At 34.0% G+C, this 72,089-nt stretch overlaps 8 protein-coding genes across 8 annotated transcripts in view; 3 read left to right on the top strand and 5 right to left on the bottom strand.

Annotated features, from left to right (window-relative positions):
- LOC133306611 (uncharacterized) overlaps nucleotides 1-428 on the bottom strand; it is a 1,101-nt gene extending 673 nt beyond the window's left edge. Inside the window, exon 1 of the mRNA XM_061506933.1 lies at nucleotides 1-428. This exon is cut by the window's left edge and continues 673 nt beyond it. Coding sequence (XP_061362917.1) covers nucleotides 1-428 — 428 coding nt within the window.
- A 3,701-nt stretch (nucleotides 429-4,129) lies between these two features.
- Nucleotides 4,130-9,350, top strand: LOC133306600 (serine/threonine-protein kinase D6PK-like). Its single transcript, XM_061506916.1, has 3 exons — nucleotides 4,130-4,240; nucleotides 5,354-6,813; nucleotides 8,218-9,350. Exons 2-3 carry the CDS (start codon nucleotides 5,402-5,404, stop codon nucleotides 9,092-9,094), a joined length of 2,289 nt encoding a protein of 762 aa, XP_061362900.1. The 5' UTR covers nucleotides 4,130-4,240; nucleotides 5,354-5,401; the 3' UTR covers nucleotides 9,095-9,350.
- Nucleotides 9,351-38,330: 28,980 nt separating this feature from the next.
- On the bottom strand, nucleotides 38,331-39,020 carry LOC133306610 (ethylene-responsive transcription factor 13-like). Its single transcript, XM_061506932.1, has one exon. The coding sequence runs from the start codon at nucleotides 39,018-39,020 to the stop codon at nucleotides 38,331-38,333; it is 690 nt and encodes a 229-aa protein (XP_061362916.1).
- Nucleotides 39,021-41,146: 2,126 nt separating this feature from the next.
- Nucleotides 41,147-41,497, bottom strand: LOC133306609 (ethylene-responsive transcription factor 13-like). Its single transcript, XM_061506931.1, has one exon. The coding sequence runs from the start codon at nucleotides 41,495-41,497 to the stop codon at nucleotides 41,147-41,149; it is 351 nt and encodes a 116-aa protein (XP_061362915.1).
- Nucleotides 41,498-44,117: 2,620 nt separating this feature from the next.
- LOC133306608 (probable LRR receptor-like serine/threonine-protein kinase At1g14390) lies at nucleotides 44,118-47,657 on the bottom strand. The gene is made up of 5 exons (XM_061506930.1): nucleotides 47,502-47,657; nucleotides 47,232-47,393; nucleotides 46,627-46,716; nucleotides 45,547-45,674; nucleotides 44,118-44,172 (listed from the first exon to the last, which is right to left on the bottom strand). Exons 1-5 carry the CDS (start codon nucleotides 47,655-47,657, stop codon nucleotides 44,118-44,120), a joined length of 591 nt encoding a protein of 196 aa, XP_061362914.1.
- A 5,293-nt stretch (nucleotides 47,658-52,950) lies between these two features.
- On the top strand, nucleotides 52,951-54,261 carry LOC133306607 (uncharacterized). Its single transcript, XM_061506929.1, has one exon. It carries the CDS (start codon nucleotides 52,951-52,953, stop codon nucleotides 54,259-54,261), a length of 1,311 nt encoding a protein of 436 aa, XP_061362913.1.
- Nucleotides 54,262-66,865: 12,604 nt separating this feature from the next.
- Nucleotides 66,866-67,504, bottom strand: LOC133306606 (ethylene-responsive transcription factor 1-like). Its single transcript, XM_061506928.1, has one exon. The coding sequence runs from the start codon at nucleotides 67,502-67,504 to the stop codon at nucleotides 66,866-66,868; it is 639 nt and encodes a 212-aa protein (XP_061362912.1).
- A 2,616-nt stretch (nucleotides 67,505-70,120) lies between these two features.
- LOC133306605 (ethylene-responsive transcription factor 13-like) lies at nucleotides 70,121-70,729 on the top strand. Its single transcript, XM_061506927.1, has one exon. The coding sequence runs from the start codon at nucleotides 70,121-70,123 to the stop codon at nucleotides 70,727-70,729; it is 609 nt and encodes a 202-aa protein (XP_061362911.1).
- The last annotated feature ends 1,360 nt before the right edge of the window (nucleotides 70,730-72,089 follow it).

Here is a 72,089-nt window from a genome sequence, read left to right as displayed (position 1 = left end):
TGAAATATACGCGGTCCATTGGCTTGATGGAAGCGAACACAGAGATCATCCCAGAGATCATAAGCTGTTGAAAAATATATAAGGCTATCAGCAATCTCTTTGGAGACAAAGTTGAGAAGCCATGAAATTACCATAGAGTTGCATCGGGTCCAAGCAGCAAAGAGAAGATCAGAGTGATCAGAACGAAGGAGACTGCCATCAACAAAACACACTTTGTTTTTTGCAGTAAGAGCAATGAGCATTGCTCGATTCCAGGAATTGAAGTTGGGTCCAGTGAGGGAATGAGTGACCAGAATGAGACCAGGATGATCACCATTCTGAAGATAGTAAGGGCTTGCAGAGTCCTCCATGGAAGTAGAGGAGGAAGCAACGTTGGATGTAGAAGAAGAGGATGGAATGGGGTTGGTGTTTTTGCCACCACGAGCCATGGAAAAAGGCTCGGAGGTAAAAAAAAGTCATCTGATACCATATTAGAAGAAGAAATTGGAAAGAACTGTAACAAATTTCATTCTGTAAAACTGAGAGTCATGTGTACAGAGAGCATTGCTCTTATATCAGCAAAACGTGTACTAACAGAAAAGAGAGAGAAAATAACAAACTGAGGCATATGTGGCACATGAGCCAATAACCAATATCCTATACATCAGTAACTAACTAAAAGAAAAAGAATAAAAGTGTATATTCTAATAAAACCATCACAGTGGTACGCAGCAGGTAAATGGTTCAACCAATTTGCAAAGGTGTGTCTATACCGTGGTGGCAGACGGAGGTCGCGAAGCAAGGAAAATCAATGTTGTTTGAACCTTGATATTAATTATAAGAAATAAATATAAATTAATATATATATATATATATATATATATATATATATATATATATATATATATATGGGACATGATCTTCTTACACCGGAGTAAGAGTAATAACTCTTACACTCAATCTTAACCGTTGATTTTCGCATATCCAACAGTTATAATTAATAATTAATTAATGAGAATAATGTAATTAATTACATTCGTTTGATAGACGGAAATCAACAGTTAAGATTGAGTGTAAGAGTTATTACTCTTACACTGGTGTAAGTTGATCATATATATATATATATACATACATATAAATATATATATATATATATATATATATATATATATATATATATATACATATACATATATATGGGAAAGGCTCTTTTGACTCTAGAGTAAGACTTTTAAGTCTTACTTTTAATCTCAGCCGTTGATGGACGGAAATCAACGGTTGTCATTAATAATGTAATTAATAATTGATTAATTAATATAACTTCCTAAATTATAACCGTTGGATGGGCGGAAATTAACAGTTAGGATGGGGAGTAAGACTTATAAGTCTTACTCTGAAGTCAAATGATCTCTCTCCTCTCTCTCTATATATATATATATATATATATATATATATATATATATATATATATATATATATATATAGGGTTTTTTTGATTCCAGAGTAAGACTTTCTATCTCAGCCGTTGATGAACAAAAATCAACGGCTGTCATTTATAGTATAATTAATAATTAATTAATTAATATAACTTCTTAACTATAACCGTTGGATGGATGGAAATCAACGGCTATGATGAGGAGTAAGACTTATAAGTGTTACTCTGGAGTCAAATGATCTTTCTCATATATATATATATATATATATATATATATATATATATATATATATATGGGTCAGGATCATTTTACACTAGTGTAAGTTACACGCTTAATCTTGTTCGTTGATCCCATTTATATTTAATGACTATAATTTTTTAGTAATGTGAGCTATTGGATACAAGTGGATCAATGATCAAGATTGAGGGTAAGACTTCTAACTCTTACACCGGTGTAAGAATATCCCGTCTATATATATATATATATATATATATATATATATATATATATATATATAGACACACACACACACACACACACAAGATTAGTGTTTTTCATGATATAAGAGATAATTTTATCTCGTACACACAGATAAAAATATGTGATATCTATGTTTTATTTTTCCTATCTTCTTTTCACATGCCCCACATAGAGTCCATATACTTTTATGTGTGTAGGATATAAAATTATTTCCTACAACATTAGAAACATTGATCCCTATATATATATTATCTCTTACACACAAATAAAAGTGTGTGGATCCCATGTAGGACTATGTGAAGATTAAAGAGAAAAAAAATAAAATGAGTTCTCCATATTTTTATATGTTTGTCAAATATAAAATTATCTCCTACAACATGAAAAACTCTAATCTCGTGTGTGTTTGTGTGTGTCTATATATATATATATATATATATATATATATATATATATATATAGGAGAGTTATATTTACAAACTCTTACAAACTGCATTATGTATTTTCGAAAATATACTAGGTACTTTCAGAAGTACATAATGTAATTTGCAAAAATTTATAAACAGATCACTCACACACACACACACACACACATATATATATGGGAAAATATTTTCTCATGTCGTAAGAGAGTTATTTTCTCCTACCAGTGACCCTTCGAGTGCAATATTTTCTTTTGCTTTTTTATTTTTTTAATAGATGTGGACCCCACATAAGATGTGTTTATAACATGAGAAAATCAAAACTATATATATATATATATATATATAACCATACGTTCTACGTTGGTTTTAAAAATTTACTTTTTGACATGAATCCATATAAATGAAAAATATAAAGATTAAAATTTCGGAGCGTGTATATTAAAATTTTATTTGATTTGATCATAATTTCGTTCATATTAAATATGTGAGGTTTAGTTAAAAATTATGAAGAGAAAGATAAATACATGTAAAAAAATAATACAAATTTTTAATAGGAGATAATCAATTCCCAATGTTTCAATAATAGCAACCAAAATCTAAATAAATAACAAGTATACATTGATATCTAAAACAAGAGTGTCAAATTTCAAATTTGACACCTCATCTGAGAGCCGTTAGATCAGAAAAGATCAACGATTCTGATTTACAAGCATGTGACACCATTGATCTTTTTTAATCTAACGGCTATCAAATTAGGTGTCAAATTTGAAATTTGACACTAGTGTCAAAAGATCCTACCTCCTAAAACAAATCGTAGAAATTAAAATCTTGAATAGTTAACAATTATACAAAAGGAAATTATACTCTTATGTTACATAAGACTCCTCTCTCATTTTACACTTATATAAAAAGACGTGTCTATCTTTTCTTTTTCATTTTTTTTTTAAATTGATGGGCCATACTTAATTTATCTCACAACATGAAATAACTTCTCTCATACAACATGAGAGAAATAAAACCCTTATACAAACTAAAATCTTAATTAATCACAAGAGACCCGGGGCTAATTAATGAACTCAACCTATTTGATATGCAAGGGAAACATGAATTGTAATTTCTTTAATTAATTTCTCAAAATATTTTTGTCAAATAAATAAGAGATCGATCTCCTAATTCGGGGACAATAACCATATTGCCACTTTTTAGGCAAAATTTTACCTGATTGTCACTTCTGAAAAAAAATTTGCCAAAATGCCACGCCTGAATCCCGCTGGTCTGACAAGCGGAAATGCCTGTGCTTTTGCCACGTGTCAGCATTCTGTCATTCTAGCTGGGCAGCCCAGCGAGAATGGTTGACCATTCAGATGCTGACACGTGTCCAGTCCATTCCCGCTTGTCAGACTAGCGGGATTCAGGCGTGACATTTTGACAAATTTTTTTTTCAGAAGTGACAATTAGATAAATTTTTATTAAAGGAGTGACAATATGGTCAATGTCCCCTTAATTTGAGAGCGAAGAACCAGACGCATAATCCAAAAGTGGGATCAAGGAAAACGGCTTGACGTGATAAGACAGAGATACAGTATGTCACTCTTCTCTCTCTTCGCTTTCTCGCTCTACTTTGAAAAGAAGTGTAGGTTAAAGAACCAACAGCGTGGGTCCCGCTCTATAATGCTGGGTCCCACTTTCTCTCTCATCCCTTCAAACAAACATTACAAAATTAATTAAAAAAAAACAGGAAAAGCAAAAGCTGCAACCATAACTATCACCAACACATCAACGACACTTTAGTTGCAGGCCAGAGAGGAGAGAGAAACTCACTTCTAGTGAGAGAAAATCCTTCAATACCCATCTTTCATTCTCACTCACCATTCCAGTTTTAGAGTGAGAGAGAGAGAGAGTTTTTATGTTATGTGGTGGAAGGTAAAGTGTGGAGGGTGTTGTTGTTGTTGCATTTGAACAAATAGAAAACATATTATTAGCATGGTTTTCTTCTCCATTTCAATGCTGGGTCTGTATTCCTTTTCTCTCTTATTACTGCTACCTTCGTTTCTTTCTACATCTTTTTTTGTTTTTTTGGGTTTTCTATTTTTATTTTTTGTTTTTGTTTTTGGGAGTCTAGATCTCTCTGTGTATTGTTTTAGGACTCATGGGTTTATGTGGGTAATTGTCATGCAATTTGAAATAGAATGGAATATTGGGTGTTCTGCATTTTGGCATTTCAACATTTTGTGTGTGCGCGCGTGTGTTTTTTCTTTTCTTAAAAGACTGGGTTTTCTGGATTAATCTTTCTATTAGTGATTACCATTTTTATAAAATTGATTTTGATTGTAAATGAAGTTAGATATTCGGTGATTCAAGTAACTTCGTAGTTTCCTGATCTGGTGGGCTTTCATTGATACCTTCCTTGTTGGGGTTTTCTGGGTTAAGGGTTTGGTATATAGAGTCCTTATTCTATCTAGGGGAGTGTAAATAGGTCAGACGGCGTTACAGTGGTCTCAACTTATATCAGGTTAGACTCAAATATGTTTAGACTTTAAAAAAGCCTATTTAAAAAACAGGCTTGAAGATTAATATTCCCAGTTTCATTTTTTTTTTTTTTTTTTTTCATCTTGAATTTTTATATTTCTAATCAATTAGCAAATGTGTATACTTTAAGTTTTTATGTATTCAGAGCTGCCTCAGTAATGGGAAATGAGATTTTTACATGGGACTCTGTTGTTGATGATGATGGCTGTGGTCATTGATGACTGAGGCTTCAAAGCAATTACTATTATTGGTTTTCTACGTGTTCAATTTCTATGTCGATTTAATTTGTGACGATGGTTGTGTTTTTAGCACCTCGCATTAAATAAAGCAAAGTTGGATTACTTGATTCTTTCATAGTTTGATTCCATTTTCTTCTTCTGTTAGCTAGTTTAGGACTTGTATCTCAGTCATGTTCATCCTCTTGTTTGTTGGTAAATGGTTGTTTATTAAAATCCTAGTTGAAATAAATGAAGCTCTTATTGAATGAACTCTTCGTTTTAATTGCAGGGTCTTCTTAACTAGGAGTCTTTATGTTATGATATGTGATATTGGGACATGGAGAGGGTTGCAGAGCCGAAGGCACTTCCTCGGTCATTTCCTATCCTTGTTGAGGTATCGAATGCGCACACGGCTGCAGCAAGAGAGGCAGGTCAGAGAATCGTTGGGCAGGAGGTTTCAAGTGCTGGGGGGATTTCAGCAAGAGAAGTGAATCAATTGTCAAAGGCAAGGGATGTGCCTATCTCGCGTTTGGCCTCCATCAGAGAAGTGGCTCAGTTATCAAATGCGCGGATAATTTTGGTAAGGGATGATATGGGATTCGATACTCGAGCCTCTCAAGAATCTCTCACCTTTGCGCCTGATAGAACATGGAAAGGAAAGGCCTCTATACCCGAACTAGAAGAACTGATGCCTGATGTTGAGATTGAGACTTTGAAGGATAGTAGTGATTCAATTGAGGATAGTGGTCCAAGTTTATTTGCTGGTGCTAGTCATCCCCCTGAACCTGTTGATACAGATCTTATGAGAACGGTTTATGTACCAATAGGTCAAAACAAATCTGAGGCTGGATGCTTAATGAAGAGCTTACCCTTGAAGGGCCCTTTCCTTGAAGATCTCTCAATTCGTGTTCCCACCAACAAACCAAGTCCAGCTTTTCTTTCCCCTGAAGAAAGTCTGGTTGAAGAATTAAATGACATAGTAAACTTATCCTCACCATTTTTGGGTGCACGAGCATCACAGAATACCGAGAACTCTCTCCTCCCTCCAGATTCTGAGGAAAAAGAATGTGTTTGGGATGCTTCTCTGCCTCCTAGTGGCAATGTCAGTCCACTTAGTAGTATTGATAGTACTGGTGTTGTCACAGCAATGAGCATTGTTAATAGTTGCGCTAGTACATATCGGAGTGATGCAATCACTAGTGATGGCATGCTTAGTTTAGACAGGAACTGTGATAGTACTAAAGGGAGTGTAAGGGGTGATTCACTAGAGAGTGCAAAAACTAGTGCTAGTCGGGCAAGTGATAGCAGTGGCCTCAGTGATGACAGCAACTGGAGCAACATTACTGGTAGTGCCAATAAGCCTCACAAAGGAAATGATCCTAGGTGGAAGGCTATCCTTGCCATCCGATTACGGGATGGAATTTTGGGCATGAGTCATTTTAGGTTACTCAAACGACTTGGATGTGGTGATATTGGAAGTGTATATCTCTCAGAGTTGAGTGGAACTCGGTGTTATTTTGCAATGAAGGTTATGGATAAGGCTTCCCTAGCAAGCAGAAAGAAGCTGACTAGAGCACAGACAGAGAGGGAGATATTGCAGTTGCTGGATCATCCATTTCTACCAACTTTGTATACACATTTTGAGACTGACAGATTCTCCTGTTTGGTAATGGAATATTGTCCTGGAGGTGATCTACACACTTTAAGGCAGCGGCAACCTGGAAAACATTTCTCGGAATATGCTGCACGGTATGTATGTGTTATAGTTACATAGTTATATTCCTTTACCTAACCTCTTTATTAATTACTTTCCATCATGAATATCTGCTTTGTATTATATAGTGAGTGATTTTTGAGAGAAATAATTTCTTACTTCAAAAGAACGATGAAAGAAAGAGGTAATTAAGGATTTGTAATTAATTTGCTTTTGAACTTCCTTCTTATTTATTTTTCTTAACAGTTACGAACTATGTTTAGTCCTATATATGGTTGTTTTATCTTCAATTTTGTGAAGTTGTAAATCCTGGGCCTAGCGCCCTCGTGGTACCATATGTGTCTATCTAATTTGATAAATAAATGTCGTTACAATCATGTACCTTTCCAAGTTACTTGTCAAACATTTTTTTTTGTTACTTGTCAAAGTTTTGCTTATATACATCGGAGGCATAAACTTATTTAGACTCTTCAATGCTCATCGTGTATTTCTCTAATATGAAGCTCTATCCCTGAAGTTTACTCCTCCTTCTGTCATTCCAAATCTCTTAATATTTCTTTTGAAAGCTGTCCAAGTTTGAACTTTTTGTAGGCTTGAGTTATGCTATAGCTAGTACATCCTATACCTTCAAAACGCAAAGACTATCTTATTCTTCCCAACATTTGAAAATGAATATTTCAAAAATCGAATTTGTTGAGTACTAGGTTTTTGCTTCATTTTATTCAGCCATTTAAAGTGATTCATGCATCATATTCTTAATCAATGATGCAATAAAGATGTGAATATCTAGGACGCGAAGTGGAATATCTGCCATGTATTTGTGGAATATGTTAATTTCCTGTTCAGGCTTTAGTGGGAAGTAATGAAAATTCTAATATAGGCGGTTGTATACATCTCTTTGAAATCTTAAATGTAGGTAGATGTCAAAACATTCCTTCTACCATTTGAATTTTTTATACACTTACGTGCAACATTTGTTTTTAATGTAATGTAACTTTAAGGGGCAAACCTTGGAGCATTAGTAAGGTTGCTCCTTTTTGATTGGAAGGTCACAGGTTCAAGTCTAAGAAACAACTTCTTTGAAAAAATGCAAGGTTAAGACTTCATACATTCAACCCTCACCCATACCTTCGCAAAGTCGGAGAGCCTTTTGCACTAGGGTTTCTCCTTTTGTCCTTTTTAATGTAATTTTTGACAATATCATACTTCTATTTCCAGTATAGACAAAGATATTGTATTTACTTCTTTTCTTGATATGTTAAGCTATGCTCTAGTATGTGGTTGAAGATCGATATGTTTTATAAAGGCTCTTTTGAGCTGTTTTGGCTTCTATAAATATGAGATACAAAACTGGTGCATAATCATCTTGCTCTCTATAGCAGGCCTTTACACTTGAATATATTATCACAATTATATACATTGTCATTTTCTCTGTGTAGCTTTTATGCTGCGGAGGTCCTGCTGGCTCTTGAATATCTTCACATGCTTGGAGTTGTGTATAGAGACCTTAAACCTGAAAATGTGTTGGTCCGAGATGATGGTCACATAATGCTCTCAGATTTTGATCTTTCCCTCAGATGTGCTGTTTCACCGACTCTTATTAGAACTTCCTACAATGGCGACCCTTCAAAACGGGCTGGTGGTGGTGCATTCTGTGTTCAACCTGCTTGTATTGAGCCATCATCAGTATGCATCCAACCTGCATGTTTTATTCCTCGGCTTTTTCCTCAGAAAAACAAAAAGTCGCGGAAGCCAAGAGCTGAGCCTGGGATGCCTTCTAGCACACTTCCAGAGCTTGTTGCTGAGCCTACTTCAGCACGATCTATGTCCTTCGTTGGCACCCATGAATACCTCGCCCCTGAAATTATCAAAGGAGAAGGTCATGGCAGTGCAGTTGATTGGTGGACATTTGGAATTTTCTTGCATGAGCTATTATATGGTAAAACCCCTTTCAAAGGGTCAGGAAACCGTGCTACACTTTTCAATGTAGTAGGCCAGCAACTCAGGTTTCCCGAATCACCCGCAACCAGTTATGCCAGCCGGGATCTTATCCGTGGCTTGCTGGTGAAGGAGCCACAGCATCGTCTTGGGGTTAAGAGGGGTGCAACTGAGCTCAAGCAACACCCTTTCTTTGAAGGTGTGAACTGGGCATTGATTAGGTGCAGCACACCACCAGAAGTGCCAAGACCAATGGAAAATGAGCTACCAGGGAAGGTTGGAGCAGTTGATAATGTTAGTGTTGGCAGCACTAGTAAGAGGATAGTAGGTACTGACATGAAGTCTGGTGGTAAATATCTGGACTTTGAGTTCTTTTAGTTTGGATTCCTCAAACTTCTTTTTATTGTATTGCCATTATTCAGTTATTTTCACAGAGGGCTGCTCAGCATTACCATGTAATTTCAGCTTACCTGCCTTTTGGAAAAATTCCGTTTCAGTTGGAAATATTAAGATACCCCAAGTTTAGATTAGGTTGGATCTCCTTGTCTGATCCCAGAATACATATGGATAATCCATAATGTAGTGTTTCTATACAGAATTTAAAACTTCTCATGAAAATTATTAATCTCTATATACCTTTCTGGGCAATTTTTCTGATGCTATCAAGTGCAGCCGATGGCATTTGGTATATGCTATTCCTTCACGTCTATGATTATCATGGCAGTTAACATAGAATGCTCTTGTGATAAGGAACAATCACAATCTGTTCTCCGGTTAAAAGGGCAAATCCTATTGCAAAAAAAGTTTCTGACTTGCGAGAGTAGGGATGACAGTTGATTACCTTCGAGTCACAAGTAGATGTGGTAAAGTGGACAGCTCGTCCTGTTGTCAACATGCCTACAAATGAGCTAGTCGTCCCCCGTCCTGTCTCGCTTTTGAAAGTGAGCTGAGAAATCCTTTTTTTTTATTAAGATATCTTACACTTTTTTTTTATTAAGATATCTTAAACATTAAGATATCGTAAACTAGAAGATTTCCACAATTGCCAATTCAAAATGCATTCTCCACTTAAATTCATAACGGATTATATTTAAAAATTAGATAAATAAAAAAGGTTGGTGGGTAATCAAACTTATCCCGCTCTACCTCATTTGATAGGCGAGGTGGGCTGAGCCCGTTTTATTATCTCTAATCACAAGGAATAACCTTAGCGTAGTTTTAAGGGGACATTTGATAGAGGAGATGTTTCTTTTATCAGGAAAATTTTTTTGTTGGGAACATGGTGGAAAAAACTTATTGCTAGATAAGATAAGAAAAGCTGTTTGAAATGCCAAAATTTATTGTCGGGTAAGATAAGAAAATGTGTTGGCGGTGGTCAAATTTTTTTACCACACCTTGGATCAGTGGCGGACCCAAGAAAATTTCTCTATGTCCGCCGCACATTTAGTGGCGGGAGTTCAGGAGCAGCGCCCCCGAATTTTTTTATTTTGTAAAAAAAAATTAAATTAACGCTTGAACCCGCTCATAATCTAGTTCCTTCCATAACAAAGGATAAAGAAATCATGGGAATGGGTATGTGACAGAGGAAGAAGAATAAGTTTTCTCTCTAATCAATTTGCGTTGCTACGTTGTTTTAATCATCTCTGTGCGTTGCTACGTTGCTAACTAATATAAGAATAAATATCATTTTTGGTCTCTAACAAAAAATTCGGTCTCCACTTTAGTCCATTATAAAAAAAAAGTCACCTGGTCCCTATAAAATTTAAAGTGGACCTATTTTAGTCTTTTTGAGACTAATGTAGGTCTTTTTTGAATTTGTGAGGGAGCACGATTTTAATTAAATTGATCCACTTTGAATTTTTTAGGGACCTCCTCGAGACTAATTTTTGGTAAAGGACTAAAATGGGAACCATATTTTTTGTTAGGGACTTAAAATGATATTTACTCCTACTATAAATATTGAACCAAGAGACAAATAATAACCTACATGACTACAAAAAAAAAAAAAAAATTAAAATCCAAAATCTCATGTCCACACTTGCGGACATGTGACCCAACCTGGGTCTGCCAGTGCCTTGGATGGTAATATTTTATAATGAGATAATGTGTAAAACATGTTTCCCATCAAAAAAAATTTGCTACCCATTTTTTTATTTTACTCCTATCAAACATAGCTAAACTATTTTCTTCATCCCACTCTCCCCCGGGGAATTTTTTTTCCCCTCCTACCAAACACCCCTAAGATTCCATCTCCGCTAAATTATATAAATTTAACGATTTTAGAATTAGTGTTATTGCTAGATATAATAACTTTTTAAAGGATCATGAATAAAACAAAAATAAAAAAGCGCACTCAATGGAGGGGAACAGTGACCAAAATGCCACTGTTCACCAAGTTTTTTACCTAAATGCCACACGAACAGTGTTATTTTCTAATCTGCCACAGGGGTAAGTTCGCTACCCGGTGTAGCGAACTCGGTTTGCTGATGTGTCGCGTTTCTAGTGGACACCAAATTCGCTACATGGGGTAGCGAACTTCATGTTTTTTTTTTTTTTTTTAACTTTGTACTTGTTATCCACTAGAAATGTGACACGTCAGCAAACCGAGTTCGCTACACCGGATAGCGAACTTGCCCGTGTGACACATTAGGAAATAACACTGTTCGCGTGGCATTTAGGTAAAAAACTTTGTGAACAGTAACATTTTAGTCCGTAAAAGTCTTCCTGCTTGCTATGCTGATTTCCAGAACTCTTCTATGAGAAGTCTGAAACCTATTATGAGTCAATTGGAGTCAAGAGACTACCTAGATTTTTCAGTTGGGAAAATCTAGGTAGTCAAATGGAGTCAAGAACTCTTCTACTTCAAGAGACTCGTTAATCTTGTTTAGTTGGGAAAGCCTAGCTTATTATGCTTTGTAAGAGTAGATTTTTCAGTTGAATCTTGGGTTTGATAGAAATCCACACTTGAATAACAGTTTCTATAATCATCCTAATATAAGATATTTTGTAAATTTTGTCAAAATAATGTATCAACTATCAAGCCATCCATTATGAAGGGGAAAATATCTCTGATTTTAATCACACTAACAAATTATATGGCAACATATTTTGTTAAGAATATCTTTTCCAAAAAAGTATTATTTTAAACTGCAAAAGTCTCGCAATTTTTTTCTCCCTACAATTATGTTATATTTTGTGGAACACACAGCGTTGAGTCAAATGGTTTTCTAGTCTTCTAATTTTCCCATTTATAAAACACAACAAATACATGATAAAAGCATCAAATCATTGAATGGACGTTCAAATGAAAGAGGAAATGAGGACCATAACCCACAGAGCAGACTTTCCATTTTAATGATATAATCACTACTTTTAATGGTTTTTATTTGGTCCCCACTACATCATTTTGCTCTCATGTATAATAGCTTTTTTTTGCATGGGGAAGAACGAAGACTTATCAATATAATGCAATCTTTATAACCTTATCAAGAAGAGATTTGTATTTGTTATTTAACATGACACAACAAACTTTTTTACACACACAGTATTTTGTGGGGTTTATATTTTTTGAAGAAAAAAGAAAAAGAAAAAATCACGGCACGCAAAACGAATCTCTATAATATTACACAATCACTTTTACTACAACATAACTCTTATAAAAGCCTATCAAAATTTACTCATCTATCACTATTTCTCTCTACAGCCCTTTCTTGAAAACATAAAAGGTTTCTGAAAGCTGCAACACTTCTAGCAGTGGCATCAGCTAGTTAGGCATCAGTTAATTTTTAAAAATGATATATATTTTTTAAAAATTATAGTAAAGTTTTAATATTAGTTGAGTTTTTAAAAATAATGTAATCTTGACCCTGACTTAATTTTATTTAGTTGAGTCTTTTGGTACTGGTTGAATTTTTCTTCTAGATTCTAGTTTATGATAACACGGAGAGACCATAGCAAGCCTGAACTAAGGCTATCTTTAGATGGAGGAGTTTAGAATAGAAAACAAAAGAGAAAAATTTTATTTCTAATTTGAGAAAATTATAAATTTTTATTAAAATTAAAAAAGAAATAAATGAAAAGTTACATGGTAATATTTCATTTAATTTCTCTCATTATAAAATATTTTCAAATAAGGGGAATATTTAATTATCCACCCAGTCGTTTCTCCTTCAAATTCCATCCAAACATTCCATCCACACACAAAATTAAAATTAAAAATAAAAATAAGAGTTTTAACTAATTGAGTTAACCTGCATTTAGTGCATGATGATATATAATTATCAATAACTAAATAAATATATAACTCTTAATAGCTTGCTTAACAGATTATGTTGTTGGCCCTATTTTGTCATATAATTGCGACAGGACTGGATCCTGAAACATAATTTGGATCCTGAAACCCGTAACTTTAATGCGGTATCCACTTCAAAGATAAAAAGCATCTTATGTTTTTAAGAGATCACACTAACCAAATTTTAGGGATAAGATTAAAAAAGGAGGAGATAATTGTAATACCCTCAAAAGATAATAATGAATAAAACAAAAATTCCAGCTTTACAATGAAATTTCAACAAGCCTTTATATTGGTGGGTCAAAATACATGTACAAGATATTATACAAATAATAATCCTTAGGAAAAGCTAAAAGAAAAAAAAAAGATAGCTACATCTTTGGGGTATAGTGTTTGATCCTCTCCAGTACCGTCTTTGCAAAGGATTTAAAGTCTTAATATCGAATCCGTCCCAAATCAGATTAGTCGCGAAGCGATAAATCAAATGGAATATTTAAAAGTGAGAGAGAGAAAAAAAAATAAAAGAAAAATAAAAAGAAAGAAACAGAAAACGGAACAAGATAAGAAGCGAAAAGCTTCTGGACAACAGCATGTAGTCAATTAGAGATAGCCAAAAGATTCTAGACAACAGCATAAGGATGGAAATAATCTTCAATCAAACACTTTGAATGATGATTCACACATTATAGCTGTCAAGTGTCAATGGGGTATGGTGTACTGGAAATGAATTTGCTGAACTTAGATTCCAAGCAGAACTAACAATTATTGGTGTTGGGAGAGCCACTCCTTATCAGGCACAGAATCAGGAAGGGTCATACCAACCATATAATATGAGTTGTAAAACTTCCTTCTTAGATTTCTCAAAGGTGAAGATTTTTTCTCAAGTTCCTTGAAATCTTGAGCTCTTCAGATTGCTTAACAGATATAGCATGGATAACATTGATGAAGCTTTTGATGGCTATAGATGCAACTGTGTCTGGGACACGGTCAAGAGCAAGTTTCCATTCATCACAAAAGGAAAAGATATCAGATGATTCCATGTTACTGTTGTTGATGTTGTCATTATTGATTGGAATAAGGTTCAGCTCAAACCAACCATGTAGAGACAGGGTGAAGTCCCTTTGAAATTTTATAAGGAGGCAAAAACTGGAATGCCAAGTTGAAACAGCTGATTCAAGATCCCTAGTTGCTTGCTTGTGCAATTCAGATGTTTATTGACCTTTTGATGAAAGGTTCACAAGGCCAGGGACTTGCTGCAAAATGTTGCTTTGAATTTCATGGTACTGGTGCATTGATCTCCACATGTACATGATTCTACATTTAGTATATCACAAAAATATAAGAATAAACTGTTAGCAGGCAACCCCATCTTCAATTCAGAACAAAATTATTAGGTGAATAATAGTTTTTATTTAGGAGAATGCATTTGTCATGTTACATGACAAATGAATAGTTATTATGTTAAGAAAATGAGATGACATATTATTCAATAAATTTATCTTGTTTTTTTCTTAAGATAACAACTATTCATTTGTCATGTAATATGACAAATGCATTTCTCTTTTATTTATATGAAGTGTAGATCTTCTTCGTTTATATGTCTCACAACACTTCAACTGAGTTCTCAGTAGTCACTTACTCATTTTTTTTTTTTTTTTTTTTTTTTACATTTCTCTATCGGTTCATCAATTAATTGATTGATCCTGTCGAGCTAAGCAGGACAACAAGAGCGGCAAAGTTCTTCTTATCAAGTTTTTAACACAACTGTGTACTCAAAACTTGAACTCGAGACCAATAATTTTAGCACAAACCTAAGTTTTTTAACAAGCAGTCACTGGTTTTTTGTAAAAGAAGAAAACATATGCAAATAAATATATTCAGATGTTTTTTTTGCGTTAAAACATGAGTAGTGCTGAGCAGGATATAAAATCAGAGTAACATCAGCCTATAAGAAGACCTAAGACTTAAACAACTAGTTTATCTAGTTTTTATAGCAATTTGAATTGTAACTACATGATCAATTGCAGCCAAGATGCTTTGCCAAAAATCGTGCTCCCATGTTTACTTACAATCCTCCAATTTCATATATTATTGCCAAATTGACCCTAACTAATGATTTGGAAACAATGTGAAATGAATGAATAAAAACAATATAGGGTAAAGGGCAAATCTCAGTGCACAAGATTCCTCAACTTGTAAGGGCAAAGATAAGCATGCAGTCTTACCTTTATATTTTTGCAAAGAGATTAATTCTAGACTTGAACCCACGATCTTACGATCAAAAAAACAACTTTACGGTTGATTCAGAGTTCATCCTTGGATTGAATGAATAAAAACAATAACAGCAAACAAAAAACTATAAGGGTTATAACATAATTACTTTTTTTATTTATTAGAAGAATAATACCATAGTCACTTTAACGTACCCAACTTCATCAGTAAGTTATACTTGCTCAAATGGTACACAAAATTTAAAAAAGACACATGATTTTGACAGCTGCAATAGCAGGCCAAGGCAGTAGATAGAGAATCAGGTACTAAGAGGTACATGCATTTACACACAGTTGATGAAGCAAGTGGTGTAACAGAGCACTAAGCCATAATGCTTTCAACTACCACACCCCAGATTACCTGTGATCCAAACGAGCACGTTAATAACCCTTGACAAGTTGATAACCCAAACATCAGGGATAATTCTGATTCTCACCAGTCTTTGGCTATGCACATTAATAACCCTTAACATATCACACACAAAAATGGAATTTGGGGACAATAAATAGGCAGAAATTTCAATGATGACTCAGGTTCCTAGTAGCTATGTAAATGGGCTGAGCGGCTTGTCAGGGGTTCAAGACTTGGCTTACTTTAAGTTTGACTTGCCTTGACTTGTTTAATAAATAGAACAGGCTCAAGCTTTAAAAAAAAACTTGTTTAGCAAATAAACTCAAGCCTAATTTAATGAGACTTTGCTTGAAAGTGAGTGAGTTAACCCGATATATTATTATAATGAATAATATATTTTGTTCCGTCTAGATAGCATGAAAAATGTAATTATATGTTGACCAAGTGGGTTCTATTAGGGGTGCTAAAAGAGATAGGGGTCTTTAAGGAGCCTTTGACATAACTTGTGTAGGCCTAGGCTGACCCGTCTATTTTGGTTGTTAGATACTGACTTTGACTTGTGTAAAAACTCATTTCATAAAAAGGCTGCAGACTCAAATTTCAAAAGTCAGCCTTAAAGCTTATCAGACTGGCCTAATATACAAACTATTACTTTTATTTTACATTTTTTATACTACTCATTTATTAAACCCAACCTAATTTTCACTTCCTCTTCGTGGTCCATCGTCATTTTTGTTGTCTTATTTTTTAACAGGCTAATTCAGACTTTTATTTTTTGTAAATAAGGCAAGCCATAGGCTAATAATTATATTTATAACAGGTTACAGGCTAGGCCAATTTGACACATTTAAACACAGTCTTAGCTTTTCAAGATCAACGCCAAATTTGATGCGAGTCGTCGAACTCACGTAAATTAATCAGGATATAAAATTGTAATATAATGGTCAACCTGAATCGTCTCTCAAGGAATTTTCAAAAGAGATCAATTGCTTTAATTTAAAAACAAAAAATTAAAGAGGGGGGGGGGGGGGGGGGTTGTTTGATTTCGATTAAAAATAAACCGTATGTAAAAAGTGAGATTATCAAATTAAAAACAACAAACCCAGAATTGGGATTCCATGGATATCCGTCATTGGATGAATAATTACCAATTTTGTGGTTGACCCTAAACAGATCGGAATCCCTGCATTCACTTAGGAACCCCTCTTTAGACGATCGCCTAGTGTTTGGTTGAATACGACGCTTCTACTCGTGTGATCGCAAAGTATCAATCGATCGACTTGAGGTTATTGGGTTAATCAACCTAATCATTAGATCTAACGGTTAATCTCTTCCCAAGAACGCAATCATGTATCTCAAATTCAACACCTACAATCGCACGATGTTCAATCTGAGTTGGGAAAGGAAACAAAAATCAGTCAAAAGGGAGGTGCAGATCCTCCGGATTCAACCATGGAATCCTTAATCCTTTGTTGAATAAAAAACACTTAGCCTAGCATGTCTATGAATAAAACAAAACTTGAAAAGAAAAAGATGAAGAAAGAATATAAAACGTAAAAAAAATTGATATCTCCATTCAAGAGCTATCAATCATAAAAACTCCCAAAACGAATACTCTGAATAGTTTCCTAAACATGTCCTTTAATCCACATCCAAATCAGGTTAGGGCTCAACTAAATTCGGCTCATAATTAAAAATAAAACATAAATAAAATAAAATATAAGCAATGGTCTTGGGCCTCGTGTGCATTGGGTTCTTAATTACAATTACAAGCCAAACTAATTAAATAAATTTCAGCATTTAACGTCGTTGGACTCCAACTTTGACAATTTTCTTGCGCAAATTGAGCTTTCATGTCTTTAAAACATTTGTAACCCTTTGAATTATTTGCAAAACACGACAAGAATGGAATTAATAGGACACCTGTAGCAAGAGATACGATCAAAATACTACAACAACATAAATATGGAATTTGAGGATAAATATAAATTAAATCCAATTAAGAGCCCAACATTTAATTCAGCCCAAAATACTATTATTCTAGCAATAAAATATCCTAAAACTATTAATTAAGAGTACAAATAAGAGTAATAAATATTAATTATCAGTCCAACCCCTAATGCTCTATTTACTACAAGCCCAATAATGGTGATAATAGGCCCAAAAAGATTATAAGAAAGCCCGTACGTTTTCTGAATTAAGAGTCCAACTAGTCGATGAACTTATCTCATTTAAATTAGGAAATGTTATCTTTATCTTCTTGTTAGTTATTATATTTTGTTTATTTTATCGTTAGGATTTTATCTTATCACTAGGATTTAGCTTTTGTCATTATCATCTGTAATATTTTAGATAATTTAAAATTCAGAGGAGTTAGACATATTTAAAATGAGGGTTGTATTCAGAGTTCAACAGTGAATATTGATCAATTCTCCCAACTCTGGCTTTTTGACCCTTATAACCCTTTATTATTAACTAATTATCGATTTGACCTTGATTATAAACTATTTCAAAAATTTAACCCCCTCAAAAAACATAACACCAATCTGCCTCTGTTTGACCGTTGACCACCAAATCTACCCGGGTACACCCCTCTGTACCCGGGTATTTTTTGAAAATTTTTGTCTACCCGGGTAAGGAGGAGTGTACCCGGGTATTGTTCTTCGTACCTGAGAAATTGCTTGAATTATTTACCCGGGTAGGGAGGGATGTACCCGGGTAAATCTTCGACCACCCATTTGGTACTTGCTATAACTGGGGCAACTTGTAGCTGATGGATATAAGAACAGATATGATTTATTTGATTTTACCACAAGTTAATTATATTTGCGGATGTGTAATTAATTGTTTCATGGTAATTTTTTTTCTCTCTCTTTTTTACAGCTAATGAGATAGATCAGTATTATCAAGTTAAGCATGCCTAACCAATTTGAAGAGCTTTTAGCTTTGAGAATGGATTTGGAATTTCCATACATCAACACTTTACTGCTCATCAAAGCGGTCCCTGTTCGTATCGATTATGATGGGGTCTACTTTTATAGTGTTAACTGAGAATTCCCTTTCTAAAATAATCATTGAAAAATATTTGTGTGCTTTACAGACCCAAAAAAGTTGCAGAGGCGGAGCATGTGATAGTGGGTGCCTCCATATTCAAAGCTTGGAGAAGAAGAGTGCATGGGAGATCCAAAGAGTAATCATACCCGGGTGGTCGAAGATTTACCCGGGTACACCCCTCTCTACCCGGGTAAATAATTCAAGCAATTTCTCAGGTGCGAAGAACAATACCCGGGTACACGCCTCCCTACCCGGGTAGACAAAAATTTTCAAAAAATACCCGAGTACAGAGGGGTGTACCCGGGTAGGCTTGGTGGTCAACGGTCAAATAGGGGCAGATTGGTGTTATGTTTTTTGAGAGGGTTAAATTTTTGAAATAGTTTATAATCAAGGTCAAATCGGTAATTAATTAATAATAAAGGGTTATAAGAGTAAAAAAGCCCCCAACTCTCCTTTCTCTTTTTCGCCTCTCTTTCTTCTCTTTTCTTAATTCTGCAATTTTGTTCCTACGGACCTAACCGTGTTAGAGAAAAATAGGTAAAATAGACATGAAAAAATAATAGATATAATATCCTATCTAGGGGTGTCAATTCTTGACTCATCACCCAGACACAGCACGAACGCAATATAAAAATTCGTAATCGGGTTGACCTCCTTATTTAAATTTGTGTCCTATTCATGTTGACGATATATGACACGTAAAAATTTGTGTCGTGTCACATTTCAACACATAAACATGCATTTGACCCGTATTTTTTTATTTATTTACCATTTTGATTAATTTGTGTGTGTTATGTTAACCCATGCAAAAAGTGATTTGTGTCAATGTTAAGAACTCATAAATTTCAAATTGCGTATTATTCGTGTCATGTCAACCCATAAAATTTGCGGGTTGTGTTTGTGTTGAAGATTTTAACACGAATAAAAATTCGTGTCATGTTCGTGTTGATGTATTCATTTTGTGTCAAACTTGTGTCGTGTTAACCCGAATTAATACCCTAATCCTATTTCTTTATAAAATAATATGATCAACTGACATTAAGATAAAAATAATAATATTTTTATATTTAATTTTAACCGTTGATTATATATATATATATGTGTGTGTGTGTGTGTGGGGGGGGGGATGTAAAGGATTTTAACTTCATTTTCAATAATGGAAAAAATACTTTTTTCCTATATATATATATATATAATTGCTAATATAATTAATATATTATAATTATTAAATATAAGTGAAATGAATATGACTAACCACAATTGTCAAACTTACATGGGGATGCATTATCTCAAAAGCTAGTTTAAAAGATCGGAATGTTCAAGTCTCATAGATGGGCTGATTTTACACTAGTCTCTTACTAGCCTTGTGCAAACTCCGCAAGCCACTGTTACCACCCATGCCATTGCAATTGGGAGATATAATGTAAAGCTCTAATACCATTTGATAAGAATGTTGTTATGCACCATCCCAAAAGTTAGTTCAAAAGATGAGAGTGTGCAAGACTTTATAAATCTCACATTAATTGTTCATACAATCAATATGAGATTTCAAGTCTCATACCTTGTAAATGGTTCCTAGCACCTGGCCTGGTAGCAAAAATGGTAGCTTTTGCTTCTTTCATTGGCTTCAAGTATATCAATACTCAATAGTGACTTCGATATTTTTCATCTTTGTCTGTTTCTCAGCGAAGCTCGAGTAATGTTAAATGGCTAAATTTTTTATTTAGCTTCTGACTTTGCTAGTTTAATCTTCAAGAACATTTTTTTGCTATCGATGATAAGAAAATAATCTCAACATTTTCGAGATTTTGTGTACAAGAAACAAATGGGAAAATCTTGAAGGGTCCGAACTATTTTACAAAGGTGTAATTAAGATATTTTTAATGTTGGTCGTTGTTCTTATTCATATTTTCTTATACCGTATAAAAATATTTTGCTCCATCTTCAAATCAATATTAGTAATGCATGTGGAATCGTTTTCAATTTATCAATTCGATTGAATATTAAGAAAAGGGAAAACAATAGAGTAATATAAAATTGAGAATTTTTTTTTTCGAAATTCGACGTTTTATTCATATGAAGCATGTTTTTGGTAAAACAGTATTAGTCAAACATGGCCATATTATTCAAAGATAAATATATAATTGTTGAGATATACAGTCTTACATTAGTTGTATTTGCAACTAATGTCGAGTTTATAAGACTTTGGACACTTTCACTATTTGAGCTAGCTTTTGGGATGATTATCCCAAGGTTCTTTACTCAGAGCTTGAGTGACTATAAGGTCACAAGTTCGATCATCACCGCCCCCACTTTAAAGTGGAATTAAAAATAAAAGCACAAAAAAGTAAACCAAAAATTGAGCCTGTGCAATATCCACGCTTCTAGCCCAATGGACTCTCTGTGAAAGGGCGTGTTGAGATATATAGTCTCACATTGGTTGTATGTGCAACTAATGTGGAGTTTATAAAGCTTTGGACACTCCCCCCATTTGAGCTAGCTTTTGGAGTGGTGTATCTCAAGATTCTTTACAATAATCAATCATATATAATGCGTCAAAAGTATTGTGTATATACTATATAGTGTGGTCTCCACTCAGAAGTCTTAAATATTCAATTTCATGTACAAAAACCAAATCGGGGAAACTTAATTGAAACAGGAGAACAAAAGTAAAGCAGTGTGATGATAGACGAAAAGCATTCTTTAGCAGGTTGAAGCTTTTTCCAAATTATCTATTCAATTAAATATTTAGAAACGCGGAACAACTAACAGAATAATAAAAGACCATAAATTTCTACGTGATAACAAAAAGAATGAGATCACGCCAATAAATTTTATTTATGTCATAATCTTTCTTGTCAAAATTGTGAGCAGTAGGGGCTATAAGGGGCAATTATCCCCTCTCAAGTTCATTAAACCTTTGTTTTGGATCGCATTTAGACTCAAAAAAAATAGTACAATATAAAATTTGCCCCCTTTGTTTTTAGTATTTCTCATGTACAAAGAAAACTTTGAGAATTATTCAAAACTAGCTATGTATTGATACACAACTGTATTGTCCTGTCTAAGTTAGTGCAAATTTTGAATTTCTTATCATTTCTTATAAAATTTCCTAGCTCCTCTGTTTCCATTAGGTTGTAAGAATTTTTCTTTGCATGTATATGGAATAATTTGCTTCTGAATGTAAATCCAGCTATCTAGGTATATTCTGCAGAATAAATACAATGCATAATCTATTAAATTTTATTTTACATATATGAATCTGAAATATCTTTTTCATTATTTATGCATTTAAATATCATAAAAATTTTATGGTTTCATATTCCATCAGTGTGATAAGGCTAATAATATTTTTCTTAATTTTTGCTTCATTATTTCAAAAATAAAATAAATTGTTTAGCTAAAACTAATAGTAATAAGTTAGATATTGCTTGGTTATAACACAAATAGGGTCTTATCTAAAAATTCTATCTTTGCTGATAATTATTTTGAATAAAAATATAAACTATTTCAAGATGAAATTAATGTCTAAAAAAAAAGAAAAAGAAAAAAGAAACCGCACATCTCACATCTTTAAGGGCACACGTACACGGAAAAAATGATAATTAACTTACAACAAAGGAAGATGTATTAAATATTTAAAAATAGAAGCGGATAAAAAAATAGAATAAATCTTCTCATATATTATGTTATAAGATAATCATTATTTTTGGTCAAATCAATGATGATGAGATATAAGAGACAAAAAATATTGGAATAGAAATGTCAAAATTATCACAGGTGATATGATCGGTGGCGGACCTATTTGGTTGCTAATGTGTGCAAATGCACACATAAATTTAGCCATATATTTTTTTTAGTAAAAAAGAGATATATTTTTTAATTAATTAGAAGTGTCACTCAAAAACTAATTTTAGTGACTGTATTACCAGGAATAAAGCATAGATATTAAGAAAGAAACACATCTTATTTACTGCTTGTATTTTAGTGATTTTATATCATTAAGCTGATTACTATTTGTTTTATGTTAAGTTCAAATTTTCTTTTCTTTTGTTATTTGAATATTATATCTCTCATAATATATGAACGAAATTTTTTGTCAAGTTATATAATATTAAAGAAAGTGAGATGACACATTATTCGATGCATTTAAAATTTTGTTTAAATTTTATTTTCTGAAAGCACTGCTCCCAAATCCCCTCCACTAAATATTCGGACTAAATATGCATACATAAATAAAAATTTTTGAGTCCGCTAGTGGATATGATCATGAATAAATAGGATCCTCTCGTATAAAATAGCACATGACATGATAAAAAAATAAAAAATCTAAATAAGTAGTCAAAGTCCTTTTCTGATGAATAATGTTTTGGGTGAAACAGTAGTAGTCAAACATGGCCTACTTTTCCAAAGATTTAAAAGAGTCAACCATAGTCTCATAAATTCCATTTATTGAATAGACTTCCATGCATGCGACCAAAGATTTAATTATTCCATGCATGCGTGGAATAATTTTGTAATGATTTTAAACGTGTTTCGTGCATTACGATTCACAATAAATTAAGAAAAGACTACATTGTTTAATTACAAAAGTTTTAATTTCTAAGTATCTTTGTTGACATCGAACTTAGCAGGGACTTGTTGGATTTTTCCTTATTAATGCTACCAAGGCCCAATGTTAGTAAATGAGGCTAAAAAAACTTGGGGTTCAAGTTGGAGCTCAAATAACCCCAACCCCCATTTTTGATATTTTACTCTCCTCCCTTATATAAGCATTGATTGAGGGTTGGATGAGAGATTGGCTTGAGAGACATTTTGTGAGATAATTTTTTGAGAGCACCTCTAGAGAGAAGTTAGAGTGTAAGACCTCCTTAGGAAAATTTAAGAGAAAACTTGGGAGTTGTTGGATTTTTCCTCCTTAATGCTACCAAGACCCAATGTTGGTAAATGGGGCTCAAGAAACTTGAGGTTCAAGGAACTCAAAGAACTTGGAGCTCAAATAACCCCAACCCCTATTTTTGATATTCTAGAACCTTCTCTCCTCCCCTATATAAGCATTGGTTGAGGGTTGGATGAGAGATTGGCTTGAGAGAAATTTTGTGAGATAAGTTTTTGAGAGCACCTTTATGGAGAAACTAGAGTGTTAGACCTCCTTAGGAAAATTTGAGAGAAAACCATTACCGTAGGTGAGGTTTGAGTGTACCATCATTTGTTGGTGAAGTTTAATCTTTTGTAACCCATTATTTTCATAGTGAAAGTTCGATTCTGAACTAAAGTTCTGTGGATTTTTTTATTTTTTCACATTGGAGAAGGTTTTCCCATGTTAAAATCTGCTTGTGTTCATTCTCTCTCTCTTTCTCCTTCGTAATTTTCTATTTCTGTTGTGCATAGGCCGACCTGGTGAGTTCAGGCCGCCCTCTCTGATTGTGCCGAGCTCCGAGCTCGATGTTTGACTTTTGCAAAGGCTACTTAGCCGAGTTTGTCCAGATAGTGGTATCAGAGCCCGATTTAAACGGGTTCCGAAGCAGATGAGATGTAGACTGGTGGCTCTGCCCATACTAGAGACATGTTCAAGCTGACCACGAATAACTTCACTTACTGGAGACCTATGATGGAAGACTATCTTTACTACAAAGACTTGTACGAGCCTATCATCCTTGAAGAGAGGCCTGAAGGCAAAACTGAGAAGGAATGAGAGATCCTGAGTCGGAAGGCGGTAGCCACGATCAGGAAATATATTGACAAAATCCTCTTTGAGCATGTATTCGAGTTCACAAACACATACAATTTATGGACGAAGTTGAAGTCCATGATACAAAAGAAGACTCCAAGGAACAAAGCACACCTGGTATGCTGACCTGTGAAGCTCGAATACAAGGACGACATGAGTATGATTGAGCACTTCAACACCTATAAAGGTATTGTGAACTAGCTGTATAAGGCCGAGATGAAAATTGATGATGAGATGCAGGCATTGCTGCTGCTGAGCTCGTTGCCAGAAAGCTGGGATACTCTGGTATTGACATTGAGTAACTCGACTCCAGCATCCGCGCAAATGCACTAAGCAACAGAAAGTGTTGGTCCAAATGGCGCGATTTGCACCATTCTCCGTGCGTTTTGTGCCAGACTCAGCAACTTCAACTTCTCTCCTTCACTTCATTTTTTGTGTTTCTTGCTATTGAAATGCATAAATTGAGTGAGAGAATGATTGAGAAGGAATAATCAATATTTCTTGCATTTATGTCTTATTTTCACACATTTATGATTAATTCCTTGCTTCTTTTAACTTAGAAAGCATCATATGCTTGACGCATATCAAGGATCAGGTTGTGCTGAAGAATAAAGAAGACAAGAGCACCACTGCAGTGGTTGCCAATGCTGATGCCGAGATGTTCCTACTCGATGGAGATAATTTTAAATGTTGCATATAATGACTACACCTGGATTGTTGACTCTGATGCCTCATTTCACGTCACTCCACACAAAGGGTTTTTTTCTCCTTTTACCGAGGTAGTGATTTTGGAGTTGTGAAGATGAAAAATGAGGTGACCAGCAAAATTATTAGTGTTGGTGATGTGACCCTGACCCGGATGTCGGATGCTGACTTGTGTTGAAAGATGTAAGGTATGTACCTGATATGCGTTTGAATCTAATCTCGGTACGCCAGCTTGATGATGCGGAGTTAGTGAACTACTTTGGTAGTGGTAGATGGAAATTGGCCAAGGGAAATTTGGTGTTTGTTTGAGGAAAGAAATAATGCTCCTTGTACGTGATGCAAGGAAAGATAAATGGTGGAGAAACCAACTCTGTCCGTGATGGACCTAGTATGGAGATGTGGCAAAAATACCTCGGCCATATAAACGAGAAAAAGGCTCCAAATTTTGAACAAGAAAGGATCATTGACTGGGTTGAAAGGTTAAGTGCTGGAGAACTGCACATACATCCTAGGCTGAAAGCAACACCGAGTTTTATTTGTGAGACCGGATCAACCCCGACGGCGCAGGTACATTCTTGACCTCGTTCAAATTGACTTATGCTCCATGTCGATGAAATCCCTTGGTGGAGCTCAATATTTTTTCTTTTATTGATGATCATTCCCGTAAAGTGCGGGTATACCTGTTGAAATCCAAAGACGAGGTCATCCAATCCTTCAAAGAATTGTATGCAATGGTGGAAAAAGAGGTTGGCAAGAAGCTGAAAGTGATCCGATCTAACAATGGTGGTGAGTACTGCGGCTTATTTAATGCATATTGTAGAGCGTCCGGGATCCGACTTGAGAAGACACCCCAAGACACCTCAGCAGAATGGACTTGGTGAGAGGATGAACCAGACTATTGAAGAGAAAGTCCGAAGTATGTTATCCAATAACGGATTGCCAAAATCTTTCTGGGGAGAAGCCGTTAGAATTGCTTTTGATTTGATCAACCTCTCACCATCATGACCACTTGAAAGAGAAATTACAGAGGAAGTCTAAATAGGTCGAAAAACGGCCTATGGTCACCTTAGGTATTTGGATGTTAAGCTTTCGTGCATATTCCTAAAGACGAAAGGGAGAAGCTTGATGCAAAGACAAAGGAATGCATTTAACTCAGTTCGTCGAGATGCGAATTCGAATTTCGAATTTGGGATTCTCAACCTAAAGAACAACCCAAACACTCTACTCGAGGAAGACAACCTTCGACTAGGTTCCTACCTTATGAATACACCGTTGTTGCTGAAGATGGTGAACCTCAGAGTTATGATGAGGTTGTGACGAGCTCAAACAAAGAAGAATGAGAGAAGGCAATATAGGACGAGATGAAGTCCTTGCACGAAAATTAGACTTATGAAGTGATCCAGTTGCCTCAAGGAATACGAGATCTGACAAACAAGTGGGTATAAAAAATAAACCATGAAGAGAACGACCAAAAGCCAAGATACAAAGTCAGAATTGTGATGAAAGGTCGTAATCAAAAGAAGGGAGTTGATTTTGAAGAAATATTCTCTCCTGTGGTGAAAATGATTTCGATCCAAACCATGTTGGTCATGGCAGCTTCAATGGACCTTGAAATAGAACAAACGGATGTGAAGACGGTATTTCTTCACGGTGACCTTGAAGAATAGAGATATATATGGAGCAACCAGAAAGATTCTGAGCTCCGGAACAAGAAGACTTGGTATACTGGTTGAAGAAGAGTCTATATGACCTGAAACAGGCACCTCAGCAGTGGTACAAGAAGTTTGAATACTTAGTGACTGATCACAAGTTTGTGAAGACTGAGGTCGGCCACTATGTTTTTATGAAGAGGTATAAGGTTGGAGATTTTCTGATTTTGTTTTTTTTATGTTGACGACATGTTGATATTCGGGCAAGACAAGATGAGGATAGTTGTCCTGAAGAAAGTGTTAAGCTCGTCATTTGCGATGAAGCACCTCGACCCTGCAAAGCAGATATTTAGAATCAAGATTATCTGAGACCGACCTAGAAGGCTACTGTTGCTGAGTCGAGAAAAATATATAGAGAAGACTCTGAAAAGATTTAACATGGACAACACCAAGACAGTGAGCACCCCTAGCCGGACATATAACCAGAAACAATTTCCTAGATCTATGAAGAAAAAGACAAGATGTTGAAAATCCCGTACCAATCCATCGTCGAAAGCTTGATGTATGCGATGGTTTGTACGAGACCCAACTTGGCATATGTTGTTGGAATGGTAAGTCGATATCTGTCCGACCCCGACAAAGAGTACTGGGAAGCAGTCAAATGGATTTTCAAGTATCTCAGAAGAATAACAAATTTGTTCCTCCGATTTGGAGAAGGAAAAGCCGAGTTACAAGGCTATACAGATTTTGATTTAGGGAAAGATGCTAACTCGTGGAAGTCGATGATGCGATATTTAATGACTTTTGCAGGATGAGTTATCTCCTGGCAATCTATACCGCAGAAGTGTGTGGCACTTTCTGTTAGTATATAGGTGTTTAGAGACAATCTGAGAGTCCGATAGACCCATGTACTTCTTTATTGTTATGAATAAACTTATGACTAAAAGTATTCTTTATCATGTTTCATATTGCATGTATCAAATATTATATGTTTATATTGAATATGAGTAACTGGATAAAGTCCTTGGAATGGAACGAGTGTCATATTGAGGATCTATGATAGGGATCATGATCATGAGGGCTCAATGACACCACAAGTCTATTGCCGAAAAAATATTCCTAGTCTAGAGACATCAAGAATGGGCACTGGTGATCTCGGGTAAGACTATCACGACTCAGGTACTTGAATGAAGATGTAAGGTAGAGTCCTCGTGAGCTGTACACATGGAGATTTCTTAGCTGACTCGTGGGAGGACCTATTGGAGAATATCTCGCACTGAACTGACCCACCAAGAGACACTACAAGAAAATCTCACAAATAGTTTCAATAGGTAATATATCTTATTATTTGAGTGTGTCTTTCCCTAGACCTGACGTTGTCATATAGGCTTGTGCTTTGGAAGGTTTGCTTTGACTATATACCTTGTCTGCCTGAAAAGTGGAGACTCGTAGGTATACTCTTGGGATGCTCTAAGGACTTAGGGCTAGTGGACAAGCTAAAGGGACTCGTCAATCTCTGTGAGATATTAGGTTATCCATAGATCAATGAAACCGAGATGACATTTACGAGACCCGAGAATCTATCCATAGTAAAGGAGTCGTGAGATGGCCCGTTCTTTAGAGTCCGTAAATGAAGATTCCTTTTTTCGACAAAAGCTAATCTTAGACCACAGAGGTTGATAAGTTTCCTTGCCTTAAGTCAATGGGACAGAAAACCAAGACGAAAAGACAATTTACACGATAATCAAATAGGTATAACATGTTGATCATTCTATGAACTCGACTAGCTTTGGGACAACAAATCATTGCTAGTGCTTTGTGATGTCATTAAATGGATTGGGCCTTACAGGCCCAAATCCATTTAGTCAGTGGCTATGTTGGAGCTGATGGGTCACAGACAAACACCTTAAGTTGTCTTGAATTCTAGCATATGTGATTTGGATCCAATAAGGGTTAATTGGGTCAAAGTTTGTAAAGCCCACATATTGGGCCAAAAGAGAGGAGGTGGGATCATGGGCCAATTTGGATTTGATCCATAATACAACCTAATTAATTTAATTGTTAAATTAATAAAATTAATTTGGGTTCTAATTTTGAATTTTGAATTTAAATATAGTTATTAAATTAAATTTAATGAAAATGGAGAAAATTAAGGAAACCAATCAATTATATTGATTGGCTAAATTAAGAAAACCAATCAGTTAGATTGATTGACCATAATTAAGGAACCAATTAATTATATTAATTGACTAAAATTAAAGAAATCAATCAATTGGATTGATTGAATTAAATTAATAAAATTACCTAATGAGATTGTGAGTTGATTAGGGCGCTAATTTTACCTAATTTTTAGGTTGATTAGGTGCCACATATGTAGTGTCCTTCTTCCTAATTTTCAATAGACTTTTCCTAGCCAATACAACCCTAGCCAATACACACACTAGTATGGCGCCTATCTCTTCTTCTCTTGGAGTCACCATAGGCGCCACTCACCCTCTTTTCTTCTCTCAAGTCTAGAAACCTCTATTGAAAGGTATTTGGTTTTTGAAGAAGCGTTATTCTCTTACAAGACAACAAGGTGGTATGGACTTCCATCGGAGGACTTGTGTTCTTCAAGTCTAAAAGTTGTGATCAAGAACGTATTTGATCTAGAGTTTTAATCTGAACAAAGGTAACGAATTTAACCCTAACATATCTATTGTATGATTCTTGTGTTAAACATGTTTGAGGATAAACAAATGTTGCTTCTTCCGCACAAATTTTTTGTTTTTCCTTCCTTTATATTCATGGCCTATAAAAAGGCGTTTTTCAATTGGTATCAAAGCTTGTTACTTTATTATCGACAAATTAGGTGTAACACCTCGTATTTCTAAATGTATAATTATAAGTGATAATGTTGATTAAAATGGTAAGATTAGTGAAAATTTGGAAATAGAGTAAAAATACGTAGAAAGGGCAAAATGGTAATTTACCAAACACGTATCTCTAGGCATGAAAAATTGAGTAGAAGGTCTCAAATGATAAAAATAATGCTGGAAATGGATTCAGGACGAAAAATCGAGTGGATAGGCAAGTTTCGAAAAAATTGATGAATAGTGATTTTACCGGTGTAAAATACTGCGGTATAATTGTACCGATAAGTGTGAAAATATTATCAGTATTTTTAGAAAGTAAAAATATGACGTGAACGAGAAAAATACGTAGGTTATGAATTTGTGTATTAAAATGGATGATTTAAGAAAGATAAATGACGTGTGGGACCCACTTTAAGTGGATTAAGTGACTTAAAGTCACAAAATCTGATTTCCTCCCATTTCTCTCTCCTCCCTTCTCTTCTTCCCCGTCGTGCACATCCATTGAAGAGACTTAGGGTTGGTTTGAATTTCTAACTTTTTTTTATACACTTTTGAGATTAACTTCCAACTACAAAGTTGTTCCTCTCACTCTTGTGAATGACTTTCATGTAGAGTGCATCTTGTAGAGAGCATTGTGGAAGGAGATATACCTCTAAAACAGCCACAAAAATTGGGGAATTTTTGGTGACTTTTGGGTTGATTCATTGGTTGGAGATCATCCCCTTAGACCCTAGGAAGCTATTGGTGGTAAGATTTCTCGCTCCCATTGGGTTTTCTATGAGATCATAAATTGGATGAGGGTTTTGAAGTTGTAAGTTGAGTTATGGTAGTTAGGAGCATGAAATGGTATGTCTCCTTTGGAATTAAATGCTTAGAATGATAAATGATGATGATCGATGCAATAAAAATTATTGTGAATTGTGAAGTTTAACTTAGGCAATTGATGAGTTTTCAAGACTTTGTAAATTGGCATGAGTATGGAATTAAATAATTGAATTATGGAGCATGGATATGAATTAATAATAGGATTGCATGATATGTGTTAGTGTTAAATTGAATTGAAAGTCTTGGGTTATGCCTCTTGTGAATTTCGAACCATAATGTGGTTGGAGGAAAAATGATGTGAAAATATGGTTTAGGCAATGGTTGATGATTTAGTGTATAAGTGGTGGGTTGGTGAATTATTTTGATAATCCAAGTAGTTAAGATAATTGAATTATATGGGAAAGGGCCATTAGGCCTAAATGGCTAAAATTGGTGATAAGTCTTGTAAAATTGATGAAGTGTTTGCAATTGATTGATGGTCATTGTTGTTGAACATATAGGTTGCCTCTCACGGACGCGATAGAAACGGACTAAGCTTGGAGCTTACGTTTTGGAGCATTGTGCTTGGAGTTGAGGTAAACCTTTAGAACTTGGGTTTAGTCCCTTGTGTGCTCCACCACACCTAGTGGAAGGTTGTGGTTGGATTTTGTGCTTTTGGCATTGTGTGAATATGTATGTTCATGCATTATTGCTTGATTGTGTGACATGCTTGGAGCATGTTGTGTGTGAAATTTTGTGATCTCTGGCCAGTAGATGTATGTGGTTTAGACTTTCACTGGAGATATCCTTTGGGGATTCTGGTCGAGTTTTGCCGTAGGGTCGACTCTGGGAGCGGCACCAGGATGATCCAAACGTGGGACTTCCACTGGATAGGTCTGATAAGGAGTTCCAGTTGGGTTTTGCCATGGGGTCGTCTCATCCATGAGAGAGGCACCAGCATGTTCTTGGATTTGTGCCCAATTGTTTGTGATTTTGTATGTTATGCATTTTATATGATGTTATTGTTGCACATTGAGTGAGCCATGGGGTGGAGTGATCCTCTAGTACCCTTGGTTTAATGAGATATATTTGTATATCTCACCCCGCGTTTGGGGACATCATTTCAGGCTATAGAGAGCATTGAGGAGCTTCGGGCAAGAGGCCCGCTTAGTGGAGGATTCTAGCATGATGTGCATATGGAGAGCATGGCATTTTGGAGGAGCATATTTGATGCACATAGTATTATATTTAGCATTTTGGACTTAGATCATGAACATATTGCATGATGAGATTCCATCCTTTTGTGGTGTTCATGATTAGATTCTAAGTCTTTTGTAATTGCTTTACATTTCATGCCTATTTTTTACAACGACTTATTGGTGAGCATGAGACTTGTTCATGGCCACATATTTTGCATTTAGAGGCATTTGGTTACTTGTGATGTAACATGAGCCATATGATGTGTAAATGACAAAGGATATGGTGAATGATGTAAAATGAAACAATGGTAAGGAATATGCATGATAGAAGGGCCTAGAGCCTACATTAGATCTTGTATGAAATAGTGGAGTGTTAGGAGTAAGTTACATCACCCTTTTGTGTTTTAAATGCTAATATCTGTCATTTTTACAGTAAGGTAATCGATTACCTTGCTTTGGTAATCGATTACCTGAAATAGGGGACGTAAAATTGAGCCACTGTGTTCAAAGTAATCGATTACCTTGACATAGGTAATCGATTACCTAGTTCAGTAATCGATTACCTATGTCTAGGTAATCGATTACCCAAAACAGGGGAGCCTAAATTTGGCTATTGTCTCATTCTGGAGCCTTTGGTAATTGATTACCATTGTTGGGTAATCGATTACCACTGTGTAAAATTTTGAAAATGTGTTTTATGAAGTCTAAAATCATTAGTATTGCTAAGAGAGATAATGATTAGTATGTTTTATGCTTCCGCGAGTTTTGCATTTACAATTACGGCGTTGTTTTAATTAGTTACGGAAATGGTTAATTGTTTAAAGAAATGAATGTAATAAAGGAAAAAAGTTTACCCGTAATTTAATTAACTCAATTATTTTGATTGTAACTGCGCTTAATACCATATGCAATGATAACAGTTCTAGTACGTAACGAGCTGTTACATTAGGGTACTTTTGTTTGGTTAAAATATGATCTTTTCATTTTGGTTGATTAAAAATTTGATTTTTGATGTTTTAATCGGTTAAAAATGTGACTTTTGAATTTTGGTTAGTTAAAGATTTGATCTTTGACGTTTTGATTGGTTAAAAATGTGACCTTTACATTTTAGTTGGTAAAAGATTTGATCTTTGATATTTTGAACGATTTAAAGTATAACCTTTGCATTTTGGTTAAATAAAGATCTGATCTTTAACATTTTTTTCGATAAAAATGTGATCTTCGTATAATTCTTGAATTTTTGGTTATGTTAAAAGTTAATATATCCATGTGAATGCATAGAACATATTTTGGATATTTTTGCGTTTATTTGGTTACTAACTTTTCATGTGCAAATAAAGGAGGGCGGATAGTCATGGTACTTAAGGTTAAAATTTTAATTTTTACAAATTGTTGTAATTTAATTTTGAAAAATAAGGCTTGTATGTCTTGTCTTTCTTTGGAGCCATGACTTAAAGAGCATAATGGGAGAAGATGACATGAGTACCATGACTATCGCAAAATAAATGTATGCCTGTGAATGTATGAGTGTATGTCAAAGCGACTAATATGCATGTCATAAAATGATTATTGTGGCCTAAAAAATTAACAAAATTATTATTTAAAAAAGGAAAAAAAAAAACAAAGAATGAAAAATTGTTAAGAAAAAAATCACCAATCAGAATTTACATATATTTTATCCAACAATGTTTTCTTTTGTTGGAGCAATTTTTTAGTATTATTGTCGTAGTGAAGTTCAGTACGAAAATAGTTCAATTTTATTAGGATATATAGGTAGATCATGTGCAAATTACTAAAATATGAAGATCCGCTGATGTAATCTAAGGTGACGTTTGGTAGAGAAAATATTTTTTTTATCAGGGAATCATAATTAATGGGAATATGGTAGGAAAGTAAGTTTGATAGAAAAATTTAAAAAAAATTGTTTGGTTGACCGAAATATTACTAGAAAAATTTATTTAAATTTGCAAAGTTTATGTTTGATTAAATGTAAAATAGTTATGGGAAAATAGGTTAAATTGACAAAAACACCCCATTATAATTTTTTTAAAAGAACCATTAAAAGTGAGTCTCTTTTAACATATCATATAAACTTTTACTTATCGATACTAATCAATGCAAATTTGTCGCTACCATCCCTCCTTCTCCATGTGCTAGTTTTTTTTATCACTTTTTACAAAATTAAAACAACCATATTTTGGCCAACAAAGGTGGACACAGTTGGCTAAGAGTTTGGTCCATACCCCTCAAGGGCGTGGGTTCAAACCTCGCTGGTTGATGTGAGGACTTTGTTGGTGGGTGATATGTAATCCCTCCCAGAAATCCTCAAAGAGGTTGGGGGGTCTTCCCTGACTCTAATGGGATACCGGTGTCTAATCCCACTTAAATGTTTTCTCTATACAAAAAAAAAACAACAACCATATTTTGCTATTTTGCTTTGTTTGAACTTAAAGTGCCCCTCCTTAAAAATTGTGAAGACCACATCTTATCTCTTCCAACTCTCAAGATTTTCACAACACTAGATAATATTGATATTATTTTATTTTCTTCTTTGCATATAAACGGATCAAAATGCCGAGAGCTGCGGACGAGAGCTCACTTTAAATGCATGAGGGTCAAATTGGTCCATAACTTTTTCTCCATTTTTTCATTTCCTCGTTTATGTCAAAATATCATATCTCAAATGGGTTTTTGGAACAGTAGTAATCACCCAAAATCAACACAAAAAAGTTTCCTATGCTTCCTAATCTTCTAGTATTTTTTTTTACAAACTTGTACTAATTAAACATGATATTTCTCAATATCCACTCTCACTTCTCCATCAAACTCAAAATAAAACTTATACCAAACATGTCATAATAAAAATGAATTACCGTGATACTGACTTCAGCTAGCACTTACAATTTTTTTCCTTTTGTTGGTGGTTCCACCAATGTACTTACCAACATCTGCCTCCGTGCAAACCGGAAAGTTTTAGCCACGGGCTGAAATTCTTTTTTTTTTTTTATAGCCATGAAAAAGATAAATCATAAGAAAAAGATAAATCATAAGAAAAAGATAGTGGATCAAAAAAAGTAAAGATGTGAATCTCATTTCTTTTTTAGAGTAAAATGACACAAGTTATGTAATTTAAAAGGACAAATATTTTTTCTTATTGTATATATGGAATTTGCATCTACATGCAATAGGAAAAAAAAAGAATTTCCAACACACACAATATTTTATGAGCTCCACATTTTCTGAAGGAAAAAAAAAACTTAAGGCACGAAATACGAATCTCTATAACATGACTACTCTACTTTTTCTACAACATAATTCTTATAAAATCATATATATATATATATATATATATATATATATATATATATATATATATATCATTCATTATTGTTCATGAATTATTTATGATGCATCACAGTTTGTCATCATATATAGTTGATTTCCCCCCATATCTTTCTACGCTTAAATATAAACAAATTCTCACAAGTCTAATGATTTACTTTCAACTTTCTTAAGTACAGTCAAACCTATTATAAAAACCGCACTGCTTCCATTGCGAATTCGAATGTGCACTATAATTAAAAATTCAAAATTAGATAGATTGAGGGTTTCTAGAAACGTCAAAACAAGTAAGCGAAGACTGTTATCTAGTAATTATTTTCAAACTTCACTCCTTTGTCCACATATGATATAAATAAATGACTCATAATTTTTAAATATCATTCATATAAAACGTGATAATAAATAAACTGCTAAAAAATTTATTAACAGCATTTAATAATAATATCAGAAAGTCATGAGTAAAGTCACCCTTGTTGAGCAATCTTAAAATACTTAGATATTGTCTTCACAATTAAAGTTTTTTGTTTATTTAACAAATTAACATTGCTTTCAATTATGAAATATATAAACAAATCTTTTTTTCTGTTAAAGAAAAGGAAGATTTACGAAAACAAAATCTAAATATTTGATTACATATGCGCTTTTCTAATATTTTGAGATGTTCGTGTTAGCTATATAGATTTTTTTTTATAAATCATAAATATTCTAGGAGACAATTATTTTCGAGTCAAGAACATTCACATCATGGTGGGACTATTTCTCTCTCAAAGAAATATTTTTGTATTTACAAGGATTTGAATCTAAAATCTTACTTAAGCATAATTAAGCATGTACAACTTGAACTAACTTCTTTCATAATATATATTTTTTTGTTATAAAAAGATTGTATAGATATCCATAACCGAGTAAATTTTTTTGAAATGGTTAAAAGATACAGAAGGAAAAGACATGCTATATATATATAATAGTCACCCCTCTAATACAATAGTTGTTCTGTTAATATATAAAATCTGGAAGAAAATATTAAGTCCATTGATGAAAGAAAACGCGCGGGTGAGACTATGGTCAGTGATTAGAGGTGTAAATAGGCTAGGTTAGGTTAGACTTTAACTTAAATAGGTCAAATTTGTGTAAAAATTATTGGGTCTGACCTGGCCTGTTAGTCTGTGTAGGTGCCAAATTACAATTCTGGCATGACTTGTATTTAAAAAGTAAAAGTCTTGGCCTAAGTCTGTTGGCCTGTTTAAGCTTAATAAACATCCAACAATTAAAAAAACAATTAAAATAATATTATTTTATTATTTAAAATTATTAAAATAATATTTTTATTTATTTTATTTAATATAAATAATATCATGTAGGCCGGCCTGTAGGCTTATAGGCCCGACATGTACAAAAAAAGCCTATGGCTTATTTTCTAAATAAATTTTTTTAAAAGTCTAGACCTGTTCTGTTTTCTTATTTATAATAGATCAAATCTGACTTAATATAGGCTAAGTCATAGATCTCTATGAGCTGACCTAATCCATTTATATTCCTATCATTGCTTCTTCCTAACCAGTGCAACAGAGGTAAGTTTTCTTAGAATGCATATGATTTAATTATTGTTTTGCTGTTGACGCTTTTTCAGTGTCTCCAAATCATAAATACTAATTATTAAATTAAAGCTAAGCTTGATCTGTGCTTGAACGTTGAAAAGTCACCCCTCTAATCTCTTCCTCGGTCTTTTTTTATTGCATAATTAAACAACAAAGATATCAAGGAATATTTAGTTGAAAAAACCTCTCGCTAACACATTAAAGAATTAAATAAATAAAAAATCAACACAAAAGTGATTGAATGAAAAAGGTAAGAACTGAACTAGTCAGTTTAGGAAATTATGATATTTATATAGGAGCGACTCTCCAATACCATTTTTTTTATTTTCAAAACATAACGAGGAACAAACTTTTTGTAACATGAGTTAATTATTGTTAATGACCAGTATTCTCTTTATTTTAGTTGTTGTTGGTAAAATTAACAGACAAAATTTATTTTGAGAAAATATTGTTAATTCTATTTTATTTTTATTTTTTAAAAAAACTTTCTGAATACAGCAAATTAAGAGTGCTAAATTGCTAATTTTAAGCACTTGAGTGGCAAGTCTCCTTTAAAAATCAGAATAGCTAAGTTCGTCCTTCATTCCAATACGTCATCATTAATTAAGTTAGAGGCTATAATTGAAACATGAGATACAAATCAACTAATCAAGTATCTTCATGTGTCATTGTGTGAGAGTTAGAAGAGTGCAAAATGCTGAGTAGTTTCGTCTCCATTATTACCACACATGGGTGCTCACACTTCAATCTTACTCAGATTCACTCTTGTGGTGAGGATATGATCATATTAAGAAACTTTCAAATATTTTTCTTCTTCTTTCTACAAGCCTAAACCAAGCCCGAGAAAAATTCATTATTTGGAATTATAGCTTGAAGAAAGGAAGAATGAGCAAAAATACCAACACCTCAGCATACTTTTTTTTTTTTTTTTTGGTAAACACACCTCAGCATACTTTTGTTACCGATGCTGTATGGACTATTTATAGATCCTAGAAAACCCACTCTCCCACTTCTTAGTTCTTACGAACTAGTTTAGTGAATTTTCTTGTCATTTTCAGAGCTCCCCTTCCAAAAATCTCTGCATTCTCTTACAAATATTACCATGCAAAAATCATTAGGTTTAAAGCAAGCAATATAGTTGTAGTAATAGTCACCAATTTTAACAAATTAAACCTCTTCCCCTGTTGAGAATTACAATTGTTTAATTCAATTTGTGATTTTAATTGATTTTATGATCAACCTTCCACTTCAATAATCGTTATTCGTATAAATAATGAAATAAATTACAAACCATCTTTGCTCCCAATGATAAGATTTCCTCTAGAAGAGGTCTTGGGATCTCGATTTTGAGTCTAAGAAACTCAAAATAAGTGAGTCTAAGAAACTCAAAATAAGTGAGTCTAACACCACATCTTAATCCACAACTTTAATAAGGTGCTAGGTTTATGGATCTTTTCATTTGTATGTTCAATGCTTGAATTGCCAAATAAGTAGTTAGATAAAAAAAAAAAGATAAATAAATAAATAAAAAAATCACTCACTTTTATATGTGATTATGCATATTCGGATCTCAAGAATGTGAGTTAAATAGCATTATTGATCAATCATTGATTTCTTATGTATTCTTGATCATTATCATTATGAAGGAAAATATATTTTCATATCACAAAGAAAAAAAGTGAGGAAAATTACAAATTATCGTCTCACTACAGCAATCCGACAATAATGAAAGACAACACATTTCATATATATCATCATTCCATGTTATTGCCAAGTGTCCATATAAAATTGCCACATATTTGACTCATCCAGCTCCAAAGCCGCCACAGAGTCATGCTTACTACGCTTCTCAGCCACCGCAGATGGCGAGGGTAATTCCGGCGAGCGCCGCTTAAGCGTGACCCTAACCGGCTCAGCATCACCGGAACCAATTAAATGAGGAAAATTTAACTTGGCTTTGGGGCCGCGCATTTTAAACGCGGCTCGATCATAAGCCAAAGCCGCATCCTCAGCTGACTCGTAAGTTCCAAGCCATACCCTTGCGCCGTTTCTCTTTGGATCCCTTATCTCTGCCGCATACTTCCCCCATGGCCTTCTTCGTACTCCTCTGTAACCCGGAGCGTGAGCTACACGCGCCTCCGCAATATCAAGATTCTGGCTTTCATTTTCCATTTTCACCTCCACATCAACGTTGTTCACCTTACTGTTAGTTGCGGGGAACCATCCGTTGCTTGCAGCCTCAAGCAAAGCGCCATAGATAACCATGTCATCGGCATCATCCTCCTTCAACGGCAGCTCCGCCCAGTTCTCCGCCAAGAAAATGTTTTGGAGGCTCGAACTCCCGGAGATTGCCGCCGTCGCCGGAGCTGGAGGGTCCTGAAACGCGGTCGTGATAGATGGTTTAATGTGATCGAGGACATTCACATTGGTGTCATTTGCGTTTGTAATGTTCATGATTCCGTACAAGTTTGATGTTTAGGTTTTAGTTTTCTTTCTATCTTCCTTTGTGACTTTGTGAGTGTTCTATATTTGGATGATGCTCTTATATATACGTCAAGAGAAAAAGCATTTATATAATATTCAAATTTTTTAACATTGATTTTTGTTGGTTCCATGAAAGTTCTTAATTCACCATGTGCTATAATGCTTTTTGATTTCAAAACACAACAAAAAGTTGCTGATTAGGTTGGATGTCCATATATACTTTTCATTTTATTTTATTCTATTCTATTTCTCTGTTTGAAAGTGACGTACGTCGACGTCATGTTTCTTTGAAGCAGAGAATGTTATGTTAAATTGGACTTATGTATAATATTGTGTAATGCACACGTGCTTATGTGATTATATATATCCATATAAATAATATTTTGTCCTTGAGTTATTTATAAAGCAAGCATCATAGTTGATTTTTTAGCCCCCGAACTTACTTTCTACGCTAAAATGTTAACAAATTCTCATATGTCTAATGCATTTACTTTCAACCTTTTGAATTACGTACAGTCAAACCTATGATTAGAATCAAATTGCTTCCATTGTGAATTCGGATGTGCCCTATATATAATTAAAAATTTAACACTAGATGGGTTGAGTGTTAACAAAACTAAGTTCAAAACAAGTAAGCGAAATGGTTTGAATAGTTTGTTATCTAGTAATTATTTTCAATCTTCACTATTTTGTCCACAACACACACATATATATATATATGGGTAAACAACTTCTCCTTTCACAGAAGAAGTTTTTTTTTGCAGCTGAGATAATTTTTTGATGGGACCCATTGATTGTTTTGAAAGAAACAAAATAAAAAGCATATCATACATTTCAATGCTTTGGACATGAGTGCTGCACCAAAAAAACTTCTCCTTTGAAAGGAGAAGTTGTTTACCATATATATATATATATATATATATATATAAAGGAGTAGGATTCTTTTACATTAGTGTCAAATTTAAAGTTTGACATCTTATCTGAGAGTCGTTAGATCAAAAAAGATCAATGATGTCACATGCTTACAAATAAGAGTTATTAATCTTTTTTGATCTAACGGCTCTCAGATGAGGTATCAAATTTTGAATTTGATACTGATGTCAAAGGATCCTACCCCCCCCCCCACACACACACACACACACACACACATATATAGGGTAGGAACCTTGACACTGGTGTCAAATTTTGAAATTTGACACCAAATTCTGTCATTTGATTTCCGTCAATCAACTATTATCATTTATTGAGAATCAAACTTATTAATTAATACTAATTTCTTATAAATGATAATCATTGATTGATGAAAATCAACTGATAAAATTTAGTGTCAAATTTTAAAATTTGACACTGGTATCAAAAGATCTTGCCCTATATATATATATTTAGACACACACACATAAATGGTTTCTAATTTTTGAATATAATTGTGAAACGATTGAAAGATACAAGGAAAAAGTAATTTATACCGAGAAAAAGAAATGCTATGTATATAATACGATAGTTGTTTTGTTAAAATAAAATTTTGAATAAAATATTAAGTCTAGTGATGAAAGAAAACGTGGTGTGAGACTATGGTCAGAGCTTCTTCTTAAGCATGCATATGATTTAATTATTCTTTTTCTGTTGACGTTTTTAGTGTCTCCAAATCAGAAATACTATTTACTAAAGCTAAGCTTTTGGTCGTGAACGTTGAAAGTCACCCCTCTAAAGTCATCCTCGGTCTTTTTTTATTTCTTGATTAAACAACAAAGATTGTAACGAATTTGTTGAAAAAACCTCTGGTTAATACATTAAAGAAATAAAAAAAACCAACACTAAATTGATTGAAAGACTAAGGTTAACAATCCCAGAAAGGAAACAAACATAGACATAAACAACAAGAAGACTGGGTATCTTACCAAATTCAGAGCATTGATCTCTTTACTTTAATGATATAGTTGTAGTCACTATTTACTGATTTCAGAAAACCTCTTAACGAGCATCATTTTCCAAAACAAATAACACATGTGCTACATATTTCATATTATTGCAACATAGTGTCTTCGGAAAATTGACATATTTGAGCCATCCAGCTCCAAAGCCACTGCAGAGCCATTTTAACTAGCGGATGGCAAGGGCAGCTCAGGCAAGAGCCGCTTGATCAGCATGAGCTTAACCGGCTCAGCATCACCTGAGTGAATCGAATAAGGAAAATTCAGCTCGGCTTTTGAGCCTCGCAGCTTAAACGCGGCTTGATCATAAGCCAAAGTTGCATCCTTGGCTGATTCATAAGTCCCAAGCCATACCCTTGCGCCATTTTTCTTAGGGTCTCTTATCTCTGCCGCATACTTCTCCCATGGTCTTCTTCGGACACCTCCGTAGATCGGCGCGTGAACTCCACGCGCCTCTCTAGCATTACTGTTTTGACACTCATTTTCCATTTTTGCAGCTGCATCAACGTTGTTCATTCCATTGCTCGAGCTCCGAGAGAGAACGACGGAGCGTCCTGAAACATCGTCGTCACGGAAGGTTCAAATTCAAAGTTATTGATTACTTTCACATTGGTGTTGGAAGCATGAGTGTTCATTATTCCGTACAATTTTGATGTTTCGCAACTCTCGTAGGTTGTTCCTTTGTGACTCTGAATGTATATTTTGATAGAGAGTGAAGGTTATTGTCATTTGTACTAAGTTGTTCCGCCTAAAAATCAAATCAGAAATCTTTTAGTCCCGATAACAACCTGTTTATTAACTATGTCATCTAGCAGGGTTGATCAATGATTTAATAAATATTTCTTTGTTAATTAAATAAATTTATTTTTAAATTTTTCTTCTTTATTGAGAGAAAATCCTTGCCAAAAGGAGGCAAGGGTACAAGTGGAGAAGCTATGTCCTTTCTTTGTATCTTGGATATATAGTTGGATAGATAAGCTGATATACATCTATATGTATCATGCTCGAATATATAATTAAGTTGCTATATATGATATGGTTTTTAATGTAATTAGATGTTAGGTCAAGGAAGCTAAAAATTGTTGTCTGATGAAGTGGTAGAAAAAGTTGCTTGATTCATTAGTTGTCAACCTGAAAGATGGAAACTTTTAATGGGAAAGGAAACAGTGGCCTTAGATGAATACTTATAGTTATGCGTTTACACAACAACTCACAGAAGTTTAAGCGCTTATAAAAGTTTAATAAATAAAGTAATTTTAATAGGCTCAACAAAAAATATATTCCACGAAATATAGAATTTAATCAATTTAAGTATCAACAAACAGGTTACTAATTAGTTCATATACGTATGATTAAACAATCCACCATACCGATGCGAATTGGGTTAATTGGTTTAATTTTTACGTTACCCTTTAAGATCCCATGCATGTTATTGTGAACACACGATTTATATTTTGAATATTAATTGTTTAATATTAGCAAATTCATTTCATTTTATTGATTAAGAATATCGAAATAAAGTAAAAATAAGTGTATACAATTTCAAGAACTCAGATTGAAAAATAAATACTTTATTCCTCAATGTAAGAATGGAAAAATTAATGTTTACATCTAGAAACGATTAGTCATTTTTTACATTATTGACTTAATTGGTACAAGATTTAATTTGTTGAACTAATGACAAAAAAAAAGCTCCTACTTTTTGTGAGCATAAAGTAGTGACACTAACATGTTTTTTTTTCTTGTGAACATGGGAACAGAATTGTTTTGCAGAATTATAAGGCTTGCACGAGGCTGTTTGCACAGAATTTCAAAAGAGAAAGATTCCTTTCTTTGAAAGAATGTTAATGTAAAATGGTCAAGCATTATAAGTGTTTTAAATATAAAGGCAAACGGAAAAAGAATTGATTAATAAACCACGACGAGCAACCATATATACCTTCGGTTGAAATATGCTATTTTTAATTCCCATGCACCTTCATCTTAAATATGTACTAGAAAATTATTATTAGTGCTTCTAGAGTTTCAGACGACATTGATTGTAATGGGCCCTTTTGTAAACAATGATCCAGAGCCTTGTACGTTTTATTTAAAAGTGGTTAAATAATATATAAATCAAGCACGTGAATATATACTTTCATTATCAAATAGACCCTAAAATTTGACCTACTTAAAGGGTAAAATAAAAATAAAAAATTCAACCTTCAGTCTTAGACACCTTTTACATTAAACTAAAGATTTAGTTTTCATAATGTTAGATGAGATAATTTTATTTCTTACAATTTCAAAATGATGTTGTTTGGTTGTTTGGAGAATATAAACTAAGAGCATTTTGAAAAAATTCATGTTGCAAGAGAAAATAAAATTTCCAAAATCACTTCATTTTTTTTCAATTTCAAAATGACATCATTTTAGGTTAAAGAAAATAATTTTATTTCGTGTTACATAAAAAATACTTTTCCCTTCAAACAAAAACATAAAATTAGAAAAATCTCAACGAAATTTAAAAAATGCCTAAACACCAATAAAAACAACTTCCAAATGCAGAAAAACGCCAAATGTTTTGGATGTAACCTACTAGGAAAATTGTGGATGCAAGAACCAAAAACCCATAGAAGAAGAGAAGAAACTATAAGATTAATGTTTGACAACACTACAAAAAATACAGAGTTTTGCCACGGTTAAAAATGAGGCAAACGATGAATAAACCCGTGGCTAAACGAATTGGCCACGTTTCCACAACCCGTGCGCAAAACTGGCGTCGCATTCATTTTGCCACATGTATTTTTGCTCTCAGTCACGATGGTATAGAGTGTGGTAACATTTTTTAGCTACATTTAATCTTAATATTAGCCATGATAACAACTGTGGCTAATTGTGTCCACTGCATAAAAAAAAATATTAATTCTGAATCAATTTTGAATGCTGAGCCAAAGAAAATAAAAATCAAATGAATAATGTAGGAAAAATACTACAATATATTTGTATACAAATATCAGCTACGTACAAGTATGTATTTTGCAACACGAGAACTTCCATCCAATTGTAAGAAATAAAAAATGGAATTTACAGACGAGGACCAAACTAAATAATTACTCAGCAAAAAAGCCAAAACGCGTACAGGTTGTTAAAAGAATTAAATCACAAACAATGTCAGAGGAGCCATCCAAGGGGCAAAAACAACATAGTACCTGCATCAACAAAAAAATTAAAATAAAACAAAAAAATTAAAACCTAAACACTACAACAAAATTGCTCTTTCAAAATATGATAAAAACCGTGGCTAAATGAGTTCTTCACTGTTTGAAAAACCGTGGCTAAAACGGGCGTTGCATTATTTTAACCACGGTAATTTTTGCATTTAAGCACGGTTTATATGAGTGTGGTAACATTGAGTTAGCCACGATTTATGTTATATTAGCCACGTTATATTCGTGGCTAAACGATTTGGATCCCAGTGATAAAAAGTTTTATTTTGCCAGAGACATAACTGTGGCTAATTATAAGGAATTTTAAAAAATATATATATATTACAAAATTTTCCAATCATATAAAAAACAAATAATAAATATTGCATTTGATACTAGAACCAAGAACCAAATTAAGGGAGATAATCAAATAAAGTGGAGTTTACAATTTAACACAATATATTTTTTTTTCTACTCATATGAGTAAATCAAGTTTTTTGCATAATTTTTCAAAATTCATATTCTTTTCCATTTCATATAAGCTAAAGGAGTTTCCTTTACCAGCAAAAGAAGCTAATCAAGTTTTCCACTTACATTATTTAAGAGAAATAATTGCCAAATAAAGCTAAAATCATAAGTTTGTGATTGTCACAAGACATCTATACAAAATATTAACTTCATTGTTCAACTAAACAAAATATAACAACACAATTTTTAAATTTGTCTTCCAAGAATTGTTGTATGCATCCTATCTTTTTAATAAATGTTTTTCACCAAATCATACCTGTATAAAAAAAATTGACATACAGAACTTTAGAAGGAAATTCCTTTGCAAACTATTTAAAAAAATTAATTAAATTTAAGAAGACACAACACAGACTGAACAATTATAAATCTGCCCCCTATTCGTTGCTCAAGGTGCTGGTGTGCGAGGGAACAATGCAATTGACATACGAAAGGACCAAAAATACATGCATTTATCTAATTATGTTAGTCATTATTATTTCGCAATTTAATTATAAAATAATAAAATTTAGTTTAGTTTAATCAAATCAAAAACTAATTTGCGCAGGTAATGAGAAGTCAGCAAAAAATTTAGTTTATATAAAATTTGTGAACATTAAAATGAAACAGCAAAATATGTTAAGCAGCATCTAACATCATTGACAATGACTTGAACATATATTCTAGACTTATCATTATGAAGTTAAGCTTAAGATATACCATAATTGGTGTGAGCTCCGCTGGTTTTGTTTGGATTCAAAGAAATGGAGAAGAAAAAGTAACAAAGAAAACAACATTAGTGATTTAAAGCCTAGTAATGGAAAGAGAAAAAAAGGTAAACATTTGAGAACTCCAGGTCCAAGATTTCATTACCATCCAATGTCGTTTTTCATAACATTGGTTCCATTTACTGTGGATACACCAGGGTAACCAACGAGCCGCATTACCCAAAATGGATCCCCAGCTCTCTGACCTTCAAATTCATCTGTGGATTTTGTGGCCTGCATATGTACCGCAAAATGAAAGAGGATCAAAAGACATGCATTAGTTCCTATAAACATAAGCATTATCTTAATACAAGAAGACTTTTCTACTGAGTGTAAATACTTCCAAGTCCCAAGTGCAATCAGTCAAATGCTAGGATATTAGTCACAGGCCAGAGAGAGTGCCAATCATATTAAAGTTAAAATGTTGATTCCCTCTTAATACTCTGACTTAACTTAACGCTAAGTTAAAATCTTGTAAATTATATTAAAATCTTGTCAATTCTGTAATTTGACTTAACGCTCTTAGTTGATTCCCTCTTAATGCAAATTAAAATGTTGGAGATATCATTAAAAAATAGTAGTTTTACAACTTATAATGAGACTACACTGTGTTGAAAAGTTTATATTTATTATCTTTAAAGTTATGCAATGGTTTGGAGCTTTATATCATGACTTAATTCTTTGCTTTCATATTATTTCAACATCCTAGTCCAATGAACAAACTTTGACAAGATTTATATACATGAAGAAAATCTCTACCCTTCAAGCAAGAGATGCATTTTAGTTTGTAAAGTTTTCGTTCAGTTATCTTTCTATCCACCTCTGTTTCAAGTTAATTGCTTTAGAACTTGTGTGATTTAGACACTTCCACATAGTAACATGCTAAATACTTTTACAGATAACAGAGACTTTTTCGACCACATGCAGCCAAAAAGAGTTAGAAAAATAACAAAGTTAAAAACCGTATTAAATTGGGAACTGGAATCACCACGTTTCCTTTGTTAGTATACAACTGAAATCAAACATTCTACCAACAATGCAGTGTTAAGATCAAATCAAACAGAGAACAACAAAGTAATAGCGAATACATAACTTCTTTTTGGGCGGGAGAGAGTTCTTCCAATTGGGAATAATGCAAGAAGAAACTTCAAACCCTCATCATGAGCAGAAAGAGGTTGCTTCCAACCTGGATTGCAATCGCATTCAAAGAAGAAAGTGTTATTCTTAGAAGGCTTGCATATTCCCTTTCCATATCCCACTTATTTGCAGACGTTCTCTGAACTCAACTCAAGTTTAAAACAAACAGGAAGTTAAAAGCAAATTGAGAAATCTAAAGAAACAATATCATTAAAAGGAAAAAAGAAAAAAAAAACTTGAGAAGACCCAGGAGAAAAAAAGTCACTCAACCTCAAGCCAGTAAATCAAAACCTCCAAATACAGAATCCCAATAAAGAAACTAATAAAAGCACATGACAGACGATTAGAAAAGAAAAAAATAGCTACAGTGGTACTGGTAGGTAATCTATTAGTCTTTTCAAACCAACAAAATGAAAAAGGAAAATAACTAAATTAATATTAATAATAACTAAAGGAAAATAACTCAATGATTCATATACATAATATTTGATAGAGAGAAAATTAAATTAAAGATAGGAAAAACAAGTCCAATAGTACATGCTTATGGTTCTTCAATGGGGTTAAAATATATAATTGTGTAAGATTGGTAAATATTTATGATTTGTAAGCATTTAATCTAAAGATATTGGACTAAGAATAAAATGTCATGCATACCTCATTCTTCAGCTCCTCTACTTCAATGGAAGATGTAATTATTTTGCCAGTGATAATTTCAAGTAGAATAACACCCAACTGATAGATATCTTCCTTTTCTGCATCATTGGTACCATTATGATTGGGGGCACTTTGTTCTTTAAGTGTGCTGTCAAGACCTCCCTAAAAATTTACAAAAGCAGATTTCATTGAGGTTAGTGACTTAAAGTAAGGTACTGAATGCAAATACTACTGAGAGAATCAGTCAAATTACATATAATATGTTCTAACCTTGGAAGTGAACGAAATGTTGTATCCACTAACTTTTGCATTGAGACTATCATCCAACAGAATGTTTTCAATCTTTATATTGTTGCCAAATAAGCCAGGATTAACTCCAGTGTGTAAGAATTGGATTCCTCTTGCAATGCCTGTGATGATTGTCATTCTTTGTGGCCATTTCAACATTTCCTTTTTTTCTCCTATCTGTTAAATTGAAATTTCGTGTTATATATTTTGGTTATTCAAATCTTAGCTTTTGAAGTTAATTCAAATCTTTACATTTACATGTAAGATAATCCCTCAACGACACGTTTGGGATGTGTTCAAATACAATGAATATTGTGCTTGTCGTTTGGGGATGTGTTCAAATACAATCCCTCAACCAAAGGCCTCAGCGTCACAATCCTTAAACATCAATCAAAATGCAATAACATACGAGCATCTTTCAACGGTTTATCATCCTTGCCTCAACGTCCTTATTTTTCCAGTGTTGCTTTCAACTCCTTGAAAAGTGAGATTCCACTTGTGTCAATGGCGCTCACAGCTGACAATTTCAAAGAGATTTGATACGTATTACTTTTCTGATTGGATGATTAGTTTGCATGGTATGAAGGTAGATTAAATGTATGTTGAGTAATATGCTAGAACATAGATTGTCAAAATAATGCTGGGCAAACAACTCAAACCTACTTCATTGTATGAAAATATTCAGTCTTACAAGTGATTATGTACTCCTCGACTTGCTAATTAAGTGAGATAGGTACACACATGGAACTTAGATGGACATGTATGTTGAAAATGAAGGTGAGAACTCCCATAGGTTACAGCATGAATTTGATTATTCCAGGACAACAATACAATAATAAGTTGTAAAGAACATAAACAGAAAAGTTTTATCATTAGAAAAATGATCCCCAGCAATTATGAATCAAGTGACAGAGAACAACAGAGCTTATATGAGAGATTCCACCTTTGCTGTATCAAAAACTCATGAAGTTACCTGACATTTACAGGATTAAAAATCGAAGGCTTGAGTTTTCCTTTATGTTGTCTTCTTCGTCTTCAATCTATCGTAATGTCCTAATATGACATGCCAATGGTTGAGTAACTGAGGAAGCAATATCAATGTACCAAAATAAAATTTACAAAATAAAATTTTCTAAGCTGAAACTAACCTCTCGTTGAGATATGTGATGTTAGCAAAGTTGATGGGAGCTCCAATGCTTAATATAAGAAAACCAGGTATTCTTACATCTTCCTTATATTGGTGAAGATCTCTATATATGTCTGTCCCTGGTATGTAAAGATAAAAATGTCTAGGGTCAAGAAGAGATACCCTTAAAAATGTCAGAGCTACCAAGAAAACTATCCAAGACTTCAATAAATAAGTAATATCAATATTGGGTTCCACACAAACTTATTGGATTTAAACCTACATATTAATTGCTTATTTATAATAAATTTAGGAACTATTATCCCAAGATATCTTGAATTCTAATATTTTTATTTAAAAAAAAATGAAATAACTCAATAAAAAATCACATGCCTAAATTGCTAGTTCTAATTTTTCCCCTTAAGCCAAACCCCGTCATTTTACAATGCAATGAACACTAAGTGACCTTCAGGATTTGCATTACTCCATTGAAAAATTGGTTCAACGACCTAAACGTTCTCATCCCCAACTCCTCTTTAGAAGTTTTTTGTATAAATTAGTAGGCAAAATTAAAAAGGATAGAGTACATCTTATCATTTTAACACGGAAATTTGGGACACATCGTACAGTTGCAATTACTATCATCACAGGAAAAAAAAGGATCGGCATCTACAATATAATAAAGAAAAACTATAGTATTGCTGGACATATGAGATTAGATCAGAATTCAAATGTACACAGTTCCTTACTCGCGACAAGATAGATATACTCTAATCACCGCGTACAATAGTTTTTTCTTCTCTCATATCTAGGTCCTACCTCATTTTGGACTCCATTTCCTAGACGTCATATTTAGTGTAACTTATTTCAATTTTAAAAAACTTATATAATAAAAATGTTTAAGAGAAAAATAAAATAAAATATCTTAAAATAAACTAAATTTTGATAAATTATAAGCCATCTCTTATCATTGTGTTGCAAAAAAAAAAGTTAACAAAAACACATGAAACAATTACAAGCAGCATGGTAACTTATTGAAGTATTTGAATTTTTAAAAAATACAAGAAGACCCCTGAATTAATCACTAGGATAATTATTAATTACTTAGGTATGCTATTAGGATTGGCCTTGTATAGAAATTCTACTATTATTCCATTAAGCCCTCTGTGCTACTATATATATTATTTGAAAGGTGAAAAAGGAAAAAAGAAACTGCTATAGTCCCAACGTCAATTACAGTAAATTTGTGCTAATAATAGTAAATGATATCCATCACTTGGAAAGTTATAAATCGTTCACTTGGCCAAAACATAAATGGTGCAGTGACAGAAGCTCTTAAGTTATTGTGGCTGCTAAAATAGACACTCGTGTAGATTTTCTCAATAGAATAGCATGCAAATCGAATAAGAATGGGAGATGATAGGAGAAAAGAAGAAAGAAAGAAAAGATAGCAAAACAAATAAAAGTTGTAATAAGAACGAATGAGTTTTACATTATGAATGACCGCACACATTATTGCAGATAAATGACCACCATTTTAGATAAATTCATTAGGACATTTAATCGAACACCTAAATTGCAAGAAAATTAAAGGATAAGAAGCATACCTGAAATAGTATATCTGAAAATTTTCAAATTAGAAGATCACTTGAAGGTGCAGAGAGAGCTTCCTAAATTTTCACATATTTCCCTCTTTTAAAACCAAATATGCAAAATCAAAATCAGAGAAAAAAAATTACGTGTATAGAACCACTAAATTAGTGATTTGAAAAAGAAAAAAAAAACATCACACATAGAACGAAAATAGTAAGAATGTGAATAGGAAATAAAAAAGAAAGAAAGAAAAGGAATCTAAGAGATCAAAGATGGGCACTCACGCATCGCTGTTGATCCAAGATTGAGTAACGCAAAGAACAAAGTAATTTGAGAATAAACGCTTTCCAAATCAAGTATTCCAACTAGCAGAGATATAGATTCATGCATTGCGCACTCTAATCTCAATCTCTTTTGGCCATAATCTCTATGCTCGAGTGTATCGGTGATTTGTTGAATAAATGGAGGGAGAGACGCAGTGTTATTTTTAATTTTTTGTATAGTGGTGCGTTGCAAAATTTGGGGTTTTTAAACCATGGCTAAAGTATCGTGGGCAAATAGCATTTTTCTTGTAGTGAAAGTTGCATAATAACTAATAAGCCCCAATAAATGAAAGCTAACATTTATTCTAGATTAGGCGAATCAAATTAACACTGCTATTCTATGCATAAGAAAGAGAGAGAGAGAGAGAGAGAGAGAGAGAGAGAGAGAGAGAGAGAGAGAGAGTATATGAACTACTTTACACGCTTAGAAGGTTCCACAAACACTGCCTCCTCATCTTCTTCAGAAACCAATATTGTAAGAACCCGCACCGATAATTAAGGAATTTAATTAAATAAATATGAGTTTAATGAGATAATTCCATAAATAACCCTAATAATTATAAGAAGACTTGAATAATTATAGAAAGTAATTAATAATGCTGAAAGTCGCTTTTCGAACAAAAAATGCAGATATCGATTCTGCTTCACGATATAAGTGCGTACCGATGAAGTATCCCGGAAAATTATAATAAGTGTATGAATATTCCTGGGATAATATTTAGGACTAGGATGTCAAGTTTGAAGTCAAAATAATGAGAACTGGCGTCAGGATTGATACCGGCTACGTAAAAGCGCGTACCGGCAAAATGCTGCGAAAAATAAAATAAAAATATGATAAATGATATGCATTCAGCATATGAGTAAATCTAAGCCAAAAAGAGAAAGAATATTGATTAAATCTTAAGCAAAAAGACAATAATGACTGTTGATCTGTTAAAATCTCAATCAGATATTGCACAACTGATTTTGTGTTGATTTTGTAGGAAAAACAAACAAACTGGAGCTAAAAAGGAAAATGCAAAAACTGAAGCCCACGCTGAGAGCGTGGGAATGACGTTGATAGCTTGAAAGGAGATTTTCACACAGAAACTACCACGCTACTAGCGTAGGACTGACGCTAGTAGCGCAAGAGATCCAAATCAAGCAGAGACTACCTTGCTACTAGCGTGGGACTGACGCTAGTAGCGCCAGACTTTCCATAAATCCACGCTTGCAGCGTGGTAACCACGCTAGTTGCGTGGTGCTCCAGTATTGTGAACAAAACTCCCACGCTCACAGCGTGGGAACTACGCTAGTAGCGTGGGAGGTGCGGAAATTCAATATTAATTCTGATCAGTATCAGCAGAAGATTAAAAGAAAGTTTTAAATGAAGATTCAATCAAGATTTCTACACTAGGTCAAAAACTCTATAAATAGAGATTCAGACCTCAAGAGGAGAAAACACTTTTGCACAGAGAGAGATTGACGGAGGCAGAACGCAGAGCAAGCTTCTTCTCCAATTTTCTGGTTTTTATTTATTTATGAATTTTTTTCAATACTTTGAATTGTCAGACATGAATATGTCTAGCTAGTTTTCATTATTGTGGTAAGGGTCACAACCCTTGATGTGAACCTTGTATTTTGGTTAAGTTTATGGTTAATTATTTCAATTGAATTTATTTTACTCTGTTCTTCATACATAATTCTTTTAGAATTCGCGACTCTATTAGGATTGCGAGGGTTAGGGTTTTTAATAGGAATATTGGGATTCTAATTCCTGACAAAGGGTAAGATAATTGTTCATGTATGCACTAGGGATAGGCTATATGAACTGCAAACGTGAAAAATTCACTGGGCTTAAAGATTAACTTGAAAAGGGATTTCTAAGGATTAGGATTCCAACAGGGTTAATAAGGTTAAGATCACTAAGGGATTAAGGCTTAACTAATTAATTATAGATGGTGAATTGTTTGATCAATTGGGTAATTAAATATAAATATTAATCAATATTACAAGGTGGGGATCGGAAAGGTGTTGGCGTCCTTTACTGCAATAGTTTTCTGTACAATATTTTCCCAAATCTCAATCCCTTTTGCTTTAAGTATTCAACTTCTCTTGAATTGTTCACGAAATATTGAATAATTTACAATTGTTACAAACACCATTACATTCAAATCAATTCTTCTTCATCCAATAAGAAAGGAAAAGTTAAATTTAAATTTGGTGCCTCAATCCTCGTGACACGATATTCTTACTCACTTTTTATTACTTGGTACGATCGGTGCACTTGCCGATTCTATGCAATAAGTTTTTGGTGCCGTTGCCGGGGATTGACTACGCCTAATTTATTTTTAACTTTTGAATTTCTTGATTGGATTCTGTTTTGTTACTAATCTTTTTGCTATAGTTTATGCGAGGTAAAGTAAATCGAGACACTTTACAGTTTGATCCAGAAATAGAGAAAACTGCAAAGAAGAATCGAAAGCTAGCCAAGCAAAGAAAGCAGAAAGAATCCTCGAGTTCTGAACCAAAAACAGAACTCGAGATGGCCGCAAATAATCAACCACCTCCTGCGGAGGAATTGATGGAGTCAATCTTGGCTCCAATGTTTACACGGCCGAATTCAAGCATCATCAGACCACCAGTCAACGCCAATAATTTTGACAATCAGCCAGCACTGATAAACTTGGTTGAGAAAAATCCATTTGGCGGAGAAGACTATGAAGACCCCCATGATTTCATGGATAGATTTCTTAGAATTTTTGATACAACGAAGCATAATGGGGTGTCCGACGATGCAATTAGACTCAGACTATTCCCTTTTGCTATAACAGGGAAAGCTCTGAGATGGTTGGATAAGCAAGCTCCCAACAGCATCACAACGTGGGATGATTTGGCTGCTAAATTCTTTGCAGAGCACTTCTCCAGGGAAAAACACAACAAGTTGGTGAATGAGATCACCAACTTCACTCAACATCCGGGAGAAACTTTATGTGCAGCTTTGACCAGGTTCCAAGAATTTATCAGGAAGTGTCCCCTGTATGATTTGTCGGAAGGAAAGAAAGCCAGAATCTTCTATAACGGAATGACACCGGAATCTAGGATGGTGGTCAATGGTGCAGCTGGAGGAACCATAGCAAGGAAGACAGCAGCTGAAACGTTAGAGTTAATCGACAACATGGCAAGAGCTGATAATGCTTCAATGGAAGTTCAACCAGTTCAACCGAAGAAAGGACTTCTACAACTGGGAAGCAATGATGCTTCATTAGCGGAGCAAAAGGTGATTTTACAACAGTTGGCTAGTATGAATGCCAAGCTCGACAAGATGCAGATCTCAACATCCAAAGTTAATGCATTTAACTGTGAGTACTGCACGGAGTCACATGATACTAATGAGTGCCCTACACTCAATGGAGCTGAACCATTCCAAGTCAATGGAATTTGGTATGACCCAAGGCCACCACAAAATACCCAAAGTTACCAGAGGAATCAGAATGGCGGCCAAGGGAACAACTTTCAAAGGAGAAATCAAGGGGGAGGCTTGGATTATAAATCCAACAATTTTCTGCAACCTCCTCCTCTGCCACATAAAGAGCCATCCGAATTGGAGAAAGCGATGATACAACTTTTCAAGACCACTAATGATTACATAAATGAGACAAGAGCCTACCAGAAGAACCAAGATGCATCCATCAGAAACTTGGAGACTCAAATAGGCTAACTTTCAAGACAACTTGCTGAGAGGAGTCAAGGAACAATCCCTAGTGATACCATTGTGAATCCAAGGGAGCACTGCAATGCCATCACTACTAAAAGTGAGGAGCTAGAAAAAGAGGAAGTTGAAGCTTCTACAGGTAAGAGTGAGAACACTCAAGAAAGCAAAGAAAAAGCAAAAGAACAACCTCCTGCAGTTCAAAAGAAGCAATGAGATTTCTCACGTTTTGAGAAACCTCCATATCCTATGAAGCTCAAACAACATGAACAAAGGAAGCAATTTTCTAAATTTTTAGATGTTTTTAAGAAATTGCAAATTAACATTCCTTTTGCAGAAGCTCTGGAGCAAATGCCTTCGTATACCAAATTCTTGAAGGAGATATTATCTAAGAAGCGGAAGCTCACAGAGGATGAACCTGTCACATTAACAGAGGAGTGCAGTGTAATCCTGCAGAAAAACATACCTCCAAAGTTGAAGGATCCAGGAAGCTTCAGTATTCCATGCACCATTGGCAAGACAACTATAGAGAGAGTCTTATGTGATCTCGGTGCCAGCGTTAATGTGATGCCATTAACCCTGATGAAGAAGCTGGGAATTGATGAAGTCAAGCCAACTAGGATGAATGTTCAACTGGCCGACCGCTCAACAAAGCAAGCATATGGTATTGTGGAAGATGTGCTAGTCAAGGTAGACAAATTTCTAATTCCTGTTGATTTTGTCATCCTTGACATTGATGAAGATGCCAGTGTGCCTATGATCTTCGGGAGGCCATTCTTAGCAACCTCAGGAGCTTTAATCGATGTACCTAAGGGTGAATTGATAATGTGCGTGGATGGAGAGCAAGCAATATTCAAGGTATTCATATATGAAGCTCCTCCATTGCCTTCTTCTCAACCTAAGAATCAAGTCAATTACATTGCGGAGAAAAAGGCTGAGGAAGGGAAAAAGAAAGAAGTCCATCAGCAGCATAAAGAAAGCAAGCCAAAGGTTAAGTCATCAATGGTAGCATGCTTCCAACCACCATAAATCAAAAGGGGTATGTCAGGCTCGTGAAGTTAAACAAGCGCTAATTGGGAGGCAACCCAATAGTTGTTTTTCTGTTTTTATTTTATTTATTTTATTTTCTTAGGATAGTTTAATTTTTAATAAGTCAAGTAAGTGGTGAATTAGTGACCATATGAAAAAAATTTAAATCTGGGAATTGGCGCTGTCAGCGCTAATTTGGCGCTAGTAGCGCCACAAGACCAAAAGAAACAGTGAGTTCCACGCTCACAGCGTGGTAACCACGCCATCAACGTGGAAACCTCACGAAGTACTCGTGCCAATAGCGTGAATTCCACGCTGTGAGCGCCATCAAACAAAATGAGGCAGTGAGTTCCAAGCTCATAACGTGAATTCCACGTTGTGAGCGCCAGTTCACTTCACCATGATACTTACTTTGACATTTCATTTTGCTGTTTTGAGTATTTTGTGGGATATTGGTTGGATTATTTCTCTTTATACAGTACGCTTTGATGATTATTCTATTTTACTGTTTAACAAGTGTGTGTGTGTGTGTGTGTGTGTGTTCCACCTGGCAGAATTAGCTTCTTCGACCAGTATAGTTGTTGTTGAGGACAGCAACGTTCTAAATTTGGGAATTGTCACATACTGTATGCGAGGCTTGCTAAATACTTCGGAACTACACCACAGAAAGGAAGTCTAAACAGAAATTTTTCTGAAAAAGGGGAGATATTTTAACCTTCAATTTTTATTTTTATTTTTTTTATTTGCTGTTTTTAGTTAGATTCAATTTTTAAAGAAAAAGAGAAATTTTTTTAGAAAATTCCTAAACAAGCAGTCCCAGAGTGTTCTAAGTTTACGCAGTAAGTAATTAGATTGAGTTAGATGAAGCATGATATCTGTGAGCAATTAATTGTTTTAATCTGAGAATGATGACTGCTCGTTTTTATAACTGTTTTGGTGAAATTTTTGATAATGCTTGATATGAAACTTTGAATTGCGATTCTAGTTGAATTATAACTGTGAGGATTTGAGGCTAAACAGAAATTTTTCTTTTTGAGAGGCCTCACTGTAGTAGTTTCTAGAACTTGAACTGTTTCTCTGGCTTGCATGCATTACTGAAATGATAAGGGCATTTTTATTCTTGTTAACTTAGAGCCAAACAGCCTACCTATAAGAATTCCCATTGTTAAGCCCTTTCGAGCCTTAAACCAGTTCATTCAAACCTGATAAAAATTACTTAATCCTGTTCCTCTCGACACACCTTGAGAGATTGAATGCTGATCAAAGAAGAAAGTCAAGTTACTTCTCAAAGGAAAGATAAGTAGTTGAAAAAGGAAACAAAAGACTGGTTTGCAAAATATGGCAAAAAATTTAGAAAAAGGAAAAAAAGAAAATTTGCATCTCAAAAGAGAAAAGAAAGAAAACATCTGCAAACAAGGAAAGAAAAGGGTAGTGAAGAAAAGGAAAGAATCCCAAGTCTGTAAAATGAGGCAGAATGAAGAAGAGAAGGAAGTATTGTTAAAATCAGTGTTTCAATCTCTCCAATCAGCTTCTGACCAAAAGATTCTCACCCCCAAACCAGGCCATGTTACAACCTATCAAAGACCTTTTGATCAGTCTGTGCATGTCAAATGGATTCCTTAATCTTAGGAATTGAGAATAAGTTCAAGCCTATGGAATTACTACTACACTGATGGATAAGTGTGAAACCCTCAAACACTGAGCGTGATGAGAGTGCAATTAAACTGTGAGGAATGTTCAAGTTAGGATTTCAATTCTTGATATAACTGAAAAGCACTGTTGGAAGTTTTAAACAGAGAGTTATACATGCATAGCAGTCTGAATTCTTAAGATGTTGTGTTCCATGTTTTCACAGAATTATTCTTTGCTGATAACTTTAATCTATTACATTGCTGAGGACAACAAAGTTCAATAAATCCTAAAAAAATGGCTAGGTTCAGAATCTTAAATTTTAGATTAAAATGATAAGCGGAGTTATTAGTACTAATATCAGCGATTAATTAAGTGAACCTATTTATACTTAGTGGCACAAAGCCCTAGGTCAGACTTCTTATTTCTACGTAGTCTTTATTTTCTGAGTTGAGTGCTCCACCTTGGCTGCCACCACCCTCTCTTCTTGGAAGCTTGAAACTTGCATGAAAACCAACCAAGTCATCACCTTTCCATTGATTTCTCTCCATTGGCCTTACAAACACTGAATGGTTGGCATTGTGAGTGAGTTAGGTGTTCCATTTTTTAGGGTTAAGCTGCTGTTTAGGGGAGGTTTGAGGCTGACTTCATTGTTTGGGGTTGATGGAACCATTTTCATGTCATTGGAGGCTTCAAGAAGCCATTTTGAATGACAAAGGACCAAGCTTGTAGTGCTTTTTCGTGTCCTTGCAAAATCAGAACCTTGGAGCTGTGTTGGAGGCTCCAAGTCAGTGTCTTTTCTGAGTTTTCAAGTCCTAAGGTGAGCCATGATCATCCTTTTTGAAATTTCCATTATTTGAGCTTGTGTGAGTCTTTAAAAAAAGAAACTTGAACTATTTGGGTTAAAGGATGATAATTTATGCTTAAAAGATGTTAATGAACTTCTGTTTGTGGAGTTATTGGACTCTAAATCACGTTTGGACCCTTAAAATCGAGTTTATGCAGAAACTACACGAGTTTCTGCATTCTGTCTGAAAAGTATTCGAATACTTTTCGTGAAGTATTTGGATACTTGCATGGTATTCGAATACTTATCGAAAAGTATTGGGATACTTTTCTGGGAATGGAAGTATTCGAATACTTTAGTGAAAGTATTGGGATACTTCCTGGTATTCGAATACCTTAGTAAAAGTATTGGAATACTTTTGGTATTCGAATACTTATCGTGGAGTATTGGGATACTTAGTGGTATTCAGATACTTTAGTGAAAGTATTGGGATACTTAGTTGTATTCAGATACTTTAGTGAAAGTATTAGGATACTTAGTGGTATTGGGATACTTTAGTGAAAGTATTGGGATACTTTTCTGGGAATAAAAGTATTCGAATACTTATCGAGGAGTATTCGAATACTTTTGGCAGAATAAGCCTACAATAAATTTTAACAAGTTAGGAAGCCTCAATACAATATAGGACGTTAATGAATCAGTGTAGGCTTGTCCTAGAGATGTTCAAGTGATAAAAATGAAATAACCCATTATCAAGGCTTTGGGAGAACCCGATGATCATTAAACAAAAAAGGAAATGTTGTCCTTATGAAATGGAACTCTAGACTATGAATATTAATGATATTTCTAACATAAACAGACTGTGTTTTTGTTGTTTGGTGAACTGTGGATTGCTATTTGGACTTTTGAGCTTGAGTACACTACTTGACAAGTAAGCTTCCGTGTCCTCGGTTTTGCCTATTGTTGGTTCCACCATATCCCATGGGGGGATGGTTTATATGCATGATGTTGTTTTTATGAAATGTTGATTTATTGAAATGCTATTGAGTTGTTATGTGTAAATGCCTTATGATATGTATGTGTTGTTCCACCTAGACGGTAAGCATGAGTATGTAGCGTCATACAATATGGTGATTCTGTGGGTGGGTGCAAGTAGCGTCTTGCACTACTGTAGGTTGTAGGCGTATGTAATTCCTACATGTTCTCTGGCCAGTAGGATTCTGACACAAATGACATGATTATATGCTGTATTGCACAGATTTGGGAACTTATCTTATTATACTGCTTTTGAACGTATATTGCACATGTAAGTGAGCATGGGGTGAAGAGATCCTTGAGGACCCCTTGTCTTACTGAGATTTCTTTTTAGAGATCTCACCCCACGTTTGGGGCACATTTTCAGGTTCAGGTACCTCGGGAGTTGATACCTCTAGCGACAGGAGGTCGGAGCTGAGTTGAGATATATGATGTTGTGCTTTTATGCCTGGCTGTTTATCATGATTTATTGTCATTATGTTGTTGTTTGAATTTAGACTATGTTGGGCTTTGTTGCCTAATTTATTGAGCATGAGAATTGTCCATGCCACATTGATTATGTTGTGTTTATTTAGACTCGTGTTGTATAATGAATTAGGATTTTGTCCGGACTACGTGTTGTGGTTCCGTGACTAGATACACATTTATATATGAGGTATTCCAGTTAGTTATTTATTGCAATTTACATACAGGCAATATTTGAAAAAATGATTAAGTAATCAACTCGGTTAATAATAATTACGTCATAATTGAAAAGAAAAAGTTAGCGTCCACATTTAATTTAGATGCGCCATTACCATTTGTATGCTAATACACTGGGTGCACACGGGGTGTTACAGGTTCATCATGCCTAGCCTGAAAAGGCTAGGCTGGCTAGGTGACAACCTTATACTCTCTCTCCCACGCTTGAAATAGATTTCCCTCTCTAAATACTACACACACATATAGAAGGAGGAGGATCTTCTTCTCTACTTACTTCCATTCACACACACTCCTCCTAAATACACATATATGGGAAGCTTTAACAAAGCCTTGGTCTATATAACATGGTTGTTGAGAGTACCCCTATATCAACATAATACACCCTCCAAGGGTACATCTATGAACCACCTGTTCAACTTGTAAGTTAATTATAAAGAAAATAAATTAGTCTCTTCTTGATATATTAAGAAGGATTTTTCTAATAGTTATTTAATAGTGTCGACTTATTATTAGAATATATATATATATATATGGGAAAAATTATATTTACAAATTTTTTATTACAAGCTACACTATGTATGATCGGTCATACTTCAATCAAAAGTGTATGACCGGCATACTTCAATCAAGAGTGTATGACTGGTCATACTTAGTGTAATTTGTATTATGGGTTCTATTATATTCACATAAAAGTGAATGAGTTCTATTATAAAAAAAATTGTAATAAAAATAGAAACATTAAACTTTTTTTCAAAATTAACTTATTTATCTTCCTTTCTTATTGTCATTTTATAATGGGAAATACTTTTCTTACGTTGTAGGAAAATAGTTGCCTCATGTTGTAGAAATAAAATTACAAGTGGGATCCACAGGTAAGAGGAGAGAAAAAAGAGTGGTGGAACTCTGCTCTTTTTTGTGTGCGTAAAAAAGTTATTTATCTCGTATAAAATAAGATAAACATCTTGATAAAAACAAAAATTGAGATAAACATAACTCATCTTTCGTTTCCATCGAAACTTTCGCCCCCTTTTTGTCAAAAAAAAAGAAAGAAAAAAAAATCATACTCCCTCCTTTCTAATTTTTTACCACTTTGTAATTTTTCACACTCCCTCTGTCACGTACTCATATTTTTTCAAACTCTTTCCCCACTTTTTCAGTTTGGTAGTCTTGTTTTCTTTTTTGGGTAACAAATCTTCTATGCAATTGTAAAAGAATTCGAAGGTTTTTTTTTATCCTACTAGTTCAAAAGTTAAAAAAATTGATCGGATTAAGTTTTTGATTAAATTTATTATCAGACTAATCCAAAACGACGCATTAATTGTCACTGCATTAAGACAAGAAACATTTGGTTCCGTGTTACATGTAACTTGAGTTGCTTAGATGCGATAGATTCAGTACTAGACTACCGCGTTTATAATGTCAGACATAAACAAACATGATTGTATTCATACCGCGTTTGAGAAAGATGTTAATCTGCTTACGGTCTCTCTGTGAAATCATGTTGTTTGGTTGGTGATCTCTGAAACAGTAGCTTGCACTGTACCCAAAAAATGGTCAAAACTTCTTGCTTTTCCAAAATTGCGTACGCGTACTGACATCTCACTTGTGTTAATGTTTCAGAATCTGCAACCGCAAGGCAAGACTGCAGCATCCTCGTGAAACGCTATTAATGTTGAAGGTTCAAAGTCATAGCGGTCAACTTGAGTGCACATCATATTTTAAAATTGAAGTTACTATTATAGTGTTTTTAAATGGTACGTGGCTCACATTAATTTTTTTGGTATATTAATTTTTTTAATATTTTAAATCATAAATTAATCTATTTAATTTTAATTTTTTTAGCTCGTGCACAATTTGGTGGGTTGACGGGCGCACATGTAAGATAAAAATTGGAAAATATACTTGCTTATAAGAAAAAATAACTTTAATTAATCAAGTATAAAGAAATACTTTAACCCAAAATTTTAAACTATTAAGTAAATATTATATTAATAATTTTATATTATATCTCTTACATTTACATAATTATCTGGTAAAAGATCCGAACTCAAAGACGTGAGAAAATGGAAGGGACGAATCTATTAAAAAACAAAAACTAATAGGCTCTCACGTTATTTCTTTTATTCATTTTGTGATACAAAAACTCTTATATAATCACTAAAACCAATGTGTTATTCATGGTAAGTGTGTGCATGACAACCTTCCCGGAATCAATTCTTTTTTAATTTCTGTTCTCGGGAATAAAAATGGATAAGAAACTCGTTTGTTAAAATCGGTTTATTTTTTTGTTCCCGGGATGAACCGATTTAATTTTTGTGTTGGGGAACAGAAAAAAGAATCAAAAAATTTCTATTTTTTTGTTTTCGGGCCCAAAATGAGAAACATTTATCCCTCTCAATCACTCTCCACTATCGTACCACTAGTGTCGTCGTCACCACCACCTCCACCTATCACCCCCACAATTACCACCACCAGAACTACCGCCGCCGCCACCACCACCACTATCACCTTTACCCCATCACCATTACCGCCATCAACCACCACCTTCATCGCAATCATTGCCATCACACGCCACTACCACCACCCCCATCGCCATCACTACCACCACCACTACCATCACCACCACGTCACCAACCACCACTACTATTGTCGCAACCACTACCGTGACCACCATCGTCGTCGCTGCCGCTGCCACCAACCACCACCACCATTACACCACCCCCGCCACTACCACCACCGCCAACACCATTGTCACCTACCACCACCGCCGCAGCCACAACCACTGCCACCATGATGCCTTCACAACCACCACCATCATGCCACTGCTACCATTGTTGCCACCACCAACCACCATACCCACCACCATTATCGCAACCACTGTCGTCACCTCCACCACCACCATCCCCACCACTACCGTCGCCGCCGCCATCATTACCACTGCGATCGTCGCATCCACTATCGTCACAACCACCACCACTATCTTTACCACGTCACTGCCACCACCACTACCGTGCCGCCGCCGCCGCCACCACCACAACCACACCATGTGGAAAGGAAAGTGAAGATTCGGAATTATTTTATATTTAATAGGAATTATTTTTTATTATATTATTTGTTGTGTTATCAAACACAATTCTCATTCTCGAAATAAAAAAAGAACATGTTATCAAACACATTTTTTTTTCTCAGAAACTATTCCATGACACAGAAATAGAAAAAATTTGTTTCTTTTCAGAAACAATTCTAGGGAATAGAATGGTTGTCATGCACACGCTAATAATCTTCGGAAGTTATTGAATTAAATTATATTAAAAGTTATTTTGTCAAAATATTCATTGACTTGTAACCTCTTTCTTCACTCTTCGGTTCCTTAAAAGGGAAAGCGAAATTCGATTTTAAAGTTGGAATTCATATTGAAAACTTTATTGAATCAAAAGAATATATCAGTCTTGTTTACACTCATTACCAGTGAAATTACTGGTCGTATTCTACTGTTGCTGGATAGTTCTCTGTCAAAAAAGGTTGGCCATAAATCCGTGTTCGAATTTTCCTAAGACGACTAAAAGAAAATAGTTAGAGGAGTGCTACTGTTGCAGCTAGTCACTCGTTACTCGTCTTTGACTCTTCATTGAGGCTTCACATTACTCAATTATATAAATAAAGTCTAAACAAAAGCCCAAGTTTTTTTTTTTTTTAATTTAACCTAATTCTAATTATTTTTTTGAAGCGAGTTGACTTCCCTCAGTATCTTCATAAGCTTTAACTCTTCGAGCTGGTTATGGTACCTAGGAGTGTAAATAAGTCAGGTTAGGCCGAGCTTTGACCTTCATTGCCTAAGCCTACGTAAAAAATATTCAGCCTATTTGACCTATTGGCCTATTAAAGGCTTTGTTTATAGGCCAAGCCTGACCTGTTTTAAAAAAAAAATTAAAAAGTCTGATATGGCATTAAGGCCTTGTAGGCCTCCCACTGCAGATACTAAGCAAAGAAAGTTCCATTCGTGCATGCACTAATACTTCTCGTAAGAAATAAAAAATGACAAACAAAAAAGAGTCAACATAATACCACAGCTCTAAAATGTATATCAAAGAGGAATTAGAGTCAAAGAAATGGAAAAATAATAAAGAAATACAATTACTGGGTCAACGAAAGACGAAATTTAGAGACGAAAAGGGAATGGATCCTCTAATGTGGAAAAGTGGTCATGTGTCATGTTATTTGATCACAACCACTCATTGATGATGAGATAAGAGAGAGAAAAATGTATAATATTTAAATGAGTAGTTGTGATCAAATAACATGACCACATAACCACTTTTTCACATGAGAGGATCCATTCCCAGGTAAAGTGAGAAGTCACTTAGAAGCGGTGGTGCACAAAAGAAATTAGGGTTGATACTTTGTCATCTAGAATAAATATTTTATTTTATTTTAAAAAATTAAATAGGCCAGCCTATAAGGCCTTAGACCAAGCTTGACAAAGTTGGCTTATGGTCTATTTGTTAAAAAGATTTTCTTATAGGCCTAAGCCTACTCTACTTTTTTCAAAAAGGTCAGCTTATGCCAGGCTCATAACAATTATTATTTCTCCTATAACAGAAAATAAAGTTATCTCAACAACCTTATAACAATTTATTTTGGGGTTTAGGAAAAAGACAAGAGTATTTTAAAAATTTTACTTTTTTTTGTATTATAAATTTTACTAAAATTACCCTTTATTTTTTTCTCAAAAGAGATAACTTTATCTCCTGTTATAAAAGAAATGTTAATCCCTTTAAAAAAATTATTTCTCTTTTGCAATGCTTAAATTTTGCAATCCATTTATTTCTCAGCAAATTTTACGATCCCCGCTTTAGTCCCTAGTAAATAAAAAATTTATTCGTGGTTCCTAAGAAATTAAAGTAGACCAATTTTAGTCTTTTTAAGGAACTAATGTAAGTCTTTTTTAAATTTGTGAGAGATCACAATTTCAACTAAATGTGACCACTATCAAAAAAATTATTTCTCATTTTGCAATGCTTAGCCAGCGGGAATCACCACGTTTTGTGATCACATGGCAAAAATATGTGTCCTACTAAAATGGAATTCAACGGTGATATTCTATAAATAATTTGAAGACGTGATATATTGTTTTTTTTTTTTCAAGTAACACGGTGCACGGATACTCTACGTTATACTATATTTTATGAAACAAACTGATTAATAGGTACTACTGTAGGAATTCTTATTTCAGATAGTTTAGTTAATATAATTATACATATAATAAAAATATGTGAGTTTAAATTTAATCATGTACCATGTCTTTTTTCAATATTATTTTCTCTCTCTCCTTACGAGCTTCTTTCGGAGTTTACTTCTGTTTTGGATTAAACCTTAAGTTCATTAGTTGGGTGTAATCTCTTAAAGCTCACATTTAAAATTTTCTAGAAAACACTCATGACAAGCTATAGAGACTCATCATTAGGACATTCCCCTTCCCTGCATAGCTGTCCCTGTACACTGACAGTGGGCAGTATGTCTTGTCTTATGACAAGATATGGCTTGATCAGACAGCTCATGGGACTGACCAGCTCACTCTCCCATGCTAGAGAGGACACTCCTCTCTAAGTACCCCACTCACACATGGAGGGGGATCATCTCTTCTACTCTCTATCTATGCTGTTACTCTACCCCTTTGCAGAGCTATCATAGCCACACACACCCCTCTTATGCACACCATGGGAAGCCTCTACAGTGCTTTGATGTCTATCTATTATTGCCATTATAAGTACCCCTATATCCACATACTTCATCTTCCATGAAACACATTTTATGTACCCCACTGTACAACTTCAATAATAGTATTAGCTGGCACATATTAATTCCCTCACTATTTTTTATTTTTTGCGTGTCTCAAGGGCAGTAATTGTTGAATTGAAATAAAGGGAATCAAATTCTAAGGTGTAGATTCTGATGTAGAAAAGCTAATCAGAAGTTTTCGGACCTTTAGCAAGAGCCAGCCAATAGAGCATCATTTTCAGTAGAAAATTAAAAACAACATCATCTTCACATGTTGTGTTATAGATAATCTATATAGGGAAAAAGAACTATCATTTAAAAGGACACAAGTTGTGTCCTTTTAGATGATTTACACAAAGTATGACCGGTCATACTTTGTATAAATCATAAAAGTTACTTTTTTTTATCTTTTCTCAGTCATATCGTTGACGTGTAAAGTGAAAGAAAAAGAAACTTTTCAAAATTACACAGAGTATGACCGATCATACTCTGTGTAAGTCACTAAAAGGACACAGAATTGTGTCTTTTTAAATGACACATACTAAACCCATCTATATATAATAATAAAATAAACCATTGATATGGGAAATTTTACGTACTTATAAGTATTATACCCTTTTATTAAAAAATTCACACTATACAATTAAAGAATTGTTGGATGAAAAAATATTGTTAAATAAAAAATATTAATACATTAAATATAAGCGGTTATAAAATATTACTTTTGGAATGTATTGAAATTTTCTCCTGACATTATATATTCACAAACTGTAAATGAGTCAGCTCGCGAGGTTAAAATTTATTTTTTTCTAGTATATATTGCATCATTAATATATTGCATCATTAATGTCCCATATTTTTTTTCCTTGGGTGCACAGGTCTAATATAAATTTATAAATTCGAGGTTATCCAAATGAAGAAAATCAATGCAATCTATATGAATTCCAAACTTTTGTACGTGCCAGATCTCTACTATTAACTTACGCTAACAATCATGATATTATTAATATAGATTACCTAGTTTATGATTATATATATTTTGAAACAGGCTATTAACAAAATAAATTTATTACTGGTCAATGATAATATGTAAATAAAGTACATTTTTTAAATAAAAACTTATTTTAGTCCTCTATAATATACATGTGATAATGTGATATTAATTTGATTATCTAAAACAAGTTAAAATTGATTTATTTTTAATTATAAAAAATAATACCAATCTAGTAGTCTTTTAAAAATGTTGGTATTACCTGAATCTCCCAATAATAAAAAATTTCATAAATGGATATATTTTATATGTTGATATTTATTTTACCACCACGCACGTGATTAACTGGTAAATGATTATTTCAACTTATTTAGTGATCTCGAGTTCGAATAAGTAGAACTCAACTAAAGATAATATACAAAAGGAAAAAACATTAATATTGATTTTGATGTTATTTTTCACAACTAAACAACTGATTTGGCTTGGTTTAATTTGAATAATGGTATTTTTCTTTCTTTCAGTTTATTTATTTATTGTTGCCTAGGATTTTCATCTAAAAGTCATGACAAACATTGCCCCTTGAATTTCATCAAAAGTGGTATATGCAAAAATCATTGAAAAATCCAAACTCAGCAAACAAACAATACAATCACTGTGGAAGCTTATGAACACCAGATTACACCACAATCATTCAACCATTGATCAACATCGCAATTACCATTTGCCTCTGAACCAATTTCAAACACCTTCAGTACTTGGTTTCTATTCTTGGCTAACCTATTTAGTACATCTGCTAAGTTCTTCCTCCTCTTTGACCCCTGTGACTCCGAAGCCAGTGAAGGCGGTGAACAAGGCTCTGGCGAGTTCCGCTTCGAAGCTTCCACCACCCTCACCTCTTCCTGCGGCGGCGCGTGGGAGCCAATAAGGTGGGGAAAATTCAACTTGGCTTTTCTTCCACGCATCTTGAAAGCAGCTCTATCAAAAGCCAAACCCGCTTCCTCTTCAGTCTCATAAGTCCCAAGCCAAACCCTTGCACCGTTTTTATTCGGGTCCCTTATCTCCGCCGTGAACTTCCCCCACGGCCTGCGCCTCACGCCCCTGTAGTGCTTCCATCTCGGTGGCGCGTGAACCTCACGCGCCGCCGCAGGTGTAACCCTTTTGCATGCTGATGATTTACTGGCATCATGGTTAATGGTAGGGCTTGGAAATGGATTGTAAGAGGATGAAACATGTTCAGGCTCAAGCAAGTAGTGTTGAAGAGATTCCAAAGAAGAAAAATCACAAGCTATTGTTGTAGCCATGTTTTGGATGAAAATGGTGATGGGATTGATGGTGGTGTTTTTTTTCTTTAGGATTTAACTTTGCGGTTATTGTGTGTGTTTCAAGAATAATGCATTATATATATTTATAGCACTATGTTTCGGACTTGTCTATATTTTATTATTTATTGCTTCAAACTGAGTTTGGAACAACGTAATTTTCTATTTAAATAGTAATTTTTTGCACGTGGGTTGTTCCTTTGAAGTTCCAGTGATAATATGATTAGTTTTCGTACTTTTTTTTTTTGGTACGGAGTTTTAGTCATAAAAAAATTAATTTTAGGAGATTCTCTATTAAAATGAATTTAACCTTATTCAAATTAAATTAAGGGATCAATTTATCTCATATGGTGATGAGAAAAGATAGTGAGATCTATTATTTTATTTTATTTTTTAAAATAATGAACCCACTACTTTATCTCTATTCTATGAGATAAATTATTTTATGCAACATAAGATAATTATCTCATATAATAAAATATAATTATTTCCCTTGTATTAATTAATCGAATAATCAATCAATCAATGTATATAGAAAAGAAATATGAAATATGTGATGCGGCATTCAACGTTGAAGTGCTGTGTCTGTATATTATTCATAACGCGTGTGATTAGTTGATATTGTTAATACCTACACCTGTCTCTGAACTTTTTGTACTTTTTGTTGCGGGAAAATTTGTCCAGCTATATGTGTGTGTTATTTTGGGTTTGTTATCTTAATTAAAGTTGAAATTTACTTAAACTGATTTAGAAAAATATATTACCAAAATAAATTCAAGAACCCTTGCGCAATATTTACAAAATTTCTTTTATAATATCTCTATTTTTTTACGGAAGATGTTATATATATTTTGGTTGCAAAAGATGTTATATATTATTACTATATGTAATCTGTGAATTGTCTTCCCCATAGTACATGCTAGTTTATTGGTTTTGGAATGGACCAATTTTTATATGTAATTTTTTTTGTGGATTCTCACAAATTTGGACAGAATCCCACTAATTATTTATGAATCTGAACAATAAGATAGACACAAAATTTTCATAACTACAATATCATATGCAAAAAAAGCATAAAAAATCCCATTTTTATTTTTATTAAACTTCATCTATAATACGTGAAGAAAAACACACAAGGGCAATTCAAGTGTTAAAGTGTGCTTGAATTAATTTTATCTTGATTTTTTAAATTAATCAACACATTAAGAATTTTTGCATACAATAGTTACCCACACAACCATATGCATATAGTTGAAACAAAATTAGCATTAAAATATTGGGATTTTATCATTTGATACCCCACTTTTAAAGTTTTACAAACAAGACTTCTATAAATTATTTTTCCTTACCACCATTTATTGCATAGGTGGAGTTTTATGTTAAAAATAATAATAATAATAATAATAATAACAATAATAATAATAATAATATACATCACACTCTACAAACCAATTTCGACTATATAATATATATAGTATATGCGTATATTTACTACTAAAAAGTTTTACAACTCTAACGGTTATAATTTATTGAGTATATTTATTAATTAATTATTAATTCTCAATAAATTATAAACGTTAGATTGGCGGAAATCAACGGTAATTAGTTTAGTAGTAAGAGTTATAAAACTTTTTATTATTAAGTATAACTTCTTCCATATTTTATGGCTTTATTATTTCTAATATTATATGAGATAAATTTATTTTTTATACACATAAAAGTGTGAGGGTCTATGTTTTCTTTTTCTCTCTTTTCTTCTCATATGGGCCTGGCCTACACACTTTTATATGTGCATGAGAGAAAAAATTTATCTCCTATAATATAAAAAACATTAAACCCATATTCTACCAAATTGTGGTAGCTTAGTTGGTAGCAAGAAAGTTGAGTAAGTTGAAAGGAAAGAGTCTCGGTTCGATTCTCACATGTCACATGTGGAAAGGGTTTAAACTTTAAATATCTTTATTTCTGACTCACTTCGCATTGTGATAGTCTCATAGCTGACTTAAAAAGTTGAAACAGTTTCATAACTGGTTCAAAAGAGTCAAAATTTATAAGGATACAGACGAAAAATCAACTCTCTTCAAATGGCTAATTATGGTTGGGTTAATTCAAAAAAAACCCCAAATTCTATTTCCTTCTCCGAACCATAGGCATTAGTTAGTAGACCCCACGAGCAAAGGTTATTATTATTTATCAGTACAGGCTTACTAGCTAGTACGTATATAAAAAAACATATAAAAAGACTTACAAAAGTAAAAGTTCAACATTAAATCATCCCCTCTTATTAAATAATACTATCCAACCCCCATTATAACACGTGATTAAAAACGTTTACACCATTTAATAATGCAATTAAACCCTTTAAAGCACCTGCTTGAAAACTCACGATGCTTCCAGGAAATGAGAACAGGGTCCAACAATGTCACACAAAATCTTATCACTTTTCAACAATAGTACACTACCCCTATATATATATATACACGCATACATATTACATATCCACTGCTACTTCAGTTCAGTACCTTCCTTTCTTACTCACTACAATATACTATAACACGTACAACAATAATAACACACGCTTTCATGTTCCAAAACCAAATGAATCTTCAACCCACCATTCTTGAATCTGATCTTGCTCTTCTCGAATCCATTCGTAGCTACCTCCTCGACGACGACTCCAGTGCACTCCTGGCGGTTCCCACCGCCTCTCACGGCGTTGCTCCGGCCACCAACCAGGGTTCCCCCACCGGGAGTGGGAGTGAATCAACGTCTACCCTTTACGATTATGCGGTCAACTCTCCGTTGGTTTCTTCGGAACAAACGACATCAGCTGTTGTGGAGCATCGGGGTGCTTCGAATGCGGCGGCGCGTGAGAGACACGCGCCTCCGTGTATGAGGGGAGTGAGGCGTAGACCGTGGGGAAAGTTTGCTGCGGAGATTAGAGATCCTAAGAAGAACGGCGCGAGAGTGTGGCTCGGGACTTATGAGTCGGCTGAGAACGCGGCTTTGGCTTATGACCGAGCCGCTTTCAAAATGCACGGATCAAAAGCCAAGCTAAATTTTCCACATTTGATTGGCTCTGATGTTGTTCAGCCGATGCAAGTGGCAGCTAAGCGGTGTTCGCCGGAGCCGTGTTCATTGGGAGTGGCTTTAGAGCCGAAAATGAAGATGAGCCGAGTTAGCATTATTGACACTTCAGAAATGTAGGATATTGAATCCATGATATTTTATGAGCAATTGTTGAATGATGCTACAACTTACAAGCAATCTAGTTGATTTTTAATTTTCAATCATATTTGTAAATTAATATTATTAATAAATATTGATTTGATTCTTAATATTATTAGTAATATTAAGAATATAAATAATATTCTTAATATTATTATTAATAAAATAATATTATTAATAAAAATTATTAATAACTTTTTTAGTATCTCACCAATGGGTTTGAGAAATTTTTGGTATTTTCTTTTTCTGAAAAGGTTATATTTACAAACTCTTACAAACTACACTATGTTTATCGATAATATAGTTTGTAAGTTCATAAAAAAAAAATTGAAATCATTCCCCTCTTTTTTCATATGTACTTCATTACTAGCAGATACATTGTGCCCGTTAGATTGTTCTTATTTTTCATACGGTGCCCCTTATGCAGTAGAGGAATTATAATTTTGTGGACGCAACTTATGATAACCCTCAAAAGTCAGGCCTCGTTGGTCACTGTTAAATATCCAGATTAGCATATTCTTCCCTTTTTACAGCTTTCAAAATTTGACCCGTTTAATATTTTTTATAATTTTCAATGGCATTGATAATAAATATGTGTTGGTGAGGCCAATATACTGCCTTGGCAAGGCAGAGTGTGTTTGTTTTGAATCATGAAGGTGTCTATATCTTCGAACCATGTAAATGGATTTGAATGTGTAGTTAATTTTCTATTCCTATTGAAATGTAAAGAATAAAGTATGACCTCATAGTTTTCTTTTGGCCTATACACTAGATAGAGCAAAATACCATGAATATTGCTTTCCAAAGTATAAACATGTTTTATGACTTGTATAGATGTAGAGCCTGTTGAAATACTGAAGAATATTAACTTTGCTTCTTTGGAATGATAAAATTAACCCTAATGTATGTAGTTTTATTTCTTTCTTTATTTATTTTTTACCATGCCATGCAGAAAAGTGAATTGTACATCACGCACAATGTTAATTTTATATCAAAAAGTTTAATAGTCTGTCTTGATGCTTGATCACATAGGTTTTTAATAAATAAATCATGTTGTTCATTATAATTAGGGGTGGCTATTTTCAACACTACCCACTACCATAAGATGAACACAACACTAAAAATTCATACTAGGGTTGGTCCACTTTTAAATTCATATCGTGTTCGTGTTGAAAAAATATGACAAGAAAAAATTTGTGTTGTGTTGCATATCAACTTGAAAACATAAAATTGATCTGTATTAATTTTTTTATTGGTTATTTGTATCGTGACATGTCATGTTGTGTCATGTCAACTCGTATAATAAGCAATACACTTTGAGGTTGACAAGTTATTCATG

Source organism: Gastrolobium bilobum, unplaced genomic scaffold, assembly GCF_033153095.1.
Source record: "Gastrolobium bilobum isolate Gb01-03AN ecotype WA unplaced genomic scaffold, APGP_CSIRO_Gbil_v1 utg2894, whole genome shotgun sequence".
Taxonomy (NCBI): Eukaryota; Viridiplantae; Streptophyta; class Magnoliopsida; order Fabales; family Fabaceae; genus Gastrolobium; species Gastrolobium bilobum.
The sequence above is the reverse complement of the archived record's forward strand: the minus strand, read 5'-3'. Positions and strand labels throughout refer to the sequence as shown.

Coding starts and splice junctions, on each gene's coding strand:
- LOC133306600 (XM_061506916.1), top strand. CDS start 5,402: ATGGAGAGGGTTGCAGAGCCGAAGGCACTTCCTCGGTCATTTCCTATC. Junction 6,814..8,217: donor TTCTCGGAATATGCTGCACG/GTATGTATGTGT, acceptor TTCTCTGTGTAG/CTTTTATGCTGCGGAGGTCC.
- LOC133306610 (XM_061506932.1), bottom strand. CDS start 39,020: ATGAACATTACAAACGCAAATGACACCAATGTGAATGTCCTCGATCAC.
- LOC133306609 (XM_061506931.1), bottom strand. CDS start 41,497: ATGAACAACGTTGATGCAGCTGCAAAAATGGAAAATGAGTGTCAAAAC.
- LOC133306608 (XM_061506930.1), bottom strand. CDS start 47,657: ATGACAATCATCACAGGCATTGCAAGAGGAATCCAATTCTTACACACT. Junction 47,394..47,501: donor ACATTTCGTTCACTTCCAAG/GTTAGAACATAT, acceptor GTAAATTTTTAG/GGAGGTCTTGACAGCACACT. Junction 45,675..46,626: donor TGAATGCGATTGCAATCCAG/GTTGGAAGCAAC, acceptor GTACATATGCAG/GCCACAAAATCCACAGATGA.
- LOC133306607 (XM_061506929.1), top strand. CDS start 52,951: ATGCGAGGTAAAGTAAATCGAGACACTTTACAGTTTGATCCAGAAATA.
- LOC133306606 (XM_061506928.1), bottom strand. CDS start 67,504: ATGGCTACAACAATAGCTTGTGATTTTTCTTCTTTGGAATCTCTTCAA.
- LOC133306605 (XM_061506927.1), top strand. CDS start 70,121: ATGAATCTTCAACCCACCATTCTTGAATCTGATCTTGCTCTTCTCGAA.